Here is a 72,089-nt window from a genome sequence, read left to right on the forward strand (position 1 = left end):
GGGGGAAGTCAGCCCATCACATATCAAAATATGGACACATATTGAAGTTCATCTTAGGAAGATACTTTGACTTGCCAGTGCCAGGGAACTTGTTAGAAATGCTAATTCCAGGACCCCAACTCAAACCTACTGAATCCAAAATCTGATGCAGTTATGTTGGGGAAATCTGAATCAGTTGATGGGACCCAGCAAGCTGCATTCTTATAAGTTCTCCAGAAGATTTTAAAGCTTATTATACACTGCTCTGGACCCAAAGGTAAAAATTGATGAAAAAAATCTATAAAGGGAAACCAAAAAATAAACAGGAAGAGAACTTCAAAGAAAGTCAGCATTCACTTTCTCTCTATAACAATGAATGAATATTTTGGGGGACTGTAATAGGTAAATCTTCTTTCTCTTTCGGTTATCCATTGAACAGATATTTGTTGAGAATCCAATTAGTGCTGCCGGGGACTGAGCTAGGTGTGGCATATTCAACAAGGGAAAAAAACTTTGGTTAAAATTTTTTTTTTTTAATTAGTGTTCATCTTACAGCTAAGTACTATGTTGTGGTTTCAGAGAGTTAGAAGGGCTTGACGGATGATGGTTCAAAGGCCAGTTGAAATCCTTGCTGAGCCCTCCTGCAGGAAGTATGTTGAAAGGTGTGGCTCTCTCAGCCTGACCATGAATCCTAAATTCCTGGGCCACAACAGTCTTCCTAGGACACACGCCTTTATTCACTAGGCAGAGTTACCACCCATGAAATGTCTCACCAACGAGCTCCGTGTAACAGAAATATCAACCCCATTTGCTTCATCCTGCACTGCCCATTCTAGCTGAAGGGGCGATGGCTTTCTGTCTCTCCATCCATCCATCTTGCTTCATGATCCCTTGGAGCTCAGCTAGAGAAATCATCCCTCCGACTCTTGACATCTTTGAAACCCAAGTGCATTTCAGTCAAGCGCCGGAAATGTCAGAACTGCCTCTGCTGATTCTTCTTTCTCTTATTTTATCTCTAGCACACCCCTTGTTGCACTGTTTACCACTTTTATCTTCTCTCCCTGACATTTTTTTTTTTTTTTTTTTTTTTTTTTTTTTTTTAGTTCTGTCCAACCTTTGAAAACATTGCTGCTCCTGTTTTGTTGCCCCTCGTTGCTAGCTCCCTGGGTTGCCTTGACCACCGCTTATCTCAAAGGTGTTGCACGTGTCTTGTGTTTTGTTAATAATGCATCACTTTCATGATCAGGAGCAGACAGGCCCAGGTCCGGCTACCTAAGCTGGAGGTTTATCCTGCTGACTTGGGTCTCCTTTGATGTATGAGGACATTTGCGGCTCAGTGACAGATTTTTAACTTCTCAGAATTCAATGTGCACTATGTGCCTTTTATATTCAAGAGGAACCAAATGAAGAAATAGCCCTCTTGCTTCTCACTTCTCATTTTTGCCTAAGCGCCCTCTGATGCTATCAGTGTAACGGAGGGGTTCTTTTGACAATGGATAATATAATTTCACTAAAGAAAAACAAATAATATCAATCAGGCTGAATGTAGTCATTCATGTCTTAGGCAGCTTTTTATCTCTCCCCTTTGCCTCATGTTGTATTTGCATAAATCGTTCTTTAATGTGAGGAGAATTGGCTGAAGGTAAAAACAAGTCAAATTCTGAAACAGGTTTAATGCTTGATAATCACTTATGGATGTTATGATTAAATACCCTATTAATCTATTTTTTAAAGCTACATAGTCAAAACCAAGTACCATGAGTGGATTTGTTTCGAAGCCTGCAGTATGCAGGAGTGCTGTCTGAACTCACCTGTGGGTTGCACTGGTCCAGAAGTCTACTGTCCCAGAGTGTCCAGAGAGGGAAGTTAACAAAGGGTAATTCAGATGCCCTGACCGTCCAGCTTTCAGTTTCCCTCTGCTCTGTAACATCTGGCCACTAACAGCAGTTTAGTCCTGTCATCTGGACAGAGACAAATAAATAAAAACACAAACGGATTTGAAGTGAATCACAGATGTATATATGTATGTATTTATTTATTTTCCCGCCTTTAAAGGTGAGGCAATCAATTGAGCCTATTTTTGTTAATGAGGTTTATGGATGATATGCGGATTTTACTCTTTTTTAATATTCTTAAATTTATTTAACCAGGTACTTGAAAGATGTATATCTACAACGATTTATAGAAAATCTATTAATAAGAGTTACTTTGTGTTAGGTAATTTTTTTTTTAAATTTATTTATTTATTTTTAGCTGTGTTGGGTCTTCGTTTCTGTGCGAGGGCTTTCTCTAGTTGCAGCGAGCGGCGGCCACTCTTCATCGCGGTGCTCGGGCCTCTCACTATCGCGGCCTCTCTTGTTGCGGAGCACAGGCTCCAGACGCGCAGGCTCAGTAGTTGTGGCTCCCGGGCCCAGTTGCTCCGCGGCATATGGGATCTTCCCAGACCAGGGCTTGAACCCGTGTCCCCTGCGTTGGCAGGCAGACTCTCAACCACTGCGCCACCAGGGAAGCCCTAGGTAATATTTTAAAATGAAGTTCTTTTGCCTTCATTGAAACCCTTGGGTAGAGGGAGTTTTAATTACAGAATCATGCTTGAATATAGTATCACTTTCTTATATGTCTGTAGTACTCATGTTGATTTCATATGCATTCATTCACTTGAATCTCATTTGAGTAAAAAGGACAAGGAAGTTATTATTAGTCCCATATTACAGATTAGCTGATGGAGACTCAGAGATCAGTGGATGCTGGGACTGCCTTTGACCTAATTCGGTGCTCTTTATAGCACATCAAGTTCAATTTTGCATTGTTTACAGTGCACAACAATTTGGTAAAGAAATACTTTCTTGGATGCACTTAAAATTGCTTATCCATCACAACAAAAAAACCATAAAGAGAACTCTGTGTGAATTATAACACATTAGGAATGTGTTTTGTGGTAATTGATGGAAAAGCAAAGCTGTAAAAGTCATAGCACAATTGTGGACAATCAAGAGATTGTTTTTAATCTGTCCTTTACGTTTAACTCCAGACTTCTTTTCTAAATCTGATTCATTTCATTTTGTCATCAACAATAATTAACTCTCTTGTACTGGTCAGTCCTGTTTTTGTCCCTTTCAAAACAGCAAATCAAATGGAATTCTGTCATGTTTTAGAGTATAACCTTTGATGCTGGTTATGTGCTGAGACTCAACTGTTGTCTTGTTCCCTGTGATCTGGGCATGACAGCTGAACCTGAGTATGGCAATCACAGAACACCAAGGTGCTAAAAAAGCCATGCCTGAAGGTCCAGGGGACACAAATGAGATGAAAAGCATAAACTACTAATACAGTGTGAGATGTATGGCTGTTTTGATTATTGATTAGCGGAGTTTCTCGCAGAATCAGAGACTTAGAAAATCCTTAGAAGTAATTGAGTAGTTATAGCATCCATTTTCTGATCAATACATAAAATCCCTTATTTCTCTATTGTAAGCCTTGGATTTACCTATGTACCTATGTAGCTAGCTAGGTAGCTAGACTTAGGTATACTTTTTTTTTTTTTTTTTTTTTTGGCTATGTGGCTTGCAGGATCTTAATTCCCCAGCCAGGGATTGAACCCAGGGCCACAGCAGTGAAAGCGCTGAGTCCTAACCACTGGACCACCAGGGAATTCCCTGACTTAGGTATACTTTAGACTACTGGTTCTCAAATGGGAATAATTTTGCCCCCCCCTGGGGACATTCGGCAATGCCTAGAGATAGTTTTGGTTGTCACAACTGGGGGGTGTTGGCGAGTAGAGGTCAGAGATGCTGGTAAACATCCTACAGTGCACGGGAAACCCCCTCCCCACACATACCCTCCATCCCTGCCGACTAGGAATTATCTGGTCCAAAATGTCAATAGCGCCCAGTTTGAGAAACCTTGATATAAACAAAATAAGTTGCTACAATTACTCATAAAATTCAACTCCCTGTAAAACCATTTTGTGAGGAAATGCATCAATTAAACAGTGGTGATACGCTGCGTTAAACTATTTTAGATAATTAAATCGGTTCTCCGTTTCACTTTAGGCTTGTGTGCATATGTGACAGTGTTAATAAACCAACAGATTTCAGAATTTTTCTGACAGAGACCCTTTAAAAAGGCAAAATAATTAGGAGCCTTGCAACGTTTTGGTTACTATTTGCCACTTCCTAAATGTATCACAAACGTTTTTGTCCTAAAGTAAGAGCGAGGTGATGTCCACAGTTTTCTTGTTAACATCTTAAGCCTCAGACACCTGGTCACTGCCCCACCCCCTCCGAGCTCCCTTTTCTCTGGTGCTTCCCTGATTCGGCAGTAACAGCTCCTTCCTCTGAGTTTTGATAGTGTTTTCTACCCCCGGACCTTAGCATATATTCCTGATACCAATAAATCTATGCATGTGTATGTGTGTCCTCCTAGGTCAATCAGTTTGCTTTTACTGTTAGTTTTCTTTGCAGAGAATCATAGTACCTTGGGAAGACTAAGAGATTGGGTCTTCTCGAACTGTTTCCAAACTTGAGTTTGTCTCTCTGGCATTATTAGCTTCTTCCTATGTGTGTACTCATATTGTGGCCCTGTGAGGCCTGTATGAGTTCTGGTGCCTTTTCAGTCCCCTCTCTAATCTGCTCACCTTCTTGCCTGGCTAACCTGTCAGACCTTTGCCATTTTTAATATTTCTCCTTCAGCAGTTTTCCCCACTACCTTGCTGATTGCTTTTCTGCACCAAGAAACTTTCAGCCTAATTTGCCAGTGTGAGTGTGTGTGTGTGTGTGTGTTTGTGTGTGAGAGAGAGAGTGAGAGAGTTAAATAGCCCTGTCTTCCTTCAGTGCCTTCCCTTGCACCCCCATATGGCATCTCCCTATTTCTGAGCCATCTTTTTCATGGACGGGGTGGGCAGTAAGAGTTCCAGAATCTCCACTCCGCCTGTTGCCAGTGTTACCTCCTCATCCAGCCCCGCGTGGATGGGACCACACACGCTAACACTGTCCAATCCCTGCAGCTTTGTCACTGTTTAGAACCGCTCAGATGCTTGCCCAGCTCTGACCTGTTTCTCATCACCGTCTCGTAGAGCTGGGCTGCCGTTCCCATTTATTACAACCGTGATTGCAGCCCACCTTCCCGGCCTTCCCTCCCGGCCCACCTGCTCTGCTGCCAGCCTCTGAGATTGATTCTTGCCATTTCCATGGTTGGATTTGTTCTGGCCTCGGTGGGCATGTTCGCTAAAAGGAACATCACTCTTGTTGCCTGTGGTGGGGCAGGAAGCTCCATTATAGACTCCAGGGTGATCACTCTTCTGCCTACGCCCTGCATCAACCTCTTATCTGTGAGTGAGGGATCTGTCGCCCAGGGGGAGTTCTCAGGAAATTTGCGCCTCCAATAAAAGTCTCTCACGTCTCCCAGCAGAACCAGGCAGGCCCTTAGCAAAGCTAGAATGACCCACGGCAACCGTCTTCCCCAAGAGTATTTTGTCAGTTTCCTTTCTCTTCCTATTCAGCCCAGAGATCTTTCTGGAAACTCTGAGATATCCATCACACATGGATCATACCACCCACTCAGATCTTACTTTTAATGCAACCACTGATTCTCCCCTACAGACTCCGAGGTGAGAAATTGCAACGATGTTTTCCTAATGCCTAGACATGAATGTCACAGAGGTCTTTTGGACTAAAGGGAGAAGGAAGGGGTTTGTGGAAATCTACAAGTAATATGTGTGAATATTTTCATAGAGTGTTTTGCAAAGCAAGCCCATTCCCACATTGATTGTTTAACTCAAAGCAGTAGTTCTGGCAGTGTGCATTCTGACACAGACCTGAGAGGTAAACACAGTACTGGAAGGATCCTAGTCTCTGGTGAACCAAAGGGCCATGCTGTGACAGGTCTTCTGCACAGTGCTCTCCATTCTTGCTACTGAATGTGTGGCCCATGACTTGCAGCATCTGCTTCATCCGGGAACTTGTTTTTGTTTTTATTTTTTAATTTAAAAAACTTTCCCCTGCTTTATTGAGGTATATTTGACAAACAAAATGGTAATATATTTAGAGTGTACAACATGGTGAATTGATATACATATCTGTAGTGAAATTATTACCATAATCAAGTTAATTAACACATCTATCAGCTCACACATCTACCTGTTTTTTTTGAATTTTTGAATTTTATTTTATTTATTTTTTATACAGTAGGTTCTTATTAGTCATCCATTTTATACACATCAGTGTATACATGTCAATCCCAATCTCCCAGTTCAGCACACCACCACCACCCCGCTCCCCCGCCGCTTTCCCCCCTTGGTGTCCATACGTTTGTTCTCTACATCTGTGTCTTTATTTCTGCCCTGCAAACCGGTATATCTGTACCATTTTTCTAGGTTCCACATATATGCGTTAATATACGATATTTGTTTTTCTCTTTCTCACATACTTCACTCTGTATGACAGTCTCTACATCCATCCACGTCTCTACAAATGACCCAATTTCGTTCCTTTTTATGGCTGAGTAATATTCCATTGTATATATGTACCACATCTTCTTTATCCATTCATCTGTCGATGGGCATTTAGGTTGCTTCCGTGACCTGGCTATTGTAAATAGTGCTGCAATGAACATTGGGGTGCATGTGTCTTTTTGAATTAAGGTTTTCTCTGGGTATATGCCCAGTAGTAGGATTGGTGGGTCATATGGTAATTCTATTTTTAGTTTTTTAAGGAACCTCCACACTGTTCTCCCTAGTGGCTCTATCAATTTACGTTCCCACCAACAGTGCAAGAGAGTTCCCTTTGCTCCACACCCTCTCCATCATTTGTTGCTTGTAGATTTTCTGATGGTGCCCATTCTAACTGGTGTGAGGTGATACCTCACTGTAGTTTTGATTTGCATTTCTCTAATAATTAGTGATGTTGAGCAGCTTTTCGTGTGCTTCTTAGACATCTGTATGTCTTCTTTGGAGAAATGTCTATTTAGGTCTTCTGCCCATTTTTGGATTGGGTTGTTTGTTTTTTTAATATTGAGCTGCATGAGCTGTTTATATATTTTGGAGATCAATCCTTTGTCCGTTGATTCCTTTGCAAATATTTTCTCCCATTCTGAAGGTTGTCTTTTCATCTTGTTTGTAGTTTCCTTTGCTTTGCAAAGCTTTTATGTTTCATTCGGTCCCATTTGTTTATTTTTGTTTTTATTTCCATTATTCTAGGAGGTGGATCAAAAAAGATCTTGCTGTGATTTATGTCAAAGAGTGTTCTTCCTGTGTTTTCCTCTAAGAGTTTTATAGTGTCCGGTCTTACATTTAGGTCTCTAATCCATTTGCAGTTTATATTTGTGTATGGTGTTAGGGAGTGTTCTAATTTCATTCTTTTACATGTAGCTGTCCAGTTTTCCAAGCACCACTTATTGAAGAGGCTATCTTTTCTCCATTGTATATCCTTGCCTCCTTTGTCATAGATTAGTTGAGCGTAGGTGCGTGGGTTTATCTCTGGGCTTTCTATCCTGTTCCATTGATCTAAATTTCTATTTTTGTGTCAGTACCATATTGTCTTGATTACTGTAGCTTTGTAGTATAGTCTGAAGTCAGGGAGTCTTATTCCTCCAGCTCCGTTTTTTTCCCTCAAGACTGCTTTGGCTATTCGGGGTCTTTTGCGTCTCCATACAGATTTTAAGACTTTTTGTTCTAGTTCTGTAGAAAATGCCACTGGTAATTTGATAGGGATTTAATTGAATCTGTAGATTGCTTTGGGTAGTATAGTCATTTTCAAAATATTGATTCTTCCAATCCAAGAACATGGTATATCTCTCCATCTGTTTGTGTCATCTTTGATTTCTTTCATCAGTGTCTTATAGTTTTCTGCGTACAGGTCTTTTACTTCCTTGGGTAGGTTTATTCCTAGGCATTTTATTCTTTTTATTGCGATGATGAATGGGATTGTTTCCTTAATTTCTCTTTCTGATCTTTCGTTGTTAGTGTATAGGAATGCAAGAGATTTCTGTGCATTAACTTTGTATGCTGCAACTTTACCAAATTCATTGATTAGCTCTGGTAGTTTTCTGGTGGCAGTTTTAGGATTCTCTATGTATAGTATCATGTCATCTGCAAACAGTGACAGTTTTACTTCTTCTTTTCCAATTTGTATTCCTTTTATTTCTTTTTCTTCTCTGATTGCCGTGGCTAGGACTTCCAGAACTATGTTGAATAATAGTGGTGAGAGTGGACATCCTTGTCTCGTTCCTGATCTTAGAGGAGATGCTTTCAGTTTTTCACCATTGAGAATGATGTTTGCTGTGGGTTTGTCATATATGGCCTTTATTATGTTGAGGTAGGTTCCCTCTGTGCCCACTTTCTGGAGAGTTTTTATCAGAAATGGGTGTTGAATTTTGTCAAAAGCTTTTTCTGCGTCTATTGAGATGATCATATGGTTTTTATTCTTCAATTTGTTAATATGGTGTATCACATTGATTGATTTGCGTATATTGAAGAATCCTTGCATCCCTGGGATAAATCCCACTTGATCGTGGTGTATGATCCTTTTAATGTGTTGTTGGATTCTGTTTGCTAGTATTTTGTTGAGGATTTTTGCATCTATATTCATCAGTGATATTGGTCTGTAATTTTCTTTTTTTGTAGTGTCTTTGTCTGGTTTTGGTATCAGGGTGATGGTGGCCTCATAACATTCTTTATTTTAAAGTCTATTTTATCTGATATGTGTATTGCCACTCCAGCTTTCTTTTGATTTCCATTTGCATGGAATATCTTTTTCCATCCCCTCACTTTCAGTCTGTATGTGTCCCTAGGTCTGAAGTGGCTCTCTTGTAGACAGCATATATATGGGTATTGTTTTTGTATCCATTCAGCAAGCCTGTGTCTTTTCGTTGGAGCATTTAATCCATTCACGTTTAAGGTAATTATCGACATGTATGTTCCTGTGACCATTTTCTTAATTAAGTTGGGTTTGTTTTTGTAGGTCCTTTTCTTCTCTTGTGTTTCCCACTTAGAGAAGTTCCTTTAGCATTTGTTGTAGAGCTGCTTTGGTGGTGCTGAGTTCTCTTAGCTTTTGCTTGTCTGTAAGGCTTTGATTTCTCTGTTGAATCTGAATGAGACCCTTGCCGGGTAGAGTAATCTTGGTTGTAGGTTCTTCCCTTTCATCACTTTAAATATATCGTGCCACTCTCTTCTGGCTTGTAGGGTTTCTGCTGAGAAATCAGCTGTTAACCTTATGGCAGTTCCCTTGTATGTTATTTGTCATTTTTCCCTTTTTGCTGTCAATAATTTTTCTTTGTCTTTAATTTTTGCCAATTTGATTACTATGTGTCTCGGCGTGTTTCTCCTTGGGTTTATCCTGCCTGGGACTCTCTGCGTTTCCTGGAGTTGGGTGGCTATTTCCTTCCTATGTTAGGGAAGTTTTCGACTATAATCTCTTTAGCTATTTTCTCGGGTCCTTTCTCTCTCTTCTCCTTCTGGGACCCGTACAATGCGAATGTTTTTGCGTTTAATGTTGTCCCAGAGGTCTGTTAAGCTGTCTTCATTTCTTTTCATTCTTTTTTTTTTTATTCTGTTCTGTGGCAGTGAATTCCACCATTCTGTCTTCCAGGTCACTTATCTGTTCTTCTGCCTCACTTATTCTGCTATTGATTACTTCTAGTGTATTTTCATTTCAGTTATTGTATTCTTCATCTCTGTTTGTTTGTTCTTTAATTCTTCTAGGTGTTTGTTCTTTAATTCTTCTAAGTCTTTGTTAAACATTTCTTTCATCTTCTCGATCTTTGACTCCATTCATTTTCCATGGTCCTGGATCATCTTCGCTATCATTATTCTGGATTCTTTTTCTGGAGGGTTGCCTATTGCCACTTCATTTAGTTGTTTTTCTGGGCTTTTATCTCGTTCCTTCATCTTGTACATAGTCCTCTGCCTTTTCATTTTGTCTGTCTTTCTATGAATGTGGTTTTTGTTCCACAGGTTGCAGAATTGTGGTTTTTCTTGCTTCTGCTCTCTGCCCTCTGGTGGATGAGGCTATCTAAGAGTCTTGTGCAAGCTTCCTGATGGGAGGGACTGGTGGTGGGTAGAGCTGGCTGTTGCTCTGATGGGCAGAGCTCAGTAAAACTTTAATCCGCTTGTCTGCTGATGGGTGGGGCTGGGTTCCCTCCCTGTTGGTTGTTTGGCCTGAGGCGACCCAGCACTGAAGCCTGTCCAGCCCTTTGGTGGGGCTAATGGTGGACTCTGGGAGGGCTCACGCTAAGGAGTACTTCCCAGAACTTCTGCTGCCAGTGTCCTTGTCCCCACGGTGAGCCACAGGCACCCCCTGCCTCTGTAGGAGACTCTCCAACACTAGCCGGTAGGTCTGGTTCCATCTCCTATGGGGTCACTGCTCCTTCCCCTGGGTCCCGGTGTGCACACTACTTTGTGTGTGCCCTCCAAGAGTGGAGTCTCTGTTTCTCCCAGTCCTGTTGAAGTCCTGCAATCAAATCCCGCCAGCCTTCAAAGTCTGATTTTCTAGGAATTCCTCCTCCTGTTGCCGGACCCCCAGGTTGGGAAGCCTGATGTGGGGCTCAGAACCTTCACTCCAGTGGGTGGACTTCTGTGCTATAAGTGTTCTCCAGTCTGTGAGTCACCCACCCAGCCGTTATGGTATTTGATTTTATTGTGATTGCGCCCCTCCTACCATCTCATTGTGGCTTCTCCTTTGTCTTTGGATGAGGGGTATCTTTTTTGGTGAGTTCCAGTGTCTTCCTGTCGATGATTGTTCAGCAGTTAGTTGTGATTCTGGTGCTTTTGCAAGAGGAAGTTAGCACATGTCCTTCTACTCCGCTATCTTGAACCAGTCTTCCATCCGGGAACTTGTTACAAGTGCAGTCTGTGTACCTACTCTGGATCTACCAAGTTAGAATCTGCATTGTAGCAAGATCCCCAGGTTCTCTCCATGCACATTAAAATGTGAGATGCTCTCTTCTGTTACTGCTGTTAATCTTCAGAATAGTCTGAGGTAATTATTAAGTTTCCCGTTTTACAGATGGGAGAGCTGATGCTGAGTGATGAAGAGATGTGCCTACTATCCCTGGAAATTGAATTCTCTCTGTACAGAGACTCAAGACCACATTGTTTTCACTATGTACCATGACTGAATAGGTATTTATGATTAAGTCAGCATGACGTATATTTCTTTCGAGTACAGTTGTAAGTATTAGGAAGGAAAATGTTCTGGTCCCTTTGAGATGTCAAATTGCCAAATGGGAAAGAAATTTTAGTGGGAGATAGGGCCCTTAAAGGCTCAACTAAGTGGAGGCATATAGAGATAGTACATTCTACCCAAGATGGAAGGGCCGAGTTAGTTTATAGCCACGTGACAGAAAGAGAACACACAGGAGCACTCAACAGACTTTCAGTCCAAAGATGGTCACAGCAAGACAAATTATGTGCTGAGGTGATAATTACCTTGGACTTTCCTCTGGGTAGCAGCTGGAAATAGGCTGGAACAGATGGAGACAGAAAGAGTGAAAAGATTGTGGGACAGCCTCAGAGGAGAGACAGAGCAACAGTTTGAATACGAGCCCCTGGATGGCTAAAGATCTGGGCACATGTTCTGCACATAGGATTTTGTAGGGTTTTTATTCCCTTGCTCTAACTAGAGTTTTATCATTATGAGAAGAGAGAAGAAAATTAATCAGTGAGATTTATTTTCAAATCCTATTTTTGTTGACGTCTCACAGGAGATTGGTTTATATGTTTTATTTTATGCTATTCCAATTATCTCTTCTCAGGAAAATTTTGACCACTAGGTTCAGGCTATCTTAAACCCAAATGACCATCCACCTATATTCAAGAAGAGTGCTTAAATTCAGAACCTCTTCTTCCCCTTCCCTTTCCATTTGTAGCAAATATTACAACACCTTCAGAATTCACTCAGTTGAGGCAGTCATCTATTTGAATTTTCATCTGCTCAACTGTAAATGAATATTTAGATGCCAAATACTAAGCTAGACTGCCCCTCACCCACTCCTTTTCCCAAATATTATTATTAAGAGCCAGTAGAAGTAAGAAAGCTTTTAGGTAGAATGGTGACACATATATAGACTCACTGATTAAATGTCACTGTTGTGACTGCAATTAACCATCCCTAGTTTGAAAAAACAGATCCCAGAGGCTGGAGTTTCTTTGTGATTTGGCTGCTCACTTTCTCACTTCCTTGCCCCATAGACAGTGTCCATGGCTCCATTGAGTTCTTGACATGCACCAAGTTGCTGATGGGCAATGCAACTTGGAGACGTGCAGAAATAACACTGAGCACCATGGGTTTCTGCCAGGCCAGTTGGTCTCTTGGTTCAAATCAAGAGAATCCTAAAGCACTATTTCTCTATGTGGTGTTGCAACAGATGTTATTTGGGGTTACTAAGAGTGTTGAAAAAAAGATAGTTGCCAGTCTAATTGCCCACTTGGAACCATGAAGTAGAAGTTTATTAATTTTTCACATTAACACAATCTCCTTAGCTCACAGACTATGTTCCTTTCAGAAAAATCGGCAAGATTTAGTCATATGGCTCAAAACACTACACTCCGATTGCTCCAAACAAAAGTTTTAAAATGATGTGAGTGGGAGGTACAAACTACTGGGTGTAAGATAGGCTCAAGAATGTATTATACAATATGGGGAATATAGTCAATATTTTGTAATAACTGTAAAACTTTTAAAATTGTATAAAATATGAAAAAATGTTAAAAAGTAAGAACCCGCAGATCTAAGACATTCAAGGAATTTCAAGCAGAATAAATAAGAAGAAAATTTTTAAAATAAATAAATAAAATAAAATGATGTGAAAATGGACCCTTTTAAAAGTTACATTTGCGCACTGATTAAACAAAGGACTCTTTAAAAACCAATCCTCTCTGTAGGTAGAGAAATAAATTAAAATGCGCCTTCTTCACACCTAAATAGAGTGAGGTGACAATACTAAAGTGGTGCTGTGTATTTACTTAGCACTTCGCATTTCCAAATGGCACCACAATTTCATTATCATACTGTGCACTCCACCTCTAAGCTTAGCAGATAGTCTACTGCTAAAATGCCATAAAATGTATTACTCAGCAAATGGGTTATGGTTTAGGTAAATTTAGGTAAATTACACATGGTCTTGACTGAACAGCAGTGAGCCCAAGGGACCCGTCATTTCCACCCTTCAGAAACTAGGAAGACTTGGAAAGATCAATTGAAGAGGTGTGAACAGTAGCTAAACACTTCTCCTCTTTTTTTCAGCAAAAGGCATCATGAATTTTCTTTCAACTGATTGAGCTCCTATTGCTCCTGAAAAGTGTGGGAGCCAGATGGGAGAGGAAAATCAGATCAAAAAAATTAATATAAATTTTCTTTCAGGTTGGGTTAGGGGTGTGCATCAGAAAAAGCACAAGTAAACATGACACTCCTTTTAGTATTTTGGCAGAGCGGCGATAAATATATTTATATGATCTAATCACAGGACGAATTGTAGGTGGGCTCTTATTACAATGATTAAATAATATAGATGCAGAGTACATGTCAATAAGAAAAGTTAAACTCAAAGTGAAGAAACATATCATCCAGAATGTAGGAACACACTAGTGGTAGTTTAATTTTGGGCATGGTAGTTAATTCCCTGATCTCACATGTTTTCTTTCCTCTACCTCAAATATACATTAGAGTGAAAAATGGCCTTATTTCAAGTGAGGCATATGGGCCATTACTGACCTTGCTTCTGTGTTCAAAGTTCCCACATCAGTAATTCCTGGGATAAGACACAATTCCTTTTAAAAGGACACATAGGATCTCGGTTGGGGTTGGGGCTTGGGTGTTGACATTTTAAGATAACAAGGGCTGTTGAAGTTTTAAGACAGATGAATGCACCCTCTTAAATAGCAGGCTTCTAAGGGACGTGACATAGGACAGGATTTATCAACAGAGAAGAACTTTTGTCATCGCTGCATCCATAGAAACTGAGTTCTCAGTAAATACTTTCATATTAAATAAACAGTTTTTCAGTTATAAATGAATGAACAGAGGAATAAATGAAAAAGTATAAAGAAAGAACAGGGGTTTGTATGTTTTCCCAGGAAAGAAGGGACAACCTGCCATTTACATGGAGATTAAAGCATGAACATGGTTGGATTTAAGAAAGGACAGTGTGACAAAAGGTGTGAGATAAGAAGCACCATCTTTTTCTTTTTCACGTGGCTATTGCTGGCTCTGCTAAGAGCAGAATTCTCAGTACACCCCAGTTTGAACCACACACCCCTTCCATCTTCTTGCCTTTCGTCAAGGCTAGTTACAAAGGGTAGAATCTTTGAGAGAATTCCTTCAGACTAATATACCCTCTCACTTTAAACATCTCTCCTGAGAAAGTACTCATGGTCACCTGCTTCAGAGTGAGAATCCACAAGGCTAGTTCTTAGAAAGTTGGAGGGAGTCTCTTGTGGGTTTTCTTTCTTTTTATCACTTTTTTCTTTTTGTTTTTAATAAGTGAGGTCGATATTTATAGTGCTTCTACATCCATTCATTTCAGGCCCGTGAAAAGGACTGTTTGCCTGCCCACTGAGTGTGAATTATAGGGCTGACATTTAATGGTACAGCTTCCTTTGCTCATTGCCCTCAACAATTGAGAGATGACTTGGAAGAGAGGGATACCGCATAGTAAATATCTCACACAATGGGAACGCGCCATTTTGATTTGCTTTTAGTTTTTAAGTGTAAGGTTTGGAAAAATAGCATGTGGCATATAGACATTTTTCTAAATTGTACTGTTAGGAGAACATTAAGTTTTTCATTTCACACTTTCTGAGTCTTAAGCACCATTGCTATATGGGCAAATCAGTCATTTTCTGATGATTCATGTGCAGATTTGTACCAATCAGAATGGACCATAATTATGCCAAGTCTCTTCTTTCACAGAAGTTTGCTGAGGGCACAGAAAAAGGAAAGCTAAAGGAGAATCATCCTTTGTAAGTGTTCTGTGTAAATTCACAAACCATAAAGGTACAAGTAATTTTATAGTACAATGGAAATCTACTTTGAATAGCCTAGTGTTGTTATAAACCACAGATACCAATACAGCCATCTGGGGATCACTTGATAGGGACTTAATGGCAAATCTGTGGGCACATTTATCTTTCTCAAGTTTGCCTTGAGGCTGTGGACATAAGACAATAGTCAATAGCATCTTCTTATGATTAATTTCCTATGCAAATCATTGAGAATGTGGAATCACTGATTTTTTAACACTGACTTCTGGAGGAGCTGGAAAGTCAGAAGAGATGTTCATTTGTCTGAGACCATTTATTTTAAGAAACGGCAATCCTTACAGCATGATAGTGAATCAGGAAGGAGACTAACAGGAGGCCCACAAAACGGGTTGAGTGGCTGAGATATTAAAAGTGAGAAATGTTTGTATCGATTCGTGTGTGAAAAAGAATACTGTGTCTGTGTTTTATTCTTCCATGGTTCTCAGGGTGCTCTTTCCTCCAGGTCTCTGAAATGTTCTTATAGATCTGCTCTTACTTACTTTATTTTTACCTTAATTTTTGTCTGGAGTCCATTGTTTTAAATCCTACCACCATTCAAAAACACTTCCAAGGCACAATTATTTCTGTTTGAACAATCTTCTGCCTTTTTTCTCCTATTCAAAGAGCTGATGGTTGAATTTTTAAACACCAGCATTTTCATCTTCTTCAGCCTGACATAGTCATTTTGGGAAATTTGAATCCATAGAGGTATTTTCTAGCTGGGTTTGATTTGCTCACTGCCCTTCTTTAACCTTAAAGGCACAAAAGGAAGTATTCCAGGCACCTTCAGGGAATCCGGCAAGTAATAGCAAACAAAAGTTCAAGATGGGTCAGGTCCCACAAAGGAAAATGAAATGTATTATTCTCACACAACAAGATTAGCAAATCATCCATAAACCTCAGCCACCTTGCCTTCTTTTTACTCTAATGAGTTTAGTGTGCAGTAATGATGGTCCAGGCTTCATCAGAATTCTGTCAGTGAAGGGGAAATTTCAAACTCTGTTTGCAAATGAAATCTGCACCATAAACCATAGCCATCCATCATAGAGAAGTAGCTTGTGCCTGATAAAAGGCTGTTTGGGCAGAGTCAATCAAATGAGCATTATTAGAGCTTGGTATTACACTGTCCTTTAGGTGATGGTGAAGGCCTGTAATACAGTTATGGAATGTGATTTTTTTATGCTTCTGTCCCTTTTGGTAAACTAAACTCTATTCTAACATGAGTTTCTTAGAGTGACATTCATAATCTTTGTTAAAAAAAAAAGAGACCTTCTCCTATTTCTCATCTGTCACGAGCAGTTAGAACTGTGTAGAGTTTTCATGATATAGCTAACACTACAAAGAAATGATGTTCCAGCTAAAATTACAATGCATAATTGTTGGTTATTAATGAGAGTTAGGCTGAGCACTTGTGTTAACTAAATGAAGATAGATGAGAAATGTAACTTTTAGTGTAGCTTGGCCATGATTAAAGATCCTAACTATAACAATAGGATTTTGAGCTGATAAGAGCTTTAGATACCATCTAATTTAGTAGTTTTCTAACTCTTATTTAGTATCGGAGCCCATTTTTCAACCAAATATTATATGGCATCAGGATATTAAAAAAAAAAAAATCAGAGTTCAGGAGTTCTTATTTAGATACAGGTAGGGGTCCTTCTCAGCCTTCCTTAGCTTACCGCATCCACCTTCTTTGATGGGCACTACTGAAACTTTGAAATATACTGATCTAGCCCATTTTTCTGATTTGCATAGATGAAAAAAAACTAATGTCCAAAAATATTAATCTGTTTGAATAAGGCGCAGAACTTACTAACTGCAAAGCAAATACAAAAATTCAGAAGTCCTTACTTATACGTAAATACTTTTTCTACTGTGTACGGCTCCTCCATTACATTGTTCTACATCAAGGCCAAAAATCAAGTACCTGCAGGGGCCAGGCAGTTATCGGGAATACAGCAGCTGGTAAACTGGGGAGCTCACGCCCCACATAAGGAGAACAGCTGTTACACAGCTTCAGGTGATGCTTGTCGTGAGGAAACTAGAGCCCAGGATTCCTTGACTTCTTAATTAAGCAAAAATTGGACAATCGGAAACTTAGTGTAATAATTATGACTTAATATTTTAATTTAATGGTAATAATAATCAAAAAGTACCGTACAGGTGTACAAAACACAGTCCAAATTCAGCTCGTACCACTAGTCACGATACATAATTGTGTGTTCATTGTTGTGACATTTTGTTTAGCAGAAACACTAAAAATTAAAACATCTTTGTGGTCAAATTCATGAGGTTCATGCCTTAGGTGCAATCCTTAACATGCCACCATTAATGTATTCCATAAATACTAATTGAGGATCTATTACACTAGCAGTAGCAATAGACACTTATACATGAAAAGCTCACGTTCCCAGACTTCCCAGGGCTCATATTCTCATGAGGGGAGCCAAGTACACAAGAGATATTTGCAAGAAGCTAAAAAGAGTTAATAGAGATGTACCTATGGTGTGGTGAGGCCACCAAAAAAAAAAAAAAAAAAAAAATTAGACGCGCATAGCTCTTCTCAGGAAAGACTTTCCTTTGGAGTCATAAAGAATGCAGAATAGTTACCTAGACAGGAAAGAAAGAGGTGATTCTAGGCAGAAAGAACAGCATTCATAGAAGAAAGGGATTGAGGAAAACTCATGTCTTGATCAAGGAACTGCAAGTAATTTGGCATGACTAGAGGACATGGAGAATAGAGAGAAGGAAGATGTGGGAGATTAGGCTGGAAATGTAGACAACAGCTAGTCCATGAAAGAGTTTCAGATCTGTGCGAAGGAGTTTGGACTTCATTGTGTAACTACTGGGACACTATTTAAGAATTATAACTAGGGTGAAGGCATCACGGTTTTATTCTAGAATGATGACTCAAATGACACGTATGAATTGGGAGAGATGGAGATGGGAGGTTGAGGGATACGTATTGGAATGTTCCAGGTTATCATTGATAAGGGCTGCAGAGGTGGTGAGGTTGGAAGAATGGAGGGGAGGGATTTGCACCAGGGGAATTCACAAACTCTGGCTGCTGATTGGCTGAGAGAGAGGAAAAGGAAAGCACTGAGGAGACACACACCAGTTTCTGGCTGGGAAGTCTGGAGTGACTGTGGCCCATTTAACCAAGGAGGAGACCAAGGAGCTGGATTTGGAGCCTGTAGAGTGTGGCTGCCTGCTCCAGATCTGGGAGGGCCACCAGCCTGCCATGAATCCCGTCACTGGCGTGAGGAATTCACCACTAAAATGAAATATTTTCCTAATTTCCTTCAGTACGTTTTCCAAAATAAACTATATGACTTTGAAAATCTAAACATCATTAGTGAAAAAAATAGTAATCTTCTTAGGAATAGCCTAGACATTGGAAGACTTACACCAAGAAGTTTAGAATCCACTGTTTCTTTTGTTTGTTTGTTTGTTTGCAGCATAACACACTTTAGTGCTAAAAACAAAATAGCAAAGCCAATAAATGCCTACCAAACCTGGCCAGTAGTACTTCTCAGCTGGTTTAACAAGCACTGAGCTAGAAGGTTGAGACAAAAGCAAACAGAAGTCTTTTCTTTTTTTGTTCCTTAGGAATCCAAATTTACCATGTTTGGCACTTGATTTTGCATTTGAATATGGAATAACTGTTTTATTCATAACGGGAGGGAAAGATTGAAAGGTATTTTTTCTCTTGCTCTGGCTTAGTGTAGTTTTAAACCACATTCTCTTGTGTTCTATTGTTTTGAAATGTAATCTTTTCCTTCTCCAAAGTGTTTTCTGAGTAATCATCCCCAAAACTCATTGAAACCCTTCAGCTAGACTGCTAGACTCCGTGGCAACGTGATCCGAGAGAGAGCTATTGACCACCTATATTTTCAAATTAGTATTAAATCTGAACCTTAAGTATGGTTAAGAACTAACATAGTTTCTCTACTCAATAATCCAACAATTATGAACCCACAGTGGGTCACTGTATAATTGGAAAATAATGTGCTCTGTGAGGTCTGTGGATATTTTATAGGCAGGATACTTTTTTTCTTTGCTTTTTTTCCTAACAGTAAATGAGTTTAGTAGGGGAGGGACATGCAAGGCAGAGAAAAATGTCAGAGCTGTTGCATGATCATAATAAGGATACTATTGGGGGGAAAAATGAGAGTGAGAAAAGAAACCAAAACCAAAAAGCAAGCTGATAACTAAAGTTCAATCCCTAAATAATACTTCCTTTCAAGGGAATTTATGGTTCTTGGTAACTAACAAGTAGCAGACCACTCCATTCCGCATAAGAAGAACAACAATAACTAATAATAATAACAATTTCCAATGAATGCAGTGGTTACTGCAGCCTCTGATTTAAAATGTAGTTTGGGAACAGCAGGAATATTACCAACGATATTCAATTTTCCAAGAAGATAATCCATAAAGAATCCTGCAGCTGCACTTATTCACCTCTCTTCATATCATCATTATGCAGACACGAATACTGAGAAAAACACTGTAATGAAATTTGAGAGACTGAATAATTCTTTATAAATACACCCACTTTATATATTCAAGTATATTGTGTGCTCTTCAAATACAAATTTTAAATGTTGTTTATCTGTTACTTCTCTACTTGTGCCTCTATGTGTGTATTCTCTCCTTAAGGTAATAATACATTCAGATGTTCAGTTTCTCTCATGCAAGAACAGATTTTTAATATGTGAGTGGGGAATATTTCAGTGAAATGAAAGGACAAAAGAAACTCAGACAAAGTGATGCTTTGCTGGGGAATTGAGATTCAGAGCAGCCTTTGAGATAATTATCGAGGACCCCTGATTGTCTAGTATAATATCTGGCCCCAAGTTTGGGAATCTAGCATTGCAGGTCTGCTGGGGGAGAGTAGTGACTAAGAGATGACAACTCTTAGGTCTCGTATATTAGAAGGATGTAGAATCTGTAGTTTGTAACCTTCTCAGCACTTTTTGTAACTTCAAAATCCCCTTTACCCTTACCCAACAGCTGCAGTGTTCATTTTAACTTGAATTAAAAAGGAAAGATGATAATAAAATTGGTAGGATGTTTGAAAGTGTGTATACTGCTATGTACCACCTGTAGGATCCTCCAAGCGTACAATCCCAAGTGAACTGATAGAAGTTTCACCATCCTTCTTCTTTTTCTGACTTCAGTAACTCTATCAACTACCTCTTCAGATCATGTAGGATCCTTCACTGGCTTTGGCCTTATATTTTATTGGCCCTTGTACATAAATACATCTGAATTGCTGCTTTTCTTGTTTTGCAGATAACTCTAAAGGACACTTTATGTAGGACTTCATACTGTGGATATGACACTTTCATTCTACTAGCTGTAAGATTGATTTGTATTCATGTGTCATTGGTCATCTCATCTGGCATTCTCCTTCTTACTGCATCTTTTGGTATCGATGCTATTGGGACAGTTGACATATAGATGTCACAGAATCATCCTCCTTTTTACATATTGCTGCCATTAATATGGAAAAGGGTACTAGCGCAAACTCGCCAGACCCGCTGAGATTCCTTATCTCCTTAGCAGTTCATTTTGAGGTAAGTTGAGCAGAACCCTGTCTCCAATTTTAGATTGTGGGGTTATATTAGATTCGGCATAATGCCCAGAGAGACATTTGAATTCAATTGATTTATTTTTGTGGTATAGTCTCAGGAGCACTGTTTGCCAGTTTCCGTCCTCAGTTCTGTCTGAGAAGTTCTGAGAGAGTTACGCTGTTCAGAGTAATAACCTCAGAACAATTTGGAAACAATTCCCTTCTCCATATTCTTTTTTTTTTTTTAAAGCATGTATTTTTAAAAAATTAATTAATTAATTAATTAATTAAGTTTTGGCTGTGTTGGGTCTTCGTTTCTGTGCGAGGGCTTTCTCTAGTTGTGGCAAGCGGGGGCCACTCTTCATCGCGGTGCGCGGGCCTCTCACTGTCGCGGCCTCTCTTGTTGCGGAGCACAGGCTCCAGATGCGCAGGCTCAGTAGTTGTGGCTCACGGGCCCAGTTGCTCCGCGGCATGTGGGATCTTCCCAGACCCGGGCTCGAGCCGTGTCCCCTGCATTGGCAGGCAGATTCTCAACCACTGCGCCACCAGGGAAGCCCCCTTCTCCATATTCTTGAGGACCTCAAAGACTTCAGTCCTCCCATGGAAACAAAAATAGTTCTTACAGATGGAAGAGGCACAGGGACACTTGAGCGTGCCCAGGGATTTCAAAAGAAGCAAAAAGGACTCCTTCATAATAAAGCTCACCCGCACCTTGGACCATAATGCCCTCACTCTTCTAACCCTTTGATATTATTATTAAACAACATCATCAACACATCACCAGTGCTAAAGATGGTGAGTGCATCAAAGTAGTCTAAGATGGCTTTAGCCTTCAAGAAGTCTTCAGCCTAGTTGGGAAGACTAGGCATAAAATTTAAAAGATTTATATAATTACAAGGCAGCATGTGGTCAGTGTCAGTGATTCTGGGGTAGGAGATAGTTACTATATGAGTTGAAAGGTGCAAGACGGCAGTGTATGCCAGGTGGTCGGAGCAGACTTCACAGAGGAGGGGACGACCCATTTGGACCCCTAAGGCTGGGCTGGCTCAACCTCATCAGAATGGAGGCCATTGGAGTCTGGGGACTGATAAGCTCGTCCAACCTTGCAAGCAGAATAGTGCTTTGTTTGGTGGAAAGAGAGTACATTTTTATATAGGGTAGAATGTTCATGAGAGGAAATAGTATTAGATAAGCTTATGGATTTTAATGACTGGCTAAGAATTTTGAATTGAGGCCACTGAAGACTTTTGAAAACTTTGGGGAGAAAGTTTTTCTAAGATTTATCTGCCCAGAGCTGATTGAAATGGATAGATGGGTGGGTGATGGTGGTGGAGGGGGGAGAAGGGAAAACTGCATTTAATTAGAGATGAGGCATTTCATTAGCGGTTTACAGATGAGATCGTGGGTGTTCAGATTAGAATGGCGGCAGTACAGTGGAGCAGACATGATCCTTCTATGTAGTTTCTACGTAGTGGAACAGGTCGTTCTGAATAGTGTGGGTAAGTCTTTGGGCTTTTACCTTCCCACCGAATGTCCATATACCTAGTCGTCTCCAGCAATTTGCCAAATGTACTGAAATGAATTTGGAGAATAGTTTCATGGGAAGTAAAATGGAGAAATTAATGTTTGCTTGTTTCTCTCCTTAGATTGGTAGTCTTGATCTCAGAGCCCTTTGAAAATTAGACAAACCTATGGAATCTGTTTTAGAAAAAAATACATAGTTATAAGCGAGATTATACATACAGGTTTAGGGGTTTATAGACACTTTGATGGATGCTAACTTAAGAGATTTAAGAGCAGTGTTTTCTTAATGATTTAGTATAAGTAAATTCTGAATTATAGTTAAAAAGCCCAGGTAAGAGTGATAACTCTCTAGCATTTGCTCCCTGTTCAGAGGGAAGGGAAATAGCAAAGAAAAGATGATACTTTTAGGCTGGCAGAGCTTTAAAGGAAAAAAGTTAGGAATGAGCTTTTTATTCCAACTGGAACCTTATTTGGGACCTTACTCTGATAAATCTAACGTATTAAAATGAGTAACAAAGTAAGAATTTAACTGAAGGGTTACTATTCAGCTGGGGAAAGAAACTGTTACAAGGCAGAACAATTTCAGCAACAAGCTTGTGTCAAACAGACACTTAAACAGAATAGAGCTGCCTTCAGTCCATGTAATTTTCCTAAGTGATATTTCAGGAGGGTTGGCCAACAACCACGTTATTTCATCATTTTTATGGTAAGACAGGTAGGGAGTAACCAAGATTTGATTAAACTTGCTTGTATGGATGACAGAGAGACTGAAAGTCTGGTCAAGGAACGATTGCTATTTTCATTAATAATGTAGTTGCATGGTCCTTTTTATTCATACTTTTTCAACTCATTCAGTAAATGTTTATTGAGCATCTACTATGTGCCCATGTTGCTGAATGAATCGGGGGTCCTGCTGCTCACCGCTTACAAAATTAATATTCACAAATGGTAGAGAAAGGTGCCTTTAATCAGATTTGGAAGGTATGCTTGGGCCGGAGCTGAATAGAGCATAGGGGCACCTGGTTTAAAAGTTAGTTACAATATGGCTTTGCTAAAGTGACAAGAAAAGGGGCTTCCTGCTGAGGATGGTTTCCTGTAAAGAGCTGCTTACATCAGATGTTGACCTATAGATGAGGTGACCATCTATCTGGTTTTCCCTGGAAGGCCCAGACTTATACCAAATGACCCTGTTAACTATTCACAATGCCACTTTCATTCTCAAAAGCGTCCTGGTTTGACCAATAACTTAGACTCTTTGGGGAAATGTCACCTTAGGCAAAGTCTACTCAGTCTGGCCATGTGTGCTTTGCTAAGCTATTCAAACTACACCATGATTGCCTGTAGTATTCTGAATATAATGTAAACCTCATAAAGACAGGAACCTTGTTGGTTTTGTTCACCAATACATCCCCTGAGCCTCACTTATTTTTGGAACATAATGTGTACTTAATAAATATGTATTATAAAAGAGTGATTCTTCTAACACAATTTCACCATTTGAGAAAAGTGCTATTATAGTCATCTGGAAGGTTAAGAACCGCCTCTGCTCATGAAAGCAGAGCAGGTTTAATTTGAAAAGGATCAACAAGAAATCAAAAAAATTATTTTAATAGTTCAAGGAAATTACTTGGTTATCTGCTTTTATTTTAGAAATGTGATCTGAATGTGCTTATTTTGCTTTTGAAGTCAATTTTTAAGTAAATAAAATATAAAGATATTAACATGTTTTCCTTGGTTATTAAAGATTTGGGCGGCAGCATCTACTATTGCAATGACTATGTAAAACATGAGAATTTCGCTGGAAGAATGTGGTGAGGCAGGGATCAAATATCTGTGACTGAGGGAATTGGTGAGCAGCTGCTTAGAACAGCGCCATTCCCAAAGTTATGTCTCTTCTCTCTTCCTTCTTTCCATTTGTCATGATTCTACTATATATAGATAATCATATTTTGAGGAGGTGACCTAGGGTATATGAGCCGCATTCTTATTTTACACAGAAATCCATCAAGCTTGGTTATCTTGTTTTCCAGCCTCCAGAAGATCAGAAGCAGAAAGTTAAAAAGAAAGCTGTTAGAGGCAAGCAGATTTATGGTAACGGGAGAGATTGAAACAGCAGTAAAAGAAGGCTAGGGATTCAAAAAAGCATCATTGCTGAGGCTTATCTAGGGAAGAGATAAAGAGCCTTGCACGCCCAGCAGCCAGAAAGGCTCAGTGCATTACACCACCTCGCAGTCCTTGTCAATAATGATGGCCCCGGGCCGTCAAGAAATGGTTAAAGTAGGTTTACTGTGCTCTGTTCAATAAGAGGACATAGTTTATAATCCATTTCAGTGATGCTGGTGTTTTACTTGGGCTCTTTTGGTTACAAGTAATAGAGAGTTCATCCTTAAGTACATACTAAGAGGTGTGTGTGTGTGTGTGTGTGTGTGTGTGTGTGTGTGCTCACCTAGGGACTAGATATGGCAAGTAAAAAAAGTAACGTGATCAGGAGGTCACTTGGAGTCACTTCGCTCAGTCCGTGGACTGGCCACTGAATCTATCTCTTTTGTAGTTCCCTGGTATCTTTTTTTCTTTTTTAAAAAAATTTATTTATTTATTTATTTATTTATTTTTGGCTGTGTTGGGTCTTTGTTTCTGTGCGAGGGCTTCCTCTAGTTGCGGCGGGCGGGGGCCACTCTTCATCGCGGTGCGCGGGCCTCTCACTGTCGCGGCCTCTCTTGTTGCGGAGCACAGGCTCCAGACGCGCAGGCTCGGTAATTGTGGCTCACGAGTCCAGTTGCTCCGCGGCATGTGGGATCTTCCCAGACCAGGGCTCGAACCCGTGTCCCCTGCATTGGCAGGCAGATTCTCAACCACTGCGCCACCAGGGAAGCCCTCTTTTTTTTTTTAATATGAAGTTGTTTCAGGAAGGGGAACCCCTTCCAGGGCCCAAGACTGGGCTTGGCAGTGAATTGTCTGACGAGACACACGTACTGACAAAGTGAAAGATTTTATTGGGAAGGGGTGCCCAGGAGGAGAGCAGCCGTGTCAGGGAACCCAGGAGAACTGCTCTGCCACGTGGCTGGGAGTCTCAGGGTTTATGGGGGTGGGGTTAGCTTTCTGGGTTGTCTCTGGCCAATCACCTTGCTTGTTGGCCATATTTGGCCTGACTCAGGGACCTTCCTGGTAGCGCCCACATCTCTCAGCCAAGATGGATTCCCGGGTGAGGGTTTCTGGGAGGTTGGCAGGACATATTATGGGCTGGCATCTCCTCCCTCCTTTTGGCCCCTTCCAAATTCTTCCAGTTAGCTTTCAGTGGCAGCACGATGTTCCTCATCAGAAGCTCCTGTTGTGAGACAACTCATGCGAGTGGTCAGGTTTTTATCGCGCCTGGCCAAGCCGGGTGGTTTCGGTCAATGGTTCCCTAACAATATCTCTGTTTCTTTCTGATCCCTCAAGGATTCCTTTCAGTTTGAATTTCTGCTTCTATCTTATTCTCTCAGGGTTTTTCTGATAAAATTTCAAGAAGAAGACAATTTTTCCAGTTCATCTTTTCACACTGGTAACGTTATGGTTTGCTGATTATCCTGTGGTTTGCCAGCTCTGAATCAATTGCCTATTCCTGTCCCAATTTGCGTGTACAAGGAGAAAGTGGATTTGGTTATCTGGGCTGACTCTAATAATCCACTAAGGAGACGCTGAATATAAGCTGGCTTCACAAGGACTGGATTAAAGGCATGGTGGGTACCTAAACAAATCCAAAAATAGATCAGTGTTCCAAAATGTTGAGATTTAGCACAATGAGTTTCCGTTATCTGGAAAATTTTCTTCAGCTGGAAATATATCCCATTAATATTATACAAATAAACTCCTACTGTCTGTATACTTCAGGCAAATTCAGAGCTTTAGTGAAATATTAATAACTTTAATATGCATTGTGTTTTTTTACTGTTGCTAATCTTTTTTGAAAGTAACTTCTGTATTCTTTTTGCCGTATATTACTCACTCATAGGCATGTTTTCAGTTTCCTCTTTTCTACTGGGGGGTGGAGGCGATTTGATTGATCATCGTCCTCACCATTTCCTTTTCTGCTCCTAATTTCCCACCCAGATTCATCCAAATGGGGCAGATGCATTTACATCTGCAGAGGGGGGGGTCACCGTTTCAGGAAGTGGTGAGTGTGGGCTGCCGGTGTTGCCAGTACTAGGTTTTTCAAAAATAATCTAAGAAAGTGCTCAGAACAGTGATTGATGTCACAACACATGCAGAGAATTATGCTAGTGGTATGCGACACTGAGGCACAGTGCCACGGATCACCTGCCACGGATCACCTGCCACGATTCACAGCACGTGGATATGACACTGCACGTGCTCAGGAAGTTCTGGCTTAGAGCACCAGCAGAGCCGGGGCAGGAAAATTAAAAGTTCACTTTTTAAAAAAATTTGCTTTTTAAATTATTATTTAAACTAAAACCTCCTAAAGTCACCATATGGAGAGATCAGGATTTTGTTTTTGACTTACATATGGAAGAGGGGGTGAGGATGGAGGATACTATGGTATTTTCAATTCTTAGGGACTCAAATTAGGTGATATTCATTTAGTGCTGACCATGCGCTGTGCACTGTCTCAACACCTCAAACATATTTGCTAATCTTAATCCTCACAACAAACCCTATGGAAAAGGAATGAATAACCCCATTTTACAATTGAGGAAACTTTGGCGTACAGACGTTAAGTAAGTTGCCGAGGATCATAGAATTATTAAGGATAGAAGCTGAGATTTCCAGTTCAGCCATTCTTAACTGTTCCACCAAAAGTCCTGATCTGTGCCTGGGTCTTGATATAACATAGGGAATTAAGGGCCACGGGCCAGTTCTGATTCATTTAGAATCCGAGTTCTTGTCAAGCTTCATCATTATACATGTAGTAACCATTACTCATGGAGACAGAAATGTGTCCTTTGGGTTCTTTAGCTGGTCACTGACAGAGTCCAATCTGCTTGGGACTTGGGAAGAAAAAGAGAGGAGACATCTTCAAAATAGTAGTAGGTCTTGAGTAAAGACCCAATGTCTCTGAAGATAGTTATCCACCGCCTTTGAATGATCAGGGAGGAAAAATAGATGATGTGAATGAAGGGCAATTGGCAAAGAGAGCTCAGCTGAAATGTGAGAGAAGGGGTACATTGAAACATATTGATGGAGGTTCCTGCATTTGAAAAACAAAACAAAAAATAAATGAAGTCCAATTAGAATTATCTCTCAATCTGTGTTAGTAATCTAAGTTTAATAAAATGAATCAAAATAAGCATAAAAGTCATAGCAGGACTTAATAAAGGAATTTTAACTTTATACATTAAGTTCATAATGTAGAGTTTAAGGGTTAGTGCTACAACAAGAAGAAACTAGATGAATAAAATAGGATGAAACACACTTGGAAACAATTGCACTAATGCAAAATGAATCATCTGAATAGTCTAGTATTTTTAGTTGGTGTAGGAATTGTATGCCATGGTTGTCTGACTAATGCCAACAGCCCTGCTGTTACAGTGGGAGTACAGACAATAAACTATGGAAATGCTTTTATGCTTCATGGGGATTGGAAATATTATGGGCAGAGTTAGTGTCAGGGTCCTTAAAAATGTTAGAAATGAAATTAACCTTTACAGCTAAATGTTTGTTAATGCTTCAATTGAAAGGCATGCTTGAAGAATCAATAGCATCCTCATAAAGGATCAAAGTAATTACCAGTAAATGCAAATAATAACATTACAAATAAAAGTATTTTAGACAAGGTGAGAGTCAAGCTTCCTCTTTTATATTAATACAGTAAGTTGATGAACTGTCTAGTGACCGTGGTCAATAGAAGTGGAATTAATTTAACAATGTAATTATTTCTGCTAGTGACCACAAAACAAAAATAGTATATAGCAGAATGAGGGAGAAAAATTTGACTCATTGCCAGAATATTCTCTGATATTATAAAATTAATCTTTGACACCTCATTGTGGGTCATGCAGTACGTATACATTTTTGCTTTATTTAACAAAGTTATCTCAAGGTGATTTTGTGAGCACTGAGACATATGTCTTCTTCATGAGTGGATTTTATTTTTTGCTTTCATGGGCTCCACTGTGTCAAACTATCTAGAAAGTATTTTTTTCATAAATCACTGCAAAATTTACTAATGTTGTTTTAGAGTTCTTTGGCTCCAAAATACTCTACATGTGAAAAAGTAAGAAAAAATTCTAGGGATTCCTTCTTTAGTCTACTTTTTTACATTTTAAAGCTGGTATTCTAAGAAGACGTTTTTCTCACTGTAACAGTCAGAGCTAGACAGGGAATTGTTATGTGGACATGTCATATTTCAAGCATCCTTCCTGACCCCAAAATAAAGAAGGACTTGGAATGACTGAGCATGGATGATTAGTTTATTTCCTACTTGTGATTTAGTGTTAAGAGAATAAAGGATTTCTATTGACCTGTTCTGTAGCCACCTCTTCTCTTTCAGGAAGCAACAAACCACTTCATTCCTGTAAGTCCCATTGCTTCTGTAGTTGACTTCTCCGTGTTCTGGAGTTATGCTCTTTCAAAGTTGGGAATATGTTTAAGCTGAATTTGAGGTGATCGGATGAGAGGAGAGAAAAATCAGTTTTTTATGACAGTCACAAAGCAAGGGGTTAGAGGAAAATATTCTTGTATGTGAAGTGCAGTCAGTATTTAGCAACACTTTAAATTCAGTTGCTGTACATTCTCAAAATAACAGGGGGTTAAAGGCATGAAATAAAGGTGGAATCTACTTCTGAGACATTAAGATTTTTGTGTAGTTTAAAAGCTACTGGCCATTTTATTCAATTACTTTGGTCTGCAGAAATGCATGCTTAATGAATAAAGCCAAGCCATAACCATTTATCTTGTAATGAACGCCTTTTATGATAGACACTAATGAAGATCAGACTTTGCCTTTCCAATTGTACCCATCTCATGGTGCAAGGGCAACCTGCATGATGATTGAGGATGGGAAGATGCCATGTGCTGTGCCATTTGGAATCATCATTAAACATCCATGATATCAATTATGTCACACCAAGGTTTATTAATGGTGTACTTATCAAATATTCATTGTATGGCACTAACATTTAAAGAATATGTTCTACTGAGCCTAATGGATCTGTGCTTTGACTGCCTAGGTTATTTAGTGAATTAATTCCAGGGAACAATTTGAAATACTGAAATCTGAGCTGATACAATATGTCATGTTCTACAAGAGCTTAGCTGCTGTCTTCTTTGGAGATAGTTATATGTTCTGTTGATAGCGGAGAGGTGGCAGATATACTGTGACATGGAGAGGGTGGCATGTACCCATGACCACATACATACCAATGCATGTGGATTCATTGTATACACACACACTCTCTCTCTCTCACACACACACACACACACACGCACGCACGCACACACACACACAGTACTGGCCTTCAAATTGGGCCACCGTTTGTAATTTATGTAAACATGCTAGGCTTGTTTTTATATCTAGTCTTGTCATGAAAATTGTCTGAAATGTTTCAGATTAGTAGTTTCAATCAGGATCTCTGTGTAAGTTGTACTGATGTTCTGTAATCTTGTCCTGCTGGGTCTTTATTGTTGCAGCGTAAAATAGAATTGTCACTCTGTTCCCTGTTCTCTGTTGAAAACAGATTTCCAACTTATAATTATTTAAATATATTATATGTGTTCATTTTTGAAAATAATATTTGCCTTAGGATAAAGCTTCAAATACTTCTGAAGGATTTATCCTTAAGACAAGTTTCAGATTTAAGTGGGTGGCCTATTCTCGTAGTGTTGGAAACTAATGACAGAAGTCATTAGTTTTATTATAATACTTATTATTATTAGCAGTAATAACTGTATATCATACTGCATTTATCATTCATCTCAAATAGATACCTAGGTGTCTATTAATGAATACTGCAAATTTTCTGTTGCTGTCATGTGAAATAGGTGAGAGCATTGTTGTCTAGGATAGTAACCATGTGTTTTCCCCAGCACATCCTTGAGATATAGTAAAGATTATTCAAACTGCCAGATGTCTTCCTGATAACTTTGTTAGTGTACCAACTTAATTATGTATTAGGTGAAATGTTTAAACAATGCAGTGTGAAATCTACCTAATGATATTTAGGTTTAAAAAGTAAATTAGACTTTCACCTTTTAATAGGCCCCAATGTATGACCTGATTTTGAACTATTTCTACCTATTGTTAGAAAGATAAACATTTAAGCAAAGTAGAGGAAATTGAAAAGTCACTTGCAGTTGATGGTGATGTTTTTAATGACATATCTATATATCTATATAGAAAATGCAGAAAATACACACGGGTGCCTGCACGCACGCGCGCGCGCGCGCGCACACACACACACACACACACACACACACACACACACACACACACACACACACACACACACACACACACACACACACACACACCCCAGTGGATAAATTTAATAGACTCTTAGACCTTAACCTGACTCAAGAGCTAGCAGGTCTCACGCCTTAATTTACAGGTAAGCTGCCTCAATGAGTATAAGTGACCAGCCTTAACACACGAAGCTGGAATCAGAATCCTCTGTTTTCTGATACTGAGTCTGAGGTCTTTCTGATGTATTGAATACAACATTACCTCCCAAGAGTATTATTCTTGGCGAGAATTTATCTCCCATTTTCATTTTTTTGACGTTTTTTTTCAAAACAGGATTTCCTCTCTGATTTGTATTGAAGTGAATAGAATCCCTATTATCCTGCACTTTATGGAAATGCAACACGTGAAGGGCTTTTTTGTACCAGCTTTTCATTTCTGGTTCTCTTTGTCACAAAAGACTCTTCACTTTTGTAGTTGAAATCATTTATAATTATGAATTGTGCTTTTAAAAATTCATCAATGAAATCTTTGATTTAAAAATGAGCTGCCAGAAGAAAGGCAGCAGGGGAAGGACTGGAATTTAATGCAGTAGAATAGTTATAGAAAAATCACAAAGGGGAGGCTTCTCACCAAGAGCTGTGTCTCATAAGGCAGCAGGAAAAATGAAGATACAACATTCAGTCCTATTTTGGAATTGTTATCCAGTGTTGTTTGGTGTAGCAGTACACAGAAAATATCTTTATGCCATATCTTAAATATTTGTGATAAATTAAATATATCCAAGTCCACTAACCTAGTATCCTTCAAGTATTTGATTTCGGGAAACTCATTGACCTTTCCTGACAACATGTCTTAGGTAGGGTGTCCTGTGTGCTACTCTGTGTTCATCAAAGCTTGGGTTTCTTTCTTCCCAGAATCCTTAGATTTCTTAAGAAAACAGAACCTCCTTATCTCTGGTGACCAACTTGAAATATTATACCAGGGAAGCAGAAAGTGTCTATGAGATCTTCTCTTACACCCTTTTTTTTTTCCCTGTCTCCTCTGCTATGCCTAACATGGGTCCCTTCTTGACCCAAATTTATATAATTTCAGGACACAACACTAATGATTCATTCAGAATAAAGAAAATATACTTTAATGTAATGTGCTGACTCTACTCCTTGATATCAGAGGCACTAGAATAAAATTTTACATTACCTCTACTAAGTGGTTTATCTTTGCTGTAAAAGACATCTTGTAACGTGCAGGGTTTTTTTCAGTTCCTTGTTAAGGAACTTAAAATATTTTAGAGTTACATTAGCCTAGAAAGCTGTTTTAAATACTCTCGTTCCTGAAAGGGAAGAGGGAGTATTAAAAAAAATAGAAAAAAATTTAATTTTTTTTTTGTTATTGCTTTTGGCTAGAATAATTATGTTATGTGAGCCTTAAAAATGAAAAGGGAAGTTAAGACCTAACAAAGTCTTCTATGCTGGGCCATGTGATTTGTACACCAGTGAATATAGTTTAACTCCCAACCTTGAAGCATCCCATAAATTAGTTGTAATCTTTTCTTACCGTGTGGTTACAAAAGTTTCATAATATCAAAACCTTCTGTCAGCCTCTACCCACTGAATTCTCTGATCACTCTCACATCACCAACTTACCCTTTCTACTAGATCATTCTTATCAACACACAGCCTGCTGGTATTTTCCCATACTAATAAAATCAAAATCATCCTCTTGTGATCCCACTTTCCTCTCCAGATGTTGCCCCACTACTCTGCTCCTTTGTACATCAAAATTTCTTGAAGGCTCTTTTTAAAAAAAGTATTGTAAGTGGGGGGAGAGACAGATTAGGAGTTAGGGATTAACATACACATCCTACTGTATATAAAATAGATAACCAACAAGGGCCTACTGTATAGCACAGGGAACTATACTCAATATTTTGTAATAACCTTCAAGGGAAAAAGAAACCTGAAAAAAATATATATCTCTGAATCATTTTACTGTACACCTGAAACTAACACATCGTAAATCAATTATAATTCAATAAAAAGTAAAGTAAAAAAAAATGTGGTCTCTACCTCCTCTCCTTTGTTTTTTGTTTTGAAACCGACAGATTTTTCTCCATATGTGCATCAAAACTGCTGATAATAAGGTCGCCAATGATCTCCATATGGCTGAGCCCAATTCTTACTTTATTGCCGGTATCTCTTTGTCTTTCTGATTTCTAATCATAGAAGTACCTCAAGACTCAGCCTTGGATCTCTTCTATAGCCACATTTACTGTTTGAGTGATCTCATCCAGTATCATGACTTTTAGAGTGCTCAGACATCCCTGTTTGATCTCCAGCTCAGAACTCTCCTCTCTACTCTAAGCTCTTTTTCCCAACTGCCCACTTGCACGTCTAATGGACTCGTCAGTCTGAACTTGTCCAAAACTGAACCTGATCTCCTCCTTTCTTCAACCTTCTCCTCCTGCTGTCTCCTCTGAGTTCATGGAAACTCTGTCCTTTTGATTGCGTGGGCCAAAACTTTGGTATCATTCCTCCTGTTCTTTTTTTCACACCCATATCTAATCCATCAGCACATCCTATTGGCTGTACCTTTAATGTATACATAGAATTTAACTGCTTTTCACTACTTGAACCACCCTAGTCAGTGCCATCATCGTCTCTTACCAAAATTATAGCAGTTCCCTCTTAACTGTCTCTTGACTTTTACTTTGGCTGACTACAGTATTTTTTTAATACAACAGAGCAACCAGGGTTACCCTGTTAACCTGTAAGTGGGGGCCTATCGTTTCCCTGTTCAAAACCCTCTAATAGCTTCTCAGTTCAATCAGAGTAAACACCTAAGTCCTTCCAGCGCCCTAAAGATGCTCTGTGACCTGTGCCCCAGTTTATCTCTGAACCCATAGCCTGTAATTCTCAGCCTGGCCCACCCTGCTCCTGACACACCGGCCTAGCTTCAACCCCAGGCCATTGTGCTCGCTTTCTTTTGCCTGTGGTGCTTCGTCCGCTGATATTGCAGGACAGTGCACTTCCTCACCTATTTTAGGTCTTTGCTCAGATGTCGCTTTCTTCGTGAGCCTGTGCCTGGAAAAAATTACCATCTTCCCCCACATCTCTATGCCCCTTCCCTGATTTTTCTTCATAGGACTTACCACCATGTAGCATACCGTATATTTTTTAATATGTTATTGTTATTATTTATTGCCTCTCTCCCTCCACTAAAATGTAAGCACTATAATCACAGAGATTTATGTCTGTTTTGTTACTTGCTCTCTCCCGAGTGCCTGAAATAGTTGCTGACAGAGAGTAGACACTCTGAAATTATTTATTGAATGAATGAATGAGTGAGTGAATTATAGAAATATCCTCTCTACTTCAGCCTCCCCTGGCTATTTCTGACAGTCCCTAATTATAGCCCTGCACACAAGGCCCCTGGCTTCCTGCCTTCTCTCATAATTGGTGGTGGAGCTACAGATTCTCAGGAAGCCCAGCTGAGTCCTACTGCTGTGACTGGCGTGTCCTTTCCCTTTTGTATTCTCAACATATGGTGATCATAATCATAAACATACTCACAATAGTTATGTTTACTGAGTGCCAACTCTGTCCTAGGTATTCTATTAGGCTTTATATAGGTCATCTGTTTTAATTTAATCCTTACAACCCAGGAACAGGGCAACGGGGCTTGGTTCCCTGCTCCTGTGCTTCTTTCTTGTGTTCAGCTATGACCTTATGCGTCCCATTTTCCTGGGTAGCTTCCAGTCTAAGCCATCGTGGCCTCTCCTGCTGATGTTCGGAACTAACACCCTTCTCATCTGCCCTGGCCACCTCCTGGGAGTAGGTGATCGGGGACATCAAGACCAGAGGTAAGGAGCCTAGGAGAAGATGAGGTTGGTAGAAGGTTGATTTTCTTAGAGATGTAAGTATAATAGCCATTTGCATATATTGAATACTTACTGTGAGTTGGGGACTGAGCTGAGAACTCTCTGTTACTACCTCATTTAGATGCTGTGACTCTCCATTTGACCAGGGAGGGGACTGAGGCGTACAAGCTTCAGCAGCTGGTCTTAGGTCTCACAACTAACTACTAAATACTGGGTCTAGGATTTAGATCTTGGTAATGTGAACTCAGAGCCCTTGATCATAAGCACATGGCCTTAGCTGGAGGTATCTGTGGGAGGACTAATTGTATTAACATTTTTCAGTTGCATACCCTGTGCCAGGCACTGTGCTGAGGGCTAAGGGTGTCATCTGAGCAGCAGCAGGAGAGTTTCTTTCTGTATGAAATCTTTTTGTCTAGACCAGGTGGAAAATATTAAGTAATCATAAGCAAAGACTGAAGTTTTTACACAGATATAAACATGGGTCATCTAATACCTTTGGAAGTATGCCTTACCACCATTTAATGTTAGTCTTTATAGCTTCCCTTCAGAATAGGCCAATCAGGCTTTCATCGTGGGTCCTCTTCAGCACTTATAGCTTTAATTTTTGTGAAATGATTAATATTTCATTTGTAACTTTGTATTTTTTTATGCACATGTGTTTTGTCTACTTAACTATGCTATATTATAAGCCTATTGAATGTGAAGGCTTTCTATGTATCCAGTGATTATTTCCCTGAGATTCTTAGTTTTCTTCCTTTCAAACAGAATGTTCTCAATATATGCTCACTAGGTAGGGAGACACTTTTTTTATACACTCCTTTTGAATGAGAAGATGAAAGTACCAGTGGGTAGAGAATTTATCAAAAGCCATGTAGCTGGTCATGGAATCAGAACACCCAAACATCTGAGCTTAGGATCTAAAATGTGTGCTTTAGTCCCCTGCGTCCTTAAGAAAGATATTCAGATGTCAGCAGTAGATAAATTTTAATAGAAGAGGTGTAACTAAGCTCTCTGTGTGAAGAACTGGTTTTTTATAGAATTAAGCAAGCATATTCATTAGGAGCTGAGGATTGGAGAATTGCCCATCAAATCTGCACTGAGCTTGAAAAAAATGACACAAAGTGGTGATTTTTAATTTGCAAGTAACTACTTGATACATTCCACAGGTGAAAATGTAGGTTTCCCCGCATCAGCAGGGCCTCAGATGTGTCCTGGCAGTTCTAAGACTCGAACCACAAAACATCACTTTCAACTCAAGTTGGAAGGAGTTGACAGTGAGAAACCAGAAGGAGATTTTCTGCAGGCAGTTGGTACTGCCTGCTTTGTTTTGTTGTTGTTTTATTTCTCCCCATGGAAATTCCATTTCTTATACTTAAGTTTGCTGTGTAGGGGGGCTTTTTTCTGGAGCAACAGAAATCCTGCCTGTGCCACATCTGAGTTTTTGAGAAGCAGCTGTGATTGAAAGAGGCATGTGTCTGCTGGTATCTCTCCTATCTTAATCAATTCAGTTGAATATACAGAAATCTGTAGACTTTTGAGATTCTCTTTGTATTAATTTAGCAATCAGGGATTGTTCTTCTGGACTAAGGTGACCAACAGTCTCAGAGCTAAAACTAGGGAGGTGCAAGGCACTCCCACAGAAGCTGGCTGTCCCCTTTAGATCGCTCTACTAAGCTTTTGCATCACTGCAGTCTACTAATTAGGGACCCTCACCTGCCCAGTTAAGTTCTAGAAATTACTAAATAGGTAGAATTGGTCTGCCTTTGAGAACTGATGTATTTTCCAGAAGTTGGTGGTGAGGTAGGGCTTCCTAAAGATTAGGGGATCTGATTTAAACGACTCCCAGCCACAGATCACGTGTCTTTTGCTGACTTTTTTTCTCCCCGTTTCTTTTGGCCAGTAAATTTCCCTTTCATGTATCCAAGCCGAAGAGACATTTCTCAGCACGTGCATGAGGGCAGCCCCTGACCCTTTATTTCCTGAGTCTCACGGTCATTAGAGACACAATGGCCACCTCATGTCACTGGGATGCCTCAAGTTTTGTGGAGATGCCCTCGGGGAGTCTGGCATCACAACTGATCTGGAAAGAGGCTCAGGCCCCTTATCCTGACAAAGGAGCATCTGCTGAAGGCCTTTTGCCTGAAGTGGTTCTTTTCAGGCCTAGGCCACTAGCTTAGCCCTTTAAATCACCAGCCCCATTGTTGAAGGTATTTCTTGGAAAAAGGCATGTGTGTGCCCTCTAACTCTATTTGTTTAGTTAATGTTGAAAACGGGTCACCTTCAGGTCTGTCACCACAATACTGGTCACAGTGGCAACAGTAACCCCACCCCAAGCACCAACTTAAATTTTTTTTTAATGTTTATTTATTTTAATTTGATTTTTATTTTATATTGGAGTATAGTTGATTTATAATATGTTACTTTCAGGTGTACAGCTAAGTGATTCAGTTGTACATATACATGTATCCATTCTTTTTCAGATTCTTTTCCCATGTAGGTTATAACAGAATATTGAGTAGAGTTCCCTGTGCTTTACAGTAGGTCCTTGTTGATTACCTATTTGATATATAGTAGTGTATGTCTGTCAATCCTAAACTCCTAATTTATCCTTCCCCCCATGTTTCCCCTTTGGTAACCATGCCTTTGTTTTCGAAGTCTGTGAGTCTTAAGTTGACACAGCTCTTTCTGACTTTCCCTGTTTTTGGAAGGACAGTATTTCTTTTAATTCTTGTGTGGACACAGAGGAAACAACTGATTATATGCATTTTATAATTGATAAAACATGCTCACGTCTTCAAGCCTAGTGAACTGGGCTTTGATAAAAATTAATTCAATGCTGGTTGATAAATTGCATTAACAGAAATAGTTATTGAATTACCTTTTCCTATTTTATAGTCAAGTCATTTCATAGTTGAACTCAATAAAAACGCCTTTAAGAAGCTAGATGCATGGCTTACTGCAGGTCTGTCCCTTAGCTCTAGGCCTTGTATAGAACAACATGCTTTCTAGATCTTTCATCTAGCCTAGGGCCATGCTCCTGAAATAGGGGTAAGCAGCGGGAGGCCAAGAAGACACTGAGTAATATGTCCATGGTTGATCTAACATAAAAATAATGGAGTTTCCTGATGGACACAATATAAAAATTCACATAAAATTGTAATGCAACTCAAGAAACTTCAGAGAACATTTAACCTTATGGGGCCTCTCCTACCCATTCTACCTTCTTAGATGCTTGGGGGAGTAGACCTCTTCAGGGAATATCTGTTGAGAGGATGCTTCAGGGAAACAGTTTCAGAATCATTGGTTCTAGTCCAATTCTACCTCTTATACATGGATGCCACATTCTGTACCTCTCAAAAGATTTGTTTTCCTTGATTGAGATCCCAGTATTGCTTGTAATTGCAATATTGGCGATTCTACTGAAATAGCAAAATTCCATGATGACATTTCTTCTTTATAACTTAGGCTGAAATGAAACTACCTTTAGTCTTCTGCAGGTTTCGAATTAGAACACAGTGTACAGTGAGTGAGCCTTCTGAGTTTCCACAATAAAAAGAAAATGTATCTAATATTTGCTGAATGCTTACTCTGTGCCAAACGCTTAGCTAAGCACTTTACATACATTTGTTAAAAGTGCTGTAAGTTGCCTTTATTGTTGTCTTTATATTGAAGATGAGAAAACAGAGGCTTAGAGACTAGAATCAACTTGCCCAAGATTACACAGGTGGTGAAGGGCAGAGCTGGGTTCTCAGACCCGAGTAGCCTAAGCTTGAGTCCATGCTCTCAATTATTCTTGCTGTGGTTCTTCTTGCTGTTGGAGTGTTTTAAGAATAGTTCCTATAGAGAAGATTCTGAATTATGAGCTATATTGCTTTGATGAACATTTTAAATACATGGATGTTCATCACAAATCAACGAAGAAACATAGTTATACTCATTTCTTCCACAGAGGTTTTGTACCCCAACTATACAGCAGGCTCTGTGGATGCAGCTATGAGTAAGGCAAATTCTCTTCCATGGACCAGCTCACAGACCAGTGGGGAAGGAGATGGGCTTATAAATAAAATATGAAACAATCAAATAATGACAAGATGAAACAATATGAGCTATAAAAGAGGCGGATAGAGAATACAGCCCAGGAATACTTTACCACATAGACTTAGAATTCATATGGGGAATTGAGATGACGTAGTGACCATAAAAAGTGTTCCTCAAAAGGGCTGATTATAGTGAAGGACAGAGGAGCAGAGGCAAGGATGAAGATGGAACAAATCTCAAGTGAGTCTTTCAGACTCACTGGATAATTTTGCTGGGCTCTTTGGAAACATTTAATTGCTAATTCTTACTAGTTTCTGAAGTCAATTTCATTGGCCAACCTCATCCTATGCCTTCAAGCAAAACTTCAAGTTAATGGTAGCATTTGTTTCTCATTAATTTCTGTGGTTTTGTTAATGGCCAATTTGAAGGCTTATTAATAGTTAGTATGTTTAGCAGTGTAAACATTTTCATTAATAAAACAGATGCAAAATTACTACCTCCACCAACGATTGCCATGGTAAAGAGCCAAGAGACTTAAACAGTGGGAGAGCTGGATTGAGCTAACCCTCAGAGGACCGATAATGTCCTTCCAATTGTCTTACTCTCCCATGATTCCAGTCTACACATCTATTTCAAAACTCGTAGATGTTACTACACTAAACTTCTGCTGGTTTTTTTAAGATACAATTTTAAAAGTAAAGTGTTTGCTTGTTTAACTGCTCTTCTCCTTTCTGCAGGACTAGACATGCAACCACTACAAGCAGTCTGTTATGCTTAACTTTTGACCCACCTACATTTTTTATAAACTGACAACAAATAAGACACCTAATGTATGCTGACTTTAGACTTTTGTTCATCGTTGGAAAAACATTTTTAAGCCATCTCCTAGTGATGCTGCGGCTAGCCAACATGTTGATTTAGACAGCGTAACCAACTTTGCATATGGAGAAATGTTTATCCAATTATATGAATATTAAGATATACTTATTTTATAAGAATGAGTGGGAAACGGGAGGCTGGTACTCACACTAATGGTAAGAAGTACAAGTCTCATAAACTTTGATAATTACGGAAGAAATTGGGTTTGATAAAAATGTTGAAATTTTAGCTTTAATTGGATGTTCATCTGACTTAGGTCAGGATGTTAATCAGGGTATGCTAACTGCTGTAACAAACAAAATCTCAATGGTTTAATCAATGCAGTAAAGGTTTTTAATTGCTCATGTTACAGCCAAATACGAACAGTGGGTATCTCTTTCTATTCCATGGAGTGATGCAGAGACCCGGGCATCTTCCTCCTGTGGCCCTGCATACCTGAAGCCTCACAATCCTCCATCAGATCCCCTGTCTCCAGCTGGCAGATGAGGGATGAAGGAAGGTGGAGATCACATAGGAGATTGGGGGAAAGGCCTGGGAGTGGCACATATCACTTCTACTGACATTCTTGGAACAGATTTCAGTCACATGGCCCCAGGGAGTCGTGGAGGTGCCTGATCTTGTGCTCAAGAGGGAAAGGAAGAGGGACTTGCTGGTTACATGGCATTCCTTCTGTCACAGCTGGTCAGATGTGTTTGATTGTGAAGAAACAGAAAAAGATTTAGTACCATGTATAAAATGCTGGAAATACTGTCAGAATTTTTAAAAAATTGTCTATCAGAAGTAGAATATAATCCAGGATTTGGTGATTTGTGGCACTTTAGGAATAGACCTGATTCTCCTCCCACCATCGCCCTGCTCTGTTACATGTAGGCTATTGTGAGCTTATGGGAACAAAAGTAGGTTTCCAGTCAGATTGCAAATAGCCTTCCCTTATGCAGGAGTTGGGTTCTAGATAATTGAAAGAGGAGATATAAATTGTGGTTCTCCTACAAGACTTACAAGGTACCTGACACACCCAACTTCCTGTCCAATATTCTACATTTTTCTATCTGACTGTCAAATCTATGGTAACATCAAGGAAGGTCTCTACATCTTTTAACTTAGTCAGTATGCCTGGGATTGACCAAGACAGTCACGCCTACAGAGAGGCAGGAGTGGAATTCCGAATTCCAGGATAGAAGACATTTCATTTGAGGGGTTTCCAAGCACTCAGCAAATGGGAGACTTCCAGATACTTAAATCAGGAAGCCCAGTGATTTCCCATGCAAGTGTCCCTTTGTGTTTGCTAAACCTCTGCACACAACATAAACACTCTCCAGTGGGAGACAAAATATCATATTCCATGACAGCTTTAAAACAGTGTAAAGCTATGAATCGGCTGTTGATACTTTTATCATACCTATTGTCTCTAGAACTAGATGTTGATCTCCTGGAGGGCAGGGGCTCTAACCTTCAAATCTAATTCTGTGTCACAAACACAGTAAAAGTTAAAGAACTGCCCACTTACAGTAACAAATAGGCAGAATCTGCCATAAGGCACTTAAAAAGAAGAGTCTTCGCCTAACACCTACCTCCTAGTGCTGAGGCAATCCTTGGTCTTTTTCTCAGGCAACGGGTTACATGGGTTCTCTTCTATTCTCACCCTGAAAATAGGATGTCAACTCCCTCCGCTGGCTGCTTTCTTCTTTGACGTGTAAAAGAGAACACACGGAGCTCTTTTTTCATCAGTGTATGTCGTTATTGAGGGTTATCATTTATGCTTCAGGATCGATCGTGATTAGACTCAGCAAATGATCTGTGAAAGACTGCATTTTATCGACCGAGGTAAATCCAAACAAAAACAACAGAAATTATTCTTCATCAGCACCCAGCTCTGGGTTATGGTATGAACTTGAAGCATATTTCTAAGCCTAGTGTCTTGCAAGAGGAAGAGGAAATTAGATGGGGCTAAATGGAAGGGAACCTGTGGTAAATATATATCAGGATAATGACCAAGAAGACAGGTTCTTCTCACAGGTGCTTCTAAGCCTGCAATCAGATGAGCCTTCCAGAGCCTCTTTTTAATCATGCAAAGGACTCATGAAAAATTGGCATTCTCAAAGGTTTTGGAATACTTTGGGTGACCTTGCTGAACATTGAATTTTCATTATTGTTTCTCATATGGAAATGTTTGCAGTTCTGTCTTACGTGAAGGGCAGAGAACTGAAATCTGCAATAATGAAGTCAGTTTTCACTGCAGAAGAATGACCTCATTGCTTCCTGGGGCAACAGTGAGAGAGGGCAGGGTCTCCTGCAGGCTTTCTGGAGGTTGTCCTGTCACACTGGGGCTGATAGACCAGAATAGGGTTACGCGAAGTATCCCAAAGTCTTTATTAACTTTATTAACTACGTTGTCATCCACTCCATAGCCTGAATTCATGCTATGTCTGGAAGAAATCTTGTAAAAGAACAGACTTTTGAGCGAGGGGTGATAGTTCTTTATAGGATGTCTTTTACAGGGAGTCTTTATGCTGTGGTGAAATAGACAGGTACCAGGAAATTCTTTTCACCCTCATGTACAAAACTCCCTGCTGTGCTAATCCCCGATCCCCTGCAGTCCCTAGTCTTGGGACCTCTTTTCTCCAGGCTACCCCACCTTTCTCCTCTGTTCCTGCCTGCTGTCTGCACTCACCTGACTTCTCCTCTAGGGGGCACCATTCCCACCGCTCTTTTTTTTTTCTTTTAATTTTTATTGGCGTATAGTTGCTTTACAATGTTGTCTTAGTTTTTACTGTACTACAAAGTGAGTCAGCTATACGTATACATATATCTCCCCTTTTTTGGATTTCCTTCCCACTTAGGTAACCACAGTGCATTGAGTAGAGTTCCCTGTGCTATACAGTAGGTTCTCATTAGTTTATATTTTATACATAGTATCAATAGTGTATGTATGTCAATCCCAGACTCCCAATTCATCCCACCCCACCTTTCCCCTTTGGTATCCATACTTTTGTTAATCCCATGAGACTGATTCCTCTTAGTTCCTTTACTTTCAGTGATCTGCTTGGCTGACCAAAGCAAATTCGATGAACAACTGTGTGATGTTATTGTTGTAGACTTGTCCCTTCCATTTATTTCACTAACAGTTACTGCATAGCTACCTTGCATTGGTTTCTAGGGGATAGCAAGTGAATAAGGTGTGATTTGCTTCTAAAATGCACATAATTATATGGAACTTAATATGTCAGTTATATTTCTCTGTAAATAGATTTGTATTTTTAAAAACTTCATAGGGCCTTAAGCCAAAGGAACAAATAGCATTTAGCTACAATGACTTATCGCTTCACACCAGTCAGAATGGCCATCATCAAAAACTCCACAAACAATAAATGCTGGAGAGGGTGTGGAGAAAAGGGAGCCCTCCTACATTATTGGTGGAAATATAAATTGGTGCAGCCACTGTGGAAAACAGTATGGAGTTTCCTTAAAAAACTAAAAATAGAACTACCATATGATCCAGCAATCCCATTCCTGGGAATATATCCAGAGAAAACCATAATCCGAAAAGATACATGCACCCCAACGTTCACTACAGCACTATTTACAATTGCCAAGACATGGAAGCAACCTAAATGTCCATCGACAGAGGAATGGATAAGGAAGATGTGGTACATATATACAATGGAATATTACTCATAAAAAAAAGAATGAAATAATGCTATTTGCAGCAACATGGATGGACCTAGAGATTATCATATGGAGTGAGATAAGTCAGACAGAGAGAGACAAATATCATATGATATCACTCATATGTGGAATCTAATTTTAAAATGATACAAATGAACTTATTTACAAAAACAGAAACAGACTTACAGATATCAAAAACAAACTTATGGTTACCAAAGGGGAAACGTGGCGGGGAAGGATAAATCAGGAACTTGGGATGAACATACACACACTACTATATATAAGATAGATAACCAACAAGGACATACTGTATAGCACAGGGAACTCTATTCAATATTCTGTGATAGCCTATAAGAGAAGAGAATGCAAAAAAGAATGAATATATGTATATGTACAAATGATTCACTTTGCCATACAACTGAAACTAACACAACATTGTAAATCAACTATACCCCAATAAAATTTTTTAAAATAGCATTTAGCATTTCAGGCAGAGCTAATAGGGTCATCTGTTTGTCTGGGGTCTAGAGGAATAGAGGTGTTGGGAAACTCATCCAAAAGTAGTGATAGTGTGACTGTATATGTGATAGCCCTCAACCCAGGCTCCACGGACTCAAGTTTTAGCTATTCGTTCATAATATAGAAGGGAAGGCATAATTGAAAAACACATTTTCTGCACTCACCTGCTGAAACAGCCACCATGTAGCGTGTGCAGGGGCCCCTTGGGATGTTCCAATCATCCATGGCCTTCCCTCACACATTATATCTCTAGAGATGTGTGAAATTCAATTGCAGTGCTGCTGATTCAGTCAGTGGACTGAATTTGGTGGACGCACTGACAGAGGGAAATTCGAAGCCCAACACTGGGCTTCTACTTTTGGCTTCAGATCCTGTTGCCCTGATGCCAAATGGGTGTGTCATTTTCATGAATCACTGTTTTTACTCTTTAAGACAAGGGAAGGTTCTTCTGAGTAACTTGACACTAACCATCATGTGAATGGCCTCAGTTTTCTTGGCCCAGGTTCAGGCTTGCAGCCCGTCATCACAGGTTATTATAACACTTTTAATCAGGGACAGTATTTGCCAACCCCCAGATGCGTATAGGAAAGAGGTGGCCACAGGGTTGGAGGATGCTAGGCTAGAAACTGTTACAGGAGAAGGAAAACAGCAGAACCTCTTAACTGGATGAGTTATTCACCTCAACCCCCAGGCCCTGTCTTTCAAAGTGAAGGGACGCCAGCTATGCCTGTCCACATTAGGAAAGCTTACACATCAAAACTTAAAGCTGTAATTTGGGAATGTTTCTTTTGGAAAGTCCGTTGCTAATGAGCAAACAACGTTTTGAAAAAATTGAGTTGTTTTCAAAGTTGCCTGCTGTTTGAAATCCAGTTTACTACGTGATTCAGTTGTTTTTAGAAGCTGATTTCTGCTTTGAGGTTAGGGGCTCCTGGTTTAGTGGAAAGGACACTTCCAGACTTTTCGAATATGTGGGCTCTGGCCCCTGCTTCCAGGAATGTGGTTGTCAAAAGTCTCCAGCCTTTCATTCCTGGCTCTCAGATAGCTCACCTTTTAGAAGAAGACCAGGGCAGCATGGCCTTTTATGTTGCTTTTTTAGTTAAGACTGTAGGATCCTACACGTTTGGCTGATGACACTGGTCTCTGCAGTCAGTTTCAGCTGATAGATTTAACAAATCAGTTGGCATCTCCCATAATACATCACCTGCCTCCATGTTTAAATCAAGGTCACTTATCTTCCTCTAGGGTCTTTAATTCCTCAGTGGAGTCTTTCCGACCTGAGACTCAATCCCTCCTATCAATTACCTTCGAAATGGTGAGCATGGAGGGTCTACCCAAGCTCCTTCTACCTTTTTCTGATGTACTTCTCAGGTTCAGCAATGACCCTCAACTCAGCTTACAGGTCACGTTTTTTTAAATCAATTGATATAATGCTGCTAAAAACTTTGCTGTGTCTCCAAGGTGTTTTAGGATTAATCCTATCGAACCTTCAGGAGGGCTGTAAACTACCGCCCAGCCTTAAACAACACGGATAACTTAAGCAGGAGAAAATCTCTTCAACTTTCTGTCCTTAAATTCTAATAGGTTTATCAGAGAAAAAAATAATAAAGCAATTCATACAACATTACCACCCTGGTGTAAAAGTATAGGGGAGTAGAAGGGGAAGAAGGTGGGCATTGCGGTCGAGAGGATAGGAGATAGTAAGACTTATTAAGAGAGGGATAGAAGGAAAAAGTCCAGGATTCCAAATGAACCAGTGTTTCATGCTTCCTCTCTGCCTTCTTCAAGCCTGCTGATTTCAAGCCTGTCAGAGGCATCAGTTTAAGGCTTCAAGTCTGAGACAGTAATGAATTTAAATGTCGGGCCACATGGTCTGTTGACCTGGTCTTCACTTCTGGTGACAAAAGCAGACACCTCTGTCACCCACTGAACTCACTGAAGCTGTGTAGAGTTGCAAAATTTTATAGTTCAGGACGTAGAGACCCAGAGAAGGGGAGTCAATTCTCCAAGATTACAAAGCTTGATAGAGACAGACCGAGGAAATAACTCAGATCTCTACCCCTCCATCGGGTTCTTCCCTTTGGTGCTCTCCTGACTCAGAGGGCCAAGGGAATGACTTTCTAGCTGTGTTATGAAGAACCATGGAATGGGGCCTCCAAGCTGGTTTTCTTTAGTCTGTTGCTTTCATGGGCTTCGCCATTTGGTCTTTAAAATTCTCCTCATTCCCTGAATTGGTGTCTACACAAGTTTAGGAAGGTAAGTTATGCCTCTGGTATTAGTTATTCTTTAGGCTTTCTCCGATTTGAATAAGAACATATAGAGAAGTTCTAAGGGAACGGATCACAATTTTAGTCATGATACTGCTACTCCCCACACCCACAGTGACAAGTACAGAGGCTGAGGACTCATCACAGAAACTCTGGGTGGATACCCAGGAAATGCTCCATCCACCAGCATTTGACTTTCTTCCTGTCTAGAGGTAGATAATACTTAAGCAATTTTATGGGGATGTTTTAAGGCCTTTCTACTGATTTCCAGATGGAAAATTGAATGCGTCCTAGAGACATTCAAATTCAGTAGTAACGCATCAGGGTAAAGCTAATAGGAAAATAACCGCTTGCAAGAAAATGAACACAAAGCTCCAACAGTGGCAGAAAATACTGTGTACAAGGTGGAAAATAAATAATCTCATTAAACCCTTGTAGCATTCCTGCTTTCTGTCAAGGTAAAAGATGTGATATTTATTGTTGGGCTCATAATTACTTTTGTGCTTGAAACAGGAAAAAAATTGGGTTGATGATACAGGAAGGTGTGAACCAAGTGTTTGGTTTTTTTTTCTCTTTTCCCCTATGGGTGTGGAAGTAGAGATGGGATGAGGTTTCATTTTCTTTAAAAGAAGGAAGTTCTTATCAACCTCTCCTTTCTACCAGCCACCCAAGAAAGGAAGGGTTTTGCCATTTCAGCCATTAGGAGAGATTCTCTGGCCTTTCTGAGCTGTGTGGTTAAGGACATCATAGAAGAGGGTGGTGGAAAAGGGGGTGATTAGAATTAAGGAAATGTTTGTAGAACAAAGCATAAATATTAATTAAAGGTTAAAATTCTGGATTTCCTCAACGTCTTTTTGTCTAGCCAGATTATTTGCAACTATTACAACAACTTGGATCTTAATTTCAATTAGGATTTCTACCTCCACCGATCCCATTCCCACCCTACTCCACCTTCTATTACCTTCCATACTTTAAAGAAAATCACTGGACATCGTTTCACCAAGGAAACTAGTTCTCTTCCAGATAACAACTGCATGCACTCTTTTAGAAAGAACTTTGATACCATCTTGAAATGTTTGAATCCTAAAACAACTGAAGGAAAGCTCTAGAGGTAGATACAAGCCAGCAGTCTCACTACAGTCACCTTTCTTACCTACAGCACAAGCTCAGTGAAAATTAAAATACATCCTCCGTGAGTTTCAAGGCTAAAAATAAGGTACTTGTAGCTTCGGCACCTAAGGGCTTCAATCATAATTTTTATTCCATAAATGTAGACACATTGTCTCTTTTCCCTTTTGTTCTGTTTGTTTCATTTCTGGCAGAAACCATTTGAAGTTTTATTTCAAGTCACCTGGCTTGTCTGCATAACAAACCTCAGATTGAGATTTGTGATTGTTTAGGGGGATGTGTTTGTGCGTTTGTGTGTCTTCATGTGGGTGTTTAATTAAACTGATGTGAAGTGCTCTCTGAGCCGAAGGCAATGATTTTTCCTTTACTCATTTAATGTTGCACAGATTAGGGCGAGCTTCTCATTTGTATAATCTGTCATGTAATACCACTGCCTTTTAAGCACGCTGGCTTAGTCAAAATCATTCATTTAGATGGGGTTAAAGATTTAATTACTCCCTTTCACCTTTATGCATTTGTAACAAATGATGTAGTGTCTTGGGGGGACGGCATTGAAGGAGCAAGATTTTCATCTAGTCTTGGGTCTGCGTCTAATTAGCTGGGTGACTTTGGATAAGTCACTTCCTGTAAAATTCAGTGTAGGTTAACTGCTACACACAAAAAATCTCACAGTAGAATTTTATTTCTCACTTAAGTAAGAATTAAATTTTGGTGGTAAGATGGGCTACATAGTACTTATAACCTAAGCATGAGAATCAGGTAAAGCATCACTTATGAGTGCCTTGGGGAAAACAGTAGAGAACAAGCTAAAAGTATGATAGTCTGAAGATTTCCTCCTGTTTCAGTTGTATGTGACAAAAACCCAATTTTAACCAGTTTAAGAAAAATGGTGGATTTGAGAGCCAACCGTATGCAAAGTAGTCTTCATAACACTAAGCGGTGGGAAGAATCAGCAGCATCTTGGCCTCAGGAACTTGGTGGACCAGGCATTTGTGTGATTCTAGGATTTTCCTTCTCTGGCGCCCCCTGCAGGCTGTATTTATCTTCTCTTGGGGTGGGTCAGCATATTCCACCATGTAGTAAAGAGACATGGTAGCTGATGCTTCTTGTTCTAATACCTCTTAAATCTTTATCTTCTGTAAAGGAATTGACTTGGTGTGAGAGCCTCCCAAATCATGAGAAGGGGTTGGATTCTGATCCGGTTAGGTATGTGGCACTAAAGCCATCAACTGTAGCCCAAGGACAGTCACCCCATAGTAATATGAAGGAGGGGGGAGGGTTAGCATCTTTTTTCCCATTCAAATTGCCATCTTCCTGATTGGATGTCAGAGGTTCCCAATATGCCATTATTGAGTCCCACCAGGAAGTGTCTGATACTATGAACATTATCTTTCATCCTCTCTTAGATCAGCTGTGCCTTTTCCTTTTTCCTAAATCCTCAGATCCATGTTTTCTGCTAGACTAATCTGATAAATTAATCCCTTCTGATGAATTTTTGCTTAGTCATGATTTAAGGAGCTAATACTCTCATGGATGCATTCTCACAGATGTCTTCAGTGTCTTTAACTGTAGGAGGAATATTCAGCATTTACTGGGCACATACTACATGCAAGAAAGGCATTGTGCTAGAAATTGTGGGTAATACATGGTCAGTTGAGGTATGGCTTGTCTGGTGTAGGAGGGAAGCTTGTTGGCCCTGGTGTTAGATTGCTAACACCAGGTATTATCCTTGGGAAAGTTAGTTGACTTCTGTTCCTCATTTTCCTCCTTTGAAAATGGTGGGAATAATAGTAACTACCTCATAGGCCTGTTTGTGAGAATTAAACAACATGTACACATGTGTATAATGCTTAGGACAGCACCAGACTCCTTGTAAATGGCCAGTGATTCTTCCCTTTTAAATGCTAAAGCATGTATAGTCTTTGCTTGAGAGGATGGATTTAATCTGCCCACTCAATCCATATTTCTAGGATAAACTTTTCTCTTACTGCCTTGTATTAGAAAAGTCACCTACCACCAAAGACGCATTTCATCATCTTGGAGAATCTAAGCACCGTGTGATCATTTTGTTTGTCGCTTTTTTTTTTTTTTTTTTTGGCCGCGCCGTGGGACTTACGGAGATCTTAGTTCCCTGACCAGGGATCGAACCTGTGGAAGTGTGGCGTCCTAACCACTGGACCGCCAGGGAATTCCCTGTCCCTTGGTCTTAACTTGAAATTTCTACTGTAGTTTATTTAGATATGATTTTGGGAATGTCCCTGGGCAATGAAATCTACTAGCACATCTGTAAAAACTTCACTGTGCACCAGTCTCCTTGCCTCCCTGTCCTCCCCCTCTCTCTCTCCTCCCCCCCCACACACATTCTGAGTGAGTTTTCTTTCAAGTGGTGCTCTCTTCCTCACACACTAATTCCAAAATTATGGTTGTTAGCTAATCCATTCAAGTGTAATTTGAGGACAGATGCAGGCAAAATTTCCTGTTAAATTTGATCTTTTCTGTATCAACATGGCTAAAATAAAAAATATATATAAAGGAAATGAAGGCCTCCCATGCTAAAGTGAATCTCTGTAGACCACTTTCTCTCTCTCTCTCTTGGGTTCTGAGCTCTGCTTTAACCATACTCAAGGAAACTATTTCATAGAGTATTTTTGTTCTCAGATCTGTGCTATTTCTTGACTGGTAGCAAATCCTATATGTATAATAGATCCCATAGGTCATAAAGATCATAGATCATAGATCTAATGTCATGGATCCCATCGGTCATTTATGGATGGGATGACCCATCGGTCATCCCATCCATAAATGGAGCACCAAAGCTATGCTATATATTCCATATAGCTCTCCTCATGACATAGTCAAATGTATTATTAACTATAAGACTCAGAGCAGTCAAGAAATCTGTCCCCTAAAGAAAAAAAAAAGGAAAGACATTTGCCCCAAGTCACATAGCCAGTGAGTATGAAAACTGAGATTTGGACCCAGATTAGCCTAAATCTAAAGGACTTGCTCTGTCTGTTCTACTGTCCTCATTATTCAAGACTATATCAGTCTAATATCCCAGGAAAAAGAAGCAAATATTTCTAATTTATTAAATAGAGGTAAACATGGTGACTACTTCAGTTATCAACCTATTCTAATTCATTTGCTTAAAATGAGGGTTCTTCTCATGTTTCTTAAAGTTATTAAAGCGAGACAAGGAATATAGCTGTAAATGACCAGTACACATCCCTTGATCATACATTTCCTTTGGGAAAGAAGATCTTATGAAGTTAAAGCTCTTGTATCAGTAAGCAAACCTACTCCTCAGTAAGGCAGTGTTAGAGAGCCCAGGCTCTAGAGCTGTTCCCAAAGGTTGATAGTCCCAATTGATCTCTCCTTGCCATTTTCTATAAAATAATGAAGATATTAATAGTACCAATATCATAAGCTTGTTGTGAGAAAGGCATTAATATCTTTGTAGAGCAGTTAGAACAGTGCCTTTTTCCTGATAAATACTCATAAAGTGTTAACTATTCCAATTATTAGAAATTCAAGAAGGTCTCATGAGTGCCGTTGCTGAATTTACCCTTTGGCAGCCATAAATCTAAAGGGTGTGTAATTTTTGAAGCTGTAATAATTTAATTTATTTGACTTTCTGCATTGTCAACCTAATTAGCCACTTCACTATATTATTCAGGATTTGGATCTACCCCCAAATATATTTTTTTCAAAATTCTCATTTCCAGACCTAGACCTCTTTTTCATATACCTATTTTGAGTAGATCAAATATTTAAGAAAATCTCTTTAAAATTATTAAGAGCAATTTATTCCCCTTTCAAAAATTTCTATGACAATGTTTCATCGTAGAGGTTAAATTAAAAATCTATTATTTTTAATGAGTATGTCCTTGAATATCTCATTTACTCATTTCATATAGAATGGAGATAATTTTCGTAAGTAAGCTCAGGCACAACTAAAGAAAGCAAACATACTTATTGAGGTTTAAATATTTTGCTTCATTTTCATGCAAATTAATTTCTTCAGATTCTTAAACTTTCTTAGGCTTACACAGGTGTTGGTTCAATTTATGGGAATGAAGTATTGACACAAAAATGCAAATATTGTAGAGATGTGTGCCAGTCTGGTGCACGTGCTGCAAAGCTGTCTTCTCAAGAACTTCCCAAGTTCCTCCTTCTTTGGGGGGGGGGGGTCCACACATTTGGCCTCCTTCTGCCTGTCATAGGTAGTCTCAGGGCTGTTCTTTCCAACTTACACCATTTGACACCTGGAGCTACCACGAGTGGGTTAGACCAAATTTTTACCTGACCAGGGAAACTATACTCCCACCCATCCCCACCCCCAGATTTACTCTGATTCTGAGGCAGAGTCAACACCAAAAAATGTCAGAGTAGTGGCTTTCATCTTCTGATTATTTCCAGTGGTTATGTTTTTATTTTTATTTTTATTTATTTATGTATTTATATATTTATATATTTATTTATTTATTTATGGCTGCATTGGCTCTTTGTTGCAGTGCACAGGCTTCTCCTTGCGGTGGCTTCTCTTGTTGCAGAGCACGGGCTCTAGGCACGTGGGCGTCAGTAGTTGTGGCACGCGGGCTCAGTAGTTGTGGCACACGGGCCTAGTTGCTCCGTGGCATGTGGAATCTTCCTGGACCAGGGCCTGAACCCGTGTCCCCTGCATTGGCAGGCAGATTCTTATCGGTGGTTATGTTTTTAAACCAACATTATATTTATACATAATTTTAAAAGTCTTTCAGTTCTACAGGGTTTGGTAAACAGTATGCCCAGCACCCCTCCCATATTTTCTTTTATAAGAAATGTTGAGATTAAAGTAGGAACTCTGGAGGTAACTACTAGGTTCCAAATCTGGCTCTGACACTACTGTGTGACTGTGTAGCCTCAGTGACCTTATCAGTAGAATGGGGATAATAGTACCCTCCCCACAAGATTATGCTAAAGAAAAAAATGAGTAAACTACCTAAAAAAATATCTGAACTGTAGTAAGTCCTATATGAGTAATGTTAAAGTTATTTAATTTTAATTAGATTTATTTTATTAAATACTAAATATTTTATTAAATTATTACAAAAGTATTGCTATTCCCCAGAGGTAAGTGGTTTCAACTAGTTAGATGATTCTTTTGATATTTAGTATCATGTCACTAATTAACATGCCTATATTGCTATTTATTCATTTTTCAGTTTTAGGGATTCAGTTTTATGAAAGATAAAGATTTGGCATTTGGCTCATTCCCTACTTTTGCCCCACCACACTCACCCACCCACCCACGCGCACATACAGCCATGCTCATGATTCCACCCTTACTTTCATCCTTAACCCTCTCAATATATAGCGAAATTGTAATTTTAATTAGATCAGTATTCATTATTACTCTATTATGACCTTCAGTAAATCTTATTTACCTTTCCATTTAAAACTTTCATTTGCTTAATTATCTGTGTACTTGCCACTAATTCAACCCAAACTATAGGCCAATTGTCTAAATCTCCTTTTAAAATATTTATTGACACCAAGAAGTCTTCAATGAATGTCATCTTTAATGACATTAAAGATGAACAAACTTCTTCCGGGGCCAATCTCGACTGATAGCACAGTTTTCATTCTGGGATCCCCCTTCACTTCCATCCTAATGATTCTCTTTGCCTCTTTTCTGTGTTGGAGCTACCATTTCCTGTATCCCTTTGTATTTGTGTCCTAGGGCTGCTATAATAAATCATCACAAACTTGGTGATTTAAAATAAGGGGAATTTATTCCGTTACAGTTCTGGAGACCAGAAGTCCCAAATCAAGGTGTTGGCATGGTTGTGATACCCCTGAAGGTCGGGGATAATCCTCCCTGGCCTCTTTCAGCTTCTGGTGGCTGCAGGTGTGCTTTGCCTTGGTATCAAACAACTCTGGTCTACCTCTGTCTACCAGTGGCCGTGTCCTTGGTGTCTCAGCCACATCTACCTCTGCCTTTCTCTTCTGAGGAGGACCTCATCTCAAGATCCTTAACTTAATTACATCTTCAAATATCCTTCTTTCAAATAAGCATATTCACAGATTCTGGGTGGGCATATCTTTTAGGGAGGCTCCACTCAACGTACTACATCCCTGTCTTCCTTTCTCATTTGACTTTCGTCTCTAGCAACAATTTGAGAAAGAGCGTATGGGAGGTAAATTATGTGAAACTTTGCATGTCTGAAATGTCTTTCTTCTACTTATAAATATTACTAACAATTTGTCTCGGAATAGATTTCTAGGTTGGATATCATGTTTTTTCAACATTCTGAAGACACTGAGTTCTTATCTAGCTTCAGGTAGTCTAAAGGCAATTTTTTTTTTTTTTTTTTTTTTTTAAAGAGTGAAATAGAGAGAAAGTCTTTATTTATTTATTTATGGCTGTGTTGGGTCTTCGTTTCTGTGCCAGGGCTTTCTCTAGTTGCGGCGAGCGGGGGCCACTCTTCATCGCGGTGCGCTGGCCTCTCACTATCGCGGCCTCTCTTGTTGCGGAGCACGGGCTCCAGACGCGCAGGCTCAGTAATTGTGGCTCACGGGCCTAGTCGCTCCGCGGCATGTGGGATCCTCCCAGACCAGGGCTCGAACCCGTGTCCCCTGCATTAGCAGGCAGATTCTCAACCACTGCACCACCAGGGAAGCCCCAAAAGGCATTTTAATGTCATATCTTTTTTATGTGATTTTTTTCTTTTCTCTCTAGAAGCTTGTAGATTCTACTTTTTACCTCAGTAGATTCGTTTTTTTATAAACATGTCAGTGATTTTCGTCTCTTCCACTAAGCATTTGGTGGGTCTTTCAATCTGGAAAATCATGTCCCTCAGTTCTGGGAAATGTTCCTGAATTATTTTATTGATGAGTTCCTCTTCTACACTGTTCTCTTTCTGGAACTCCTAATATTTGGATGTTGAACTTCTAGTATTTTTTCAATTTTCTTGTGTATTGTTGCCTGTTTTATATATTTTGTTGTTTGTGCATTACTTTCTAGGAGGTCTTTATCTCACATCTATTTCTGGTATCATGTATTTTTAATATCCAAGGACTCTTTTACGTTCTATGAATGTTCCCTCTTTACAGCTTTATGTTCTTGTTCAATGGAGGCAATTCTTTCTCTTATCTCTCTGGAAATATTGATACTTGTTTTATTTTTTTTTCTCAGCACTTTTCTCCCTGAATCAGATCTCTTTCATCCAGGTTCTTTTATTTTGTTTTTATATTACATACCAGTGACTTTCCTTAAATTGGGATCAACAATAGAGAAAGTAACCAACCTTACAACCATATGCCTTCTTATAATTTGATTATTCTTCCTTCATTCTGTTTAAAACTGAATTCTATTCCCCCAGCTTAGAAGTAATAATTATCAAGACTGTCCTGCTCCGTCTCCTCCTTCTTTGGGTTTGGTAGGTCTTCGCCCCTGTCTTACTTAGGCTCAGAACAGAGAGACATCTGCTTTTGTTGGTCATAGCTACTCCTGGTATTATTTTTTATTTTACTATAATCTGTTTCGCCTGGGAGGAGAGGTGGAACCTATAATGAACCCCAATACCTACTCTAGGGAGATCTCCATTACTCTTATCCTTTTCCCATTCAGCATTCCTTGGTCAGCTTCTGCTTTTGTATAAGTTAGTGGAAACATCAATGTACTAGTAGTCAGAATACATGGAAATTGGCCAAATTCTATTATGAATAATCTTTGAGTTCGGAAGGCAAATGATTTAGCTTCTCTGGTCTCAGTTTCCTCATCTGTAAGATGTAAGGAGTGTACTAAACCAGAAGTTTCTGAGCTTGGCCAGGTACCAGTGATTCTATAGAAGTACCTAAGCAGATCTCTGCCAAGAGCAGGGAAGATAGGGTGATTTCTCCCTCCAACCCCAGCAGGCCACTCTTGTCTGTTTCCACCAAAGTTTCTAAGATTTTTGTTGTTTGATTACTTTTTTGTGGGGTGATCAGGTTTTCCTGCCCTCCCCCCAGTTAATTAACTGGTTTTGGTGATGTCATCGGTTCTTTTTGTCTCTCAAGTCCCGTGATGTGATGTGATGTGACACTTCTATTATTCTGGCCTTTGAGACTTGTAGCATGAAGGTCCCATATGGTGACTACCGATCTGTCACATTTATGAGCCCAGTAACAGTCTCTCTTATAACGTGACATGCTGTTTCTTCTGTAATTCTGGAACTAGACTGTATGGTGCGGAGAAGTCTTGACAGTCAGCTTAAATTAATAAAGAAGTATGGTAACAGATAGGGAGTCCCACACTGAAGGCTTCGAAAAGGTTGTAATAGCTCCAACGATGTGGAAATGCTTCTTAACATTTTTAAAACCATGGAATTCCTCAGCAGGCAGATGCTTATAGATTAATAATCACTTTACAGCACTGTGGGAGGGCAGTTATCCATCATTGCAAAATGGACTGTGCTGCCAGAGAGAATTTTAGGAAGTTTGAATGCAGAATGCACTGAGAATGCAGCGCTAAAAGAGTTATTTCTTCCATCCTATGAAATGTATTTTAGTCTAGCAGATAAATTGTATCATTAGACATTTTTATGTACTGTCTGGCTGTGTACTGGCACCAATAGCTTTTACCCACCCCCGATCCCCATTACAAAGCTCTCTAAACAAATGGCAACCCTTGTTGAGTATCAGAAGACTTGGGGAATAATGAAAAATAAGCCGAATCTCTTCTTTCTGAATCATTTTTACCCTCAAAGAGAAAAGAGTGCTTCATTGGTTCTTGCTAGTAAAGGAAAAGTAGATAATGATAGAGAAATTTGGAAAACAACTGTACAAGTATTATGAGTATTTCATTTGGTATAGTTTATTATAGTTCAGTGAAAATTCTAGAATACATCAAGTTGTACCAAATAAGTAGAGTTCAGAGGGCAGAAAACATTGTGTAAATGGCAGAATGGGAATGTAGTTAAACATGCAAAACAACCTTTTTCCAAACCAAAAATGATAATTCAACAATAAATATGATCTATGAAATTAATCAAAAATAGGATTGATAATTTTTATTTGAAAACGTATTTTATATTACAAAGTAATATAATTTTGTGATATAAAATACAAGCAGACAAAAAAGAAGAAAAAACACTAGTACTACTTTTCCATCCTTTGCCAGATGGGAGTAATTTTACAACTTATTTTACAAGGTTGTAGATAATGGTTTACAGTAATGGTTCTCAAGCTTGAGTGGGCATCAGAATCACCTGGAGGGCTTGTTAAATCACAAATGGGGGACACACCAGGGTTTCTGATTCAGGAGGCCTGTGTGGGGTCCCATTTCTAATAAGCTCCAGCAGATGTCAAAACAGCTGGTCTGCGGATCAGTCATGTGAGTAGCAAGGATAGAGTTCAGGGTTACAGATTCCTAAAGGTAGTCAGCTGGACCTCATGTCCTCATTACAGCCTCCCAATGATTCTACAACATAGAAAACAGTTGATTTATAACAGTTAATCGAATGGATTTATATTGTTTACTACAACAGGTTGTGTGATAGCAAAGAAACAAACAATCACTGAAGCTGCTTGGCTCCCTTCTAATCACCAAAGCTGGAAAGTCTAGGTATGCGACCATGGGAACCAGGAAAAATACTCTAGGCCTAGAAAATGTATCTCTGGCTCACTTTCTTTCATTACCATGTTTTGCTCATCAGAACGATAGAGCATGAACCACAAATCTGTGAGTCTTATATCTGTTAATTATTGACTAGAGGAAGGCTTTATAGCAAATGGTGGGTTTAAGCTTTAATAAATAATGGGGTTGATTCTGCCCAATGACAGATGTCTGTAATTTTCATTAAAGTCAATGGCAGTTACACAAGAGCATCAAAGCAAAACAGTGTCTTTTACAGAATATTCTGATTTGGTAAATTATTCACTGTCTCTCAGACAGTAGAGACATATGCTATTGTTCTCTGTGGGGAACAGGAAAAAACTCTTTTAGGCAGGATGTAGTTTCAGATTTTAAACTTGGAATGTGCAACTCAGAAACCACATAAAATGCTTTTACCCAGAAACCTTTAAATAGACAGAAGTTAATAACTGTCTTGAAGGTGCTTCCAGTATTGCGCTATGGACTATGGGAGTTGGTGGGTAACTGGATGGATACCAGTGACTAAGGAATCTAAAGGGAACCCCATCATTGTAAAATGTAGATGCAGCTGGAAAGGCTAGTAGGTGTTAAATATTAAGCAGCAGGTTGGGAGACTGTTAAACTGAGCTCTGGTCCTTGTTTTATCACTGAGACGCTCTACTTCTAAGGTGCTTCAGTTACCACATCTATAAAATGGAGAAAGTACTGTCTGCCCAGTCTGTCTTCCTGGGAGGCTGTGATCAACAATAATGGAAAACACATCGAAATAATAAGCACTAAATTAATTAGAAGAATAAACATGAGAGGAAGCATTCAAATACCCACTCCAGTGGCCCTGAGACAATTACATAAACCTCCTCTCTCTGATTACCAGGCTAGTCAGGATATGAATCTCCTTTAAGATATCCAGTCTTGGGCTTCCCTGGTGGCGCAGTGGTTGAGAATCTGCCTGCCAATGCAGGGGACACGGGTTCGAGCCCTAGTCTGGGAAGATCCCACATGCCGCTGAGCAACTGGGCCCGTGAGCCACGACTACTGAGCCTGCGCGTCTGGAGCCTGTGCTCCGCAACAAGAGAGGCCGCGATAGTGAGAGGCCCGCGCACTGCGATGAAGAGCGGCCCCCGCTTGCCGCAACTAGAGAAAGCCCTGGCACAGAAACGAAGACCCAACACAGCCATAAATAAATAAATAAATAAATTTATAAAAAAAGATATTCAGTCTTTTGGAGCCTGAGAAGATCTTCTCTAATATCACATATTTAATCACCAAAGATGATGGCAAACTTTTGATTGCATGTGTGTATGACCAGCTGTCCCCATCTCAACCAAATGTTTCTTTAATTCTTGATCAGCAGTGTATCTTCCTAGGTTTCAGAATAAAAAGGGGGGCGCTCTAAAAGGAAAGAAACAAAAAGACAGTTTTGTGTTTCTTCTTTGTTGGTTTGTTCCACCATCAGTCTCAGTTTTCTCAGAATTATTCCTCATTTCTTGAGACTCTCCTTTAGTTAATTACTTTTCTTCAGATGCTCCAGTACTATCATCATCCATAGTTTGTAACAAAAAATTTTACCAGAAATTGCCGATTAAATACAATTTAATTTAAAAGTAAATCTCAAACTTTCATGAAGCAGTGGTAATTGAGAAGGTGGAAACAAAGCCAATTTTTTTTTTTAATCCAGTATTAACATGCTTTTGTAAACCATTAGAATACTGTCTGATGAGGAACATATGATGGGGAAATAGGTAAGAGACTATGCAGTGTGTTCAACACTCGCATTGGTATAGGATAACCTATAGGGAGAAATAAGAGAGGAAAATGCAGAAGTGAAGCTAGATTTGACTGCTGCCTCATTATTTCTGTAGAAGTCTTCATGTGGAATATCATCGAACTGACACGGACTGCTGTTTAATCTGTGGGATCCTCCAAGCTTATTCTGAAATGCTGTGAGAGTCTTACCCTGTAGACACTGAGATCTGATTATTTGAATGCAAACTTTCAAGCTCCAGAGAAACCACCTGCCACATACTGCTGTTTTTAGGCGGGAGGCATGTATAAGACTGCTTTTTCAAAGCAGGAGACTTGGGGTCAAAGAAAGTCATTGTGCTCTTTGCATGTCCCAAACGTGGAAAGGGTATCTACTGGATGTGTGGTATTAGAGATTTGGTTCATTTTAGAGCATACATGGAACAGAGGAATTTGTGGCATAACTGTGAAAAGCCACTGCCTCCTCCTTCTTCCTCCTTCTAGTCCTTGTCCTCCTCCTCCTCCCCCTCCCCCTCCCCTTTACTCCTCCTCCTCCCCCTCCCCTCCCCCTCCCCTCCCCTTTACTCCTCCTCCTCCCTTCCCCTCCCCCTTCCCTTCTTCTTCCTCCTCCTCTTCCTCTCCTCCTCTCCCCCTTTCCCTCTCCCTCTCCCTCTTCATCTGCCTCTTCCTCCTCCTCTTATTCCTCCTCTTCTTCTTCCTTTTTTTTTTTAGAGCTATAGACCTTGTGGTATCATGATTAAATTTCCCTGATAGACACACTAACACCCCCCACGCCTGGCCCTGCTAACCTTGTTACAGTATTTCTCAAATATTAATGTACCCATGACTCCCTGGTTAAAATGCTCGCTCTGATTCAGTAAGTCTGAGATAGAGATTTTTCACTCCGACAAGCTCCCAGATGACGCTGGTGCTGCTCGTCCAGGGAAGGCTCCATGACTTTAGGAAAAGTATGGAATTTAGATCCCTACCAACTTTTTGGCTAAATCTGGAAAGCTCAAAAAGATTTAAATGGGAAGATTCATATTCTGATCTGATACCGTTTTTCTACAGTTATTCTTACACATTATGTAGCCTTCGTTTGCATAATTAAGTAAGGTTTTGATAGTAAATGTATAGGACAGAGAGATCAATGAAGACAAAATAAGACTAAACACATGAAAGAAGAAAGAAATAAATATTATACGGTGAGACCTCAAAAATGTGAGAGTAAATCTTTCAGTTGAATTAGAAGAATTGATTCTCAATAGCCTACATCTTGGAGAAGGGATGCAGTAATTCCTGGCCTTGATTCTGCTCACTGCTGGCAGGAGATCTTTGCCTCTTTTAGCTGTTATAGTCACAATAGATATTTTTTGTTAATAGGTCCCACATTGCTTCAAGTGTAAAGAATGCTGTCCCCCTCTCCAAGTAAAGATCAGGTTTACTGTCACCCTACTAGACGGACACACGTAAGATAGAAGCTTCACCCTGGAGTGAAATCCCTTTCATCTTAATTTCTTGGGTTGACAAGTCTGAGACCCGACACTGCTTATCATCCTTGTGTGACCTTGTCTGAGCCCCTTCTCTCTAACTTTGTATGCTGCTTTCCAGTCAGTGTGAAGCATGAATGTTCTCTTTTTACAAACATTTATTATGAGCACCGTAAACATTTTGACACAGTCTTCTTCTTTTATAAGTTTTCTATGAATATAATTAAAGCAGATATAAATCAAAATGATGGCGGTCCTTCTACAGTTTTTTGAAGTTCTCAGGAGTGCTGCTGGGCTCTTTAATTGCTTACTAATGTAAATATATCATTGTTCGTAAAGCATAAATCGTGGCAATTTTGCCCCACTAGAGGCTAAAAGCAGCCCAAAATATGGTCATTAAGATACACTAATAGATCTGGCAGTTTCTATAATAGGATCTTTTGACAAGGGAGAAAAAATGACACACTACAGTGAAGCAACAAAGAAAATATGAAGTTTTCTTCATGCAAAAGAGATCACCTGCTCACAAAACAGTAATCAGTCAACAGTAACAGACTGGTTTTTTCCCTTTTTTTCTCTTTTTGTTTCCCTACTCACATGGTAGCTTATGAATACAACTTTGAGTTGACAGAACCAGAAGGGTCTTTAGTTTGCCAGCTAATGCCTTTGATTTAATGGCCAGAAAACCAAGACTGAGAGAGCTAAAATAGCTGGCCTTAGCTAGTTGGGAGCAGAGCTGGGGCTGGAAACCGGGTACCTGCTTCCAGGTAAAGGGCTCTTTACATTCAGTTAGCCTAGTTGTTCACTGAAGATTCTCAAAAATGTTTAAATCATGAGCATTCTTATTTTTTATCTCCCTCCCTTTTCTGTGATGTCTGACTTATCTATTTTTAAGACTTATCAGAGTTGGGTATCACTGATAATATTTGGTTGGCATAGCAAGAAAATATTTGACTTTGGTACTGAGGACAAAAAGGACACCGCGTTCCCTTTTGAGGGACAGAGAAAAGATTATGTCCCTAGACCAATACTCATGCTTCCTCATGGCTTCTGAAGTGAAAAGAGAGCTCTGTGTTAAAATGAGGAGTTGTGCCTTTCAGACCTGATGTTTAGGAGCTGTATGCAGAAAAAAATCAATTTCCCCTTTGATGCAGATTTAAATTAAATTAGTATAAATTAGAATTATATACACACAGGAGGGGGCCATACTGCAGAGGCAAGCAACTTCAGTTCTACTTAACATGTCTCCAGTCTTACACCGAGTCTTTCATCAAAGGTTCTCAGAATGTTTTCAGGCTATGAATTTTCCTTTCTTATTTTACTAATTTCTTTTCCTCTTTTATTTTTATCCCACCTTATTTATTCATTAGCTGGAGCACCTGCTACATAGGTTAATGCTCTATGCTAGGTAATAAGGATAGAAGATGTTCATGACCTATATTTTATCTTCCCAATGGAATTTATAGTCTGGTGGAAGAGAAATACAGAAGTCAAATATGCAAACAAATGCATGTATAATTGCAAATTGTGCTGTGGTCCATGGAAGGACATGCAGGTGCTGAAAGAAAACAGACTTAGGTATGTTATAGGGTGACCTGGGGGTAATATGTAAGCTAGGGAAAGAATACTTCAGATAAAGAGAAGAATACGTGAAAAGGGGTTGAGTTGAAGGCAGGGTCAGCCTGTTTGGGGGAAAGAAAGAATGTAAATAGTGAAAATGGAGCACAGAAGGCGAGGGACCCAGAGGCACAGGATGAGGTGAAAAATTGGACTGGGAGCAGGCCACTTAGACATGAGCAAGGAGTTTGAATTTTTGCTTAGACTACATGGAAAGGTAGTTGTTCAAGGATATTAAGCAGAGCAAGTGTTGTGATCATTTTAAATTTAAATAGATTTCTCCTCTGCAGTATTGGTTATGTGAATCTATGTATGTGATCAAATGGCCTACCACTCTACACACTCATTATGCCATTGTTAATTTCCTGGTTTTGATATTTACTATAGGTATGCATGACATAACCACTGGGGGAAACTGGGTGAAGGGTACACAGGAACCTCTCTCTACTATTTTTGTAGTTTCCTGTAAGTCTGCAATTATTTCAAAATTAAAAGTTTTAGAAATTGTTCTCCAGATACTTGTAGAGAATGAATTAAAGTGTCATGAGCTCAACCAGAGACCAGTGGGGAGGCCATTTCAATAGTGCTGGTAAGAGAGGTGGAACATTTGATATGGGGAACAGGAGACAGGGAGACTCAAGAATACTCAGGATTTTTATTTCAGCAGCTGTCTGGGTTTAAATCACTGATGTGTATTCATGGGGATGGCTGGGGAAGAATAGGTTAGCAGAGGCTGGGATGTTTGGGGTGTGTATGAGACATTTAAATGACCATACTCATCTGGAGCTCAGAGCAGCAGTCTGGAAGGTGATGTAAATTTGCAGTAGACAGTATATATTGAGAGAAGAAAGCAGTGTGCCTCAGACCATGCCCTGGGGAAAACTAGTGATTAGAAGTCAAGAGAAGAAGCAGTAGCCAGTGACATAGCGTGAAAACCAGGAGAGAATAGTGGTATTTAAACTAAAGGAGGAAATTATTTTACAAATGAAGGAGTGAAAGGTTGAGTGGGAACTTAGTGTTCATTAGATTTGGCAGTACACCATCTTGATTATTTTGACCAGAGAAGTTTGGGGTGATAGAGTTGGTGAACATTAGGAGAAGATATTAAGTAGACAACTCTTGAGAGGGGAATAGAGAAATGTATCCACAGCAAAGGGTAGATGTAGAATAAAAATAGTTGTTTTCTGAAAATCAGAGCATTTATAAATATTGATGGAAAAGATCAAAGAGGGAGTGAGAGACTGATGATGCAGGAGAGAGCAGGAAAATTACTCAAGGTCTTTGGGAAGAGATGGATCCAGGTTGTATGTATTTCTCTGTATGTGAGAGTGATCGTAGAAGCAGGGGTAGCAGGAAGGGAGGAGAAGAGATAGGCCTCTGCAGGTAGATTTGAGTTTTGTTTGTAAAAAGATGGAGACATTCAAGGCACATGATTTCTTGTTTCTCACTGAAGTGTGAGAGGAGCTATGACAGTGACAGGAAGGTGGATATGGGGAAATTTTAATGGGGGGAAAATGGATGTAATATGACATCCATTACATCGTTAGTCATGATATCACAACATCATGACTGAGAAACCGAGGCTGCCACAACAGAGTTAGTGTTGCCAGACAGTGTGTGATTTTCTCCAGAAATGTTCAGCTCCTCAGGTGAGATACATGAAAGGCACATGATAGAGTACACGCACCCAGGATTGGGCTTGGACCAGACATGTGCTTCTGTAAAAGGATAGCGGAGCCAGCAGGCGATGGCATTTGCCAAGTCATCGCTATGTTACCCAATCAGTCGTGGCCATGACCACAGACTGCCAGACCACAAAGTGGGTGGGCATGTTGAAAAAGAGGTTGGGGAGATAGATTCATGTGCTGATCGCATCATGGCAATTCTAGATCGTGCCTTTCTAGGAAAGGTTTGAAAGGGAGAGAAGGAAGGAGGGGGAGGTAGATAAATGTATCACATGAAAAGATAAACTAAGCCATAAGGAACAACCAAGGAAGTTTGATGTCTGGCAATGAAGTTTATAAAAACAACCCTCCTGCAGGGTTTGTTGATCGTGATATTTGATGGTTTCAGTACTCTGATTTTCCTCTGAGCTCATGTAAATGTAAGATGCTAGCCTTGAAATTGGGGAGGAACAGTCATTCTGAAATTGCCCTCACACCCTGGAAAGCTTACCCACCCTCCTCTAAGAAACCATCCGGATGTTTGTTTATCTCAGTCTTTTATTTTATTTTTTTCCAATAGAGAGCAGTAATACACAAAACATAAGAAAAATTTAAACCCATAAGGAAACAAATAATTGACTTTTCTTTTCTGGAATGGGTTTATGTTCCTGAAATTGCTTCAAAAAGAAATTTGGAAATTCTGGTATCATTATGGTCTTACCAGTTACTTTGGTGATAGTTGCATGGTATATCTTTTTCTATTCCTAAAATTTATAGATTTGTGTGTCTTTAATGTTTAACCAGTCTCATAATCTTAATTGTTTAGTGTGGGAATATTTAGTCCACTGGAACTTGATTATTGACATACTCAGGTTTATATCTATCATCCTTTTTTTATTGGTCTTAGTGATTTCAGTATTCCTTTGTCTTCTTTCATGCCTTTGTAAAATTAATCATTTTATAACTATTCCATTTTTTCACTTTAATAACTTGTTATATATTCATTTACTGTTTTGTTTAGTGGATAACCTAGAGATATTAACATGTGCCTTTGACTTATTACAATCAAATTCAAATTATTCCTGTCACTTATAGTAGCATCTTTGAATAATTTAACTGCATTTGCCTCTTCCTGTCCTCTGATTTTTGTTATGGATTGTAATTCTAAATATATTTTAAAGATCACAAGACATTAATTCCCATTAAAATATAGTTACCCACATATTTACCCTTTCTGTTTTCATTTGGCATCTCCTTGTTTCTTTCTGGTTAAATAACTCCCTTTAGAATTTTCTTTGGTACAGGTTAACTAGTGATAAACTCAGTTTTTGTTTGTCTGAAAATGTTTTTATTTTGTCTTCATTTTTGAAGGATATTTTTGCAGGGTGTAGAATTCTAGGTTAGCAGGTATTTTCTTTGACTTCCATCATTTCTATTGAGAAGTCAGTTTTAAGTTTATTATTTCTCCTTTCAGAGAAATGCCTGTTTTCTCTGTTTTTAATGTTTTTCCTGGTTTTGGCTTATGGCAGTTTGATTATGATATGGCTAATTTTGTGCTCTGTGTGTGTGTGTGTTGGTGGCATCTTGCTTGGAGTTCATTGAGATTCTTCAATCTGAGAGTTAATGTCCTTAATCAGATTAGAAATTCCTTATTCATTATGTCTTCAAATACTGCTTGTGCCTCATTTTCTCTCCCTTAATAGTATTCCAATTAGTTGCATGTTAGATATATATATATATATATATATCTATATATATCTATATATATATATATAGATATATATAGATATATATATAGTGTCTACCATCTTTTTTTCACTTTTCCATATTTTCATTTAAAAATAAATTGCTGAAGTTTTCTATGAACTTTCTCCATTTTACTAAGGTTATTTTATGTAGTGTCTAATTGGCTGATAAACTCATCTATTAAGTTCTTAATATTAGTTATTATGTTTTATATTTCCAGCATTTTCATTGCATTCTTTTAATAAATTTCAATTCTCTAATGAAAGTATTCACTCTCTGCATCTTTCTCCAACTTGTTCTTTATTTTCTTGAACTTCTAATTAAAATACCTGGCTCACTGTGGGTCTATTTCTCTCGTCCTTTTTGACATTAGTTATATTGTCCTGTATCTTGTCATGTCTGGTAATTTTTGATTGAATGCTAAATACTGTATATAAAATATTTCACTTATTCAGCTTCTGTTATCTTGCTGCCCAGAGATTCACTCTTTTCTCTGCTAGAAAGATAGAGTGGGGGCTGATCAATTTAACCCAGTAAGGGACTGAGCTGAGTTAAGTCCTGTTTGCAGTTTCTCCCATTCATCTTTGTTCTTTGGATATAGTCCTCCAGTGCTTTTAACAAAGAGCCTGGTGTGATCACTTGGGCCACTCCCCGATGGATGGATCTCACATTATAATCATTGTCTTCTTAGCAAGCAAGGACTGCCAGAAAAATTCACTTTGCTCCTTAGTGGCTTCGTAGTTAGCTTTTTATTCTCCTCAAGGGCTTCAAAATCTGGCATATGTATTGAGAAAACTGACATTGTTCACATTTACTTTTCCTCTTCTTAGTAGAAACCTGAATGTTCAAGTCTCCATTTTTGTCTCTGCAAGACCACAAATAAAGTTCTGCTGGTTTCTCTGTCCCCACCTATAGGTCTCTGCCCAGGCAAAGCTTGGATTCTTAGGTTCTTTCCAGACACCAAGAATTGACAAATGCCCCTTGGAAAAAGCTTCTATACGACATCAACTCGCTTTTATGAAAGTTCTCCTTTTTCTGAAATCTTGACCCCTTTAGTTCGCATCACTTCAGCAAAAATCTGAAAAAAAAACCACCATGTTTTTTCCAACCTGTCTTTGTAGGAACTGTAGTTTGCCACAGGCTATTCCATTTTACCTAGAGAGGCAGGCATTTCAAAACAATGTCATTTAACAAAATAAATCATCCCAAAAGATTTTTCCCTTCAACTGAATGGGCTTGAGAAATTTTAAAGGCTTTGAATGCTAAGTTTCTTAGCAATCTGGAGTTTTGTGATGCATTTGTCTAGACAATATTGCTAGCCGCTAAGAACAGTGGATTTGGTGTCAGGGAATTCCAACCCTGGCTGAGTGGCTTACTATCTGTGCAACCTTGGCCAAAGTACTAGATATTTCTGCGTCTCACTTTCACTTTCTGTAAAATGGGGAGAAAGAAACCTGCCTCTTATGTTTGTAAGTAGTATTAAAGGAGAATGCATTTATTGATTAGTTACTTTTATTATGCTAAATGCCATATATTATATTTTGAGATATATATAATTTTATTTTAATATGCTATGTACCATAGTGCATACTAAGGATTCAGTAAGGGGTAGCAATATTGTTATTCATCTTGATTGTAACCCAGCCTCTATTTTGGCTTCTGGTGAAATCACTGATTACCCTTGGTCTTATTCCCCATTATTTGCCCTTTTAACTATAGAATATGGATAATGTAAGTATAGTCCAAAAATGATTGTTTAACTTAAGACATTAGTACAGTTTGTGCTGAATTTAGCAATCAAAATTGTGTAAATCAACAAAAACCACAAATATGTAAAAGTTAATCATTTATGACTTTGATACTCAGAACAATGTAGAAACGTACAATATATTTTTTCCATATATTTTCCAAAATAGCATAGCTAGTTTTCTGTGTGGGCTGAATAGGCACTTTATGTGAAAATATGAGAAAGTTATTAGGGCTCAATCCTTAAAATGACAGGTTTTACTTTTTGGTTCTAATGACACCTTGGGCTCCTGCCTGAGGAATTTATGCCTAGGAACTTGCACATGTGTGGTTCACAGGTTGGGACTTCTGTAGCTTGGGTCTCAGCACCTCCTGGGGTGGTATTTGCACTTCATTTCCCTGGCCCTGTATATCTGATTTGATGACATCTGTTAAGGAGACGGTGAAGGGAAGACGTGCATATGAAATCTCAGTGAATATAGGCTGCGTTTCAATCAGCTGAGGCTGCCATTACTTTACCATTTATTTTGTGGCCTTTGGGGTTTTGACAGGCAATACCCAATCTGTTTCTCATCAGTTTAAATCTCAATATTTACTTTTAGATGTTTTACTCTAAAAGCTTGAAAAAAAAGAGGGTTATAGCTTGTTCATGTCATAAAGAATTGGCTTCTTGTACATCTTCACAAAAGAGATTTACGTATAACATATAAAGGAAACAACAGCCATTTTACATACAATGAAAAAAATAATTATCAAGAGGAACAACATAAAAATGAAAAAAAAAAAGAATCACGAACTTTAACATAAGCTACAAAAGCTCAGTTTTGACCTATTTTTCTTGTAATAGTGGCTTTCAATTGCCAGCAGACAAAACAGAGGTTCCCTTTCTGTTTTTGTCCTACTCAGCCCCTGTTAAGGGCTGATTTTTAAATTTTAGGATGAATCCCAAGATAATTCTGTGAGTGGTAGGGGCTGATTACCCAGTCATCCAGATCATTAAGAAAGATGTTCCTCTAAAGGAAAACCAGGATCTTTGGTAAAATGGATGTTGACCTTCCTGATCAAGTGACGGTCCATATACAGTAGGACCAGCATCACCTGGAGCTTGTGAGAAATGAAGGCCCTCAAGCCCCATCCCAGATACACTGACTTATAATTCACAGTTTGACAAGGTCCCCAGGCAGACATATGCACAGTAAAGTTAAAGCACCAATCTAGACCAAGGGCTGACAAATTTTTCCCATAAAGGGCCAGATAGTAAATATTTTAGTTTTTCAGGCCAGTTTCTGTCACAATTACTCAACTCTGCTGTCACAGCGTGAAAGAAGCCACAGACAGCGCATGAAAGAATGAGTATGGCTGTGCCCCAATAAAACTTTATTTATGGACATTGAAATATGACTTTCATGTAATTTTCACATGTCACAAAATGTTATTCTCTTTTGCTTTTTTTACCAACCATTTGAAAATGTAAAAAACATTTTTTAGCTCACAGGCCATACAGGAAGAGGTAGCGAGCTGGATCTAGATTGCCGTCGCCTGAGCATATTGGAGGATATCGTTTACTTCTCCAGGAGTGCTAGCTGCCCTCAGTAGCTGTCTGAGTTTGCTCAGGTTGACATATCAAAATGCCACAGACCAGGGGGCTTAACCAACAGAAATTTCTTTCTTTACAGTTTTGGAGGCTGGAAGTCCCAGATCAAGGTCCATCAGGGTATGTTTCTGGCTTGCAGATAGGCTCCTTCTCACTGTGTCCGCACATGGTGGAGAGAGAGCAAGCCCTTTGGTATCTCTTCTTATAAGAATATTAGTTTTATTGGATCAGGGCCCTACCCTTAAGACTTTATTTAGCCTTAATTACTTCTCTAAAGGTCCTACCTGCGAATACAGGCACATTGGGGCATAGCACTTCAACATATGAATTTGGAGGGATACTGTTGAGACCATGGCAGTGATCAGCATAGTCTTCTCTCTAACATCTTCTCTCACCACACCACCCACAGTCGTCTCTGTCATCTGTGATTTCCCATTTCCCTTGTTAACTGTCTCTCTTCTTTGGTACTAAAACAAGTTCTTATATATTTATGATAGTATATACTATTCCTTCAACAAAATTGCAAGCTCCTGGAATCCAGTGCTGATCGAGGATCCAGGAGTTCAAATAAATTTAAATTACAAGGTTAAGCTGAATAGTTAATGACTGCCAACTAGAAATGACCCAGACTGATCATTTCTGTTCTGAGTCTCCCAGTTGGCTAAGTGATTTCAGATTTCCCAAGCATTCTTTTGGTCTATTTCCTCATCTCTGCCATGAGGGAAGAGGTATGAAGATACATCTGTCTTCACTATGGTGGGATGAACAATTATTCATTAGAGGCTCATTTTGAAGAACTGGTGCTCTACTACCTGGTATATAGAATGGATGTAGGCTCTAGAGATCTGAACTGTATAAACTTTACTATTTCACCTACTTTTCTTTTTTTTTTTTTTTTTTTTTTTGCATTTTTGAGTGTTTTATTTATATCAAACTGGATAAAATGTGTGTATTTCTCATAGAGAAAAGACATGTCGAGGTAGAAATGTACCTTTCAACTATTCATGGGTACACAAGTACACTGGGGAGATTGTAAAAGTTCAGATTGTGATTCAGTAGGTCCGGTGAGCCTGAGTTCTATTTTTTTAACAAGCTCATTTTTAACTAGTTCACCTACTTTTCTGATGCAGTAAGAAGATCAGCTGATCCATTCCCTGGTCTTCTGATGAAGTGTTCTTCCTCCCCTTCCCTACTCCATGCACCGCCCCCCCCCCCCATCAGATACCTATTTGGCAGCCATCATTAACACAAGGTCCTTGCTTAACAAAGACCTTTCAGTGCATTTTATTTACATTAATGTTTCAACATTGTCGACTATCAATCTTAAATATTAGGTCACAGTGAGTTGATTCTCTAGGGAGCCGTTCTGTATTGTTCCCTGCTGTATATTTTCTAGTGTTTTGCCCAGTCCCTTTTTAATGACTCTTAACACAGAGCTTCCCTCACTTGCTTTGGAAATGTTTGCATTAGTGGCTCATGGTACAAACAGATGGGGTCTAGGGGAGGGTCCCCATAAATCATTCTCAAGGGTTATCTATGTCACAATCATGATTTAAAGCCTGAGGGAAGAGTGAATGGCTTAGGAATAAATCCTATATATTATCTTGTCTGTTTTGCTGCCTTTTGGCTGAAATTGACAGGAATTAACAACTTTCTGTGCCTCCACTCTTTCATTCCCTCCATATTTCCAGCTGGGGCTAGGGTCGCTGATTCCGTATGGCTTTAGGCATGCAGTTCTGTTCTGGAAACATAATTGTGACTAGGTTTTCTGCTCACACCAAGTAGAAATTCAGGTGACAGGGACCAGGTGTTCTTGACATGTTACGAACATTCACCACAAAGTGGCTGCACCCTGCATTTCCTGCTCAAGGTGAGCTCTTGTAAAATGCCTGCAAACAATGCAGCATCGAGCCAGGGGTGAAAGGATTCATGTAGAGAATTTGTGAATGGCAAATGAAGACTCTGAACAGAAACAATTTGAGCAGAAGTGTTTAGCATCCAGAAGCAGTGATCTCTTACGGAGGAATTCATCTCTTGGTATTTCATTCATTCTGGATTTACCAGTATGTAAAGTAGCAGTCCTGTAGGATTTAATTTGGCATAAATAAAAACGAAACAAATTAGAGCTATTGTAATACTCATTGCAGGTAGTGTGGGACAAGCTTCCTTTGTTGTGCAATTATTTTGGCGCTAATAACTGCCTCTTTTTCCTCCAGATTGGTTTCGTGGCTATTTTCTCCCTATCTTGTCTTTCCATGCAGAAACTTCAGATGAGTACAGTTTTTTTAGTAAAAATTAACTTGTGTCATTTAAAATGATCATACATGAACTTGAATAACATTTCTTTAATACTAGAGCTCTGGAACACTGTTTCAAAATCTCTCGTGATTTATAGAATGTTGTTTTGTTTAATGCATCTGCAGCAAGAGAGGATAAGAATACTTCCCAGTTGTGTGATCTTAAGCAAGTGACTTAAATCCTGTTTTCTCAGCTCTGAAATGGGGATAAAACATTCATTTCCCTAGGGAATTGAAATCATTAGGCAACATATACAAAGCACTTAAAGTAATTGACACAGGCACGTATTAGATGATCAGTGTTTTCTGACTGTTGTCATAATTATTTTGAGTATCCAAAGTAGGAGCATTAAAAATATAGCAATGCCCACTGGTTCTGATATGTCACAGATTCCACCAAATAACCGTGTAACATTGAGAGGAAAGGGAAAAAAAGTGATCTCTTAGTGAGAGCATCTTTATTTGAAATCTTTGCACGTTGGTAATTTTGTATTAGGGATATTTCCTCAGTTCCCGTTCAGCCAAGTGCATGGGTTTACACATTATTGCTGAAATGAGAAGCAGTAGCACTCCTTATTCCTAAAGACTCTCAGCACACTTTTATTAAAGATGGAGCAGGTATCTGCAAAGAATTGGAGTAGAGTAAATTGTGCAACAAATGGCATGCCAGAATCAATTTACTGCAGCCCCCCAAGTACAATTACTTTCTCTTTACCAGTTTCCAGCATGAACCTCTAAACACACCTTATATGCATGTGTCACACACAACTGAATGCCTTTATGTCGTCTCTCCTAAGCAGAGGTTTATGCCACAAAAGGTAGTGTAAAAAAAGAGAAGAGCTATCAAGCGGAATTTCCGCCTTCTGAATTGCTATTTGGGAAAGGAAGAACAGATGGAATCGTGGAGTATCAGTGTTAGGAGGGTTCTTAGTGATGGCAGCTGACTTCTTAACCGATGAAGAAACTGAGTTGCAGAGAACAGAAGTAGCACGCCCAACAAGGGCACTTGAGACTGGAGGGGCCAGATTTTAAGCCCATGTTTATCATCTCTGGGTCCCCTTTTATTTTCTCTATAATATGTTGCTATCAAAATTTCTTGGTGGGTATTTCTCCTTTTTCATTGTGCTTAAGGTAATGTTATAAATTGTTTCTTCTTCTAGAACATATGATGGAAAACTGACTAACTTGTGTTCATCTATTAGGGACCAGTTGCTTTATACACGGTTTCTCTTGATCTTTAGGCAGCCCAAGTTATCTTGAGTATATGGATGGAACAATTAAAATTAGAGATGTGAATGTTGCCTTTCCAAGAGTCACAGTCTGTAAATAAGGAAGAGGCATTAAAAGTTGCCTGCACATGTACTGATTCTTGGAGTCAAAGGGAATGGCTCAACAGTTCTAAATGGGAAGAGCTCTGAGATCCTGACTCACAGCTCTATGTTTTCATGTATGTTTAGAAAATATAACACTTCAAGAGCTTGATTTTTATACATGATATTGTGTAAAGCTTTATTCTACAGACATTCCAATGGATAACTTGGCTCTCAGACTTTTTGTTTTGGCAAGTTAGAATTAAATTGTAATCTGGAAGTGGAATATCAGAGTAAATAAAGAAGGAGAAAATATTCAGTTCACCCCTGTAGGAACAAGAATATCGACTGTATCTCAAAGAATATGAGTTATCAGTAAAAACATCTAAACTATTTTTATTTC

The sequence above is a fragment of the Eschrichtius robustus genome, chromosome 14, assembly GCF_028021215.1.
Source record: "Eschrichtius robustus isolate mEscRob2 chromosome 14, mEscRob2.pri, whole genome shotgun sequence".
In the NCBI taxonomy this organism is placed as follows: Eukaryota; Metazoa; Chordata; class Mammalia; order Artiodactyla; family Eschrichtiidae; genus Eschrichtius; species Eschrichtius robustus.